The sequence below is a fragment of the Paramisgurnus dabryanus genome, chromosome 3, assembly GCF_030506205.2.
Source record: "Paramisgurnus dabryanus chromosome 3, PD_genome_1.1, whole genome shotgun sequence".
Lineage (NCBI taxonomy): Eukaryota > Metazoa > Chordata > Actinopteri > Cypriniformes > Cobitidae > Paramisgurnus > Paramisgurnus dabryanus.
The window spans coordinates 16,697,609-16,769,697 of record NC_133339.1 but is presented as its reverse complement, the minus strand read 5'-3'; the positions used below and the strand labels follow the sequence as shown (position 1 = coordinate 16,769,697).

The 72,089-nt window shown below is 40.1% G+C and overlaps 3 protein-coding genes, 2 long non-coding RNA genes and 1 pseudogene across 8 annotated transcripts in view; 3 read left to right on the top strand and 3 right to left on the bottom strand.

Annotated features, from left to right (window-relative positions):
* Positions 1 to 1,928: 1,928 nt before the first annotated feature.
* LOC135768438 (uncharacterized) lies at positions 1,929 to 6,398 on the bottom strand. Its single transcript, XM_065277662.1, has 4 exons — positions 4,064 to 6,398; positions 3,353 to 3,496; positions 2,962 to 3,211; positions 1,929 to 2,850 (listed from the first exon to the last, which is right to left on the bottom strand). The coding sequence occupies exons 1-4, from the start codon at positions 4,613 to 4,615 to the stop codon at positions 2,189 to 2,191; spliced, it is 1,608 nt and encodes a 535-aa protein (XP_065133734.1). The 5' UTR covers positions 4,616 to 6,398; the 3' UTR covers positions 1,929 to 2,188.
* A 2,268-nt stretch (positions 6,399 to 8,666) lies between these two features.
* Positions 8,667 to 8,783, bottom strand: LOC135769221 (5S ribosomal RNA; annotated as a pseudogene).
* A 16,634-nt stretch (positions 8,784 to 25,417) lies between these two features.
* On the top strand, positions 25,418 to 28,738 carry LOC135769104 (uncharacterized). Of its 3 annotated transcripts, none has more exons than XR_010542370.2 (5): positions 25,418 to 25,690; positions 27,092 to 27,115; positions 27,207 to 27,633; positions 28,370 to 28,528; positions 28,642 to 28,738. It is a non-coding gene; the product is annotated as an uncharacterized lncRNA (long non-coding RNA). The 3 variants fall into 3 exon arrangements; XR_010542369.2 differs by having other exon boundaries at positions 25,418 to 26,579; XR_010542368.2 differs by having other exon boundaries at positions 25,418 to 27,115.
* Positions 28,739 to 37,552: 8,814 nt separating this feature from the next.
* LOC135785554 (uncharacterized) lies at positions 37,553 to 39,516 on the top strand. The gene is made up of 3 exons (XR_012336438.1): positions 37,553 to 38,599; positions 38,692 to 38,749; positions 38,956 to 39,516. It is a non-coding gene; the product is annotated as an uncharacterized lncRNA (long non-coding RNA).
* Positions 39,517 to 66,869: 27,353 nt separating this feature from the next.
* Positions 66,870 to 71,405, top strand: LOC135769101 (GTPase IMAP family member 7-like). Of its 2 annotated transcripts, none has more exons than XM_065278461.2 (2): positions 66,870 to 66,979; positions 70,295 to 71,405. In XM_065278461.2, exons 1-2 carry the CDS (start codon positions 66,949 to 66,951, stop codon positions 71,242 to 71,244), a joined length of 981 nt encoding a protein of 326 aa, XP_065134533.1. In that variant the 5' UTR covers positions 66,870 to 66,948; the 3' UTR covers positions 71,245 to 71,405. The 2 variants fall into 2 exon arrangements, with proteins under 2 accessions (XP_065134533.1, XP_065134534.1); XM_065278462.2 differs by having other exon boundaries at positions 66,916 to 66,979; positions 70,343 to 71,405.
* A 144-nt stretch (positions 71,406 to 71,549) lies between these two features.
* kdelr3 (KDEL endoplasmic reticulum protein retention receptor 3) overlaps positions 71,550 to 72,089 on the bottom strand; it is a 3,648-nt gene continuing 3,108 nt past the window's right edge. Inside the window, exon 5 of the mRNA XM_065278463.2 lies at positions 71,550 to 72,089. This exon is cut by the window's right edge and continues 110 nt beyond it. The gene's annotated coding sequence lies outside the window, so the exon portion shown is untranslated.

Sequence of the window (72,089 nt, the reverse complement as noted above, 5' to 3'; positions counted from 1 at the left end):
GATATTACTGTTAAATAGTGGGAGATGGTTAACCCACAAATGACATTCTGTTATCATTTACTCAACCTCATATTGTGTCTAACCTTCATGATTTCTTTCTGAGTAAAACACACACAAAAAAATTGAGAAAAAAATTGTTGTTTTTCCCTGACTAGCAAAAAATACAATGGAGTGGGGACCAGACACTGTGGTTATCAACACTCTTTAAAATAACTTGTGTATCACACAATAAAGAAACTCATAAATGTTTGGATGGTCTGTTCTATTATGTAAACTATGACTGAATTACATGTTTTAAGTTAACTATCCCTTTAAGACAGTATTTTAGATTTAAATTCAACCATAACTGTGACAGTAGTGCTGTTAACTGTATGTCTGTCTGTAATTTATTGTAGCTTTGTTTACAGTGCAGTACAGTAAGGCATAGGCACCTATCACGTGGGCGCTCGAGACACGAGATATTCTCAATTTATAAAACTTTATTTGATGTGGTTTGTATATGACGTTTTATTTTATTGACAATTATCAAGAGCGCGTTATTTCAGAACGCACTTAATCCGCTTCACTCGGATGTCAGGTGGATTCCCTTCACTGAGAGTGAACTTTCCGTTTTTATTTGACTAAAACTGGATGATCTGCCCCATGGTAAAATCATTGTACTTTTTCGTAAGCGCTCAATTATAAATGATGCTCATTTACAAATCAGAAGTAATGTTAGCGCATCTTGCGGTCAAGTGCACGTTATGAAATGGAGCCCGCGCGACCGTCGACTATATAGGATTAAGCTAATGCATTATTTGCACATCCACCCTGACCAGTTTACCTTAGCGGGTCAGACGTCTTGACTCTCCGTTGAAAAAGATGGTCAGAAACTGCGGGTGGAGGAAGGAGATCACGCTGGATTTTGTGATTCCATCGATAGCAGACTCTTGTTACTGATTGGCCATACGACTTGTCAATCATCCCCACTTTCTATGTGGGGGATGAGCCCAGTGCTATGATTGGACATATTTTTCTTTTTTCTGTTGCTTCTTTTGAGTACTTCACGCGGCAAAGGGCGTCATCAGGTTTTTGCGTAGTTTAGAGTGACAAATCGTACCACCATACTTGAAGGTCAAAATGAGTACCTGCTACGCAAAATACGTACAGGTTGGCAGGTCTGCTTTGCCCATTGATGGTTCAGTTATGGAATTTAAACCAAAATTGAAGAATCTGGGCGTATTTTCGATTCTAGTTTAACATTTGAACCTCATATTAAAAACAATGTTAGAACATCCTTCTTTCATCTTAGAAATATTGCGAGATTACGTCCGATGCTGTCTTTCCCTGTTGCTGAGAGGTTGATAAACACTTTTGTGTTTACCAGGATTGATTATTGTAATGCCTTGCTGGCAGGGGTATCTAAAGCTACTTTAAACAGATTGCAGGTAGTGCAAAATTCAGCTGCTAGAATCCTTACTAGAACTAGCATGAGTGACCATATTACCCCGGTTCTGGAGTCTTTACATTGGCTCCCTGTTGGTTTTAGAGTTGATTTTAAAATTTTGATGCTTACTTACAAGGCTTTGCATGGATTGGCACCTTAATATTTGAGCTTTTAATTCCATATATTCCATCACGTGACCTTCGCTCTTCTGAAACTGGCCTTTTAACTGTTCCTTTAACTGGTTTAAGATCAATGGGCGACAGGGCTATTTCTTCATTGGCTCCAAAACTATGGAACTACTTACCTATTGAGATAAGGCAAGCTAATATTCTTAGCATATTTAAATCTTGCCTTAAAACTCATTTATTTAGGTTAGCTTTTAAATGAACATTTCTATTTTATTCCTTTATTTATGGTTTTATTTGTTGTTGCATTGTTTTATATATATGTGTATTATTTGTATATTGTTGTTCAGGGTACCCCCAGGATCCTCCAAATGAAATTCAAGGCTTTTTAAGACCTTTTTAATACCATTTCAAATGAAATTCAATGCCAACTCCGTTCCCATTCTGACAGAAGTATGAGCGAAAATGTCAAATCTGTATTCATTTTGAACGCTAGAAAATAATTATGTACAAGTGGGCTGAATTAAATAAAACATTTTATTTAAATTATCTGTTATATTTAATACATACGCAACAGCGTAACACATTTGATTTGTAATAAACAAAAATAAACAAATAGATTTTAACTTATTAAACACTACAGCCTTCGCAGCTCTGCTGCCTTGTTTGCAATTTTTTCGCTCAGGCTCTCAAGTTGTGTCAACTTCTGCTTGTGGCTTCTTCTCAACGCATTTGACTTGGCAATTAGCTCTGCCATTTTGCTGCCTTGTTTGCCCTCAGCCTCTTCTGCCATCTTGTCTGCATCACTCCTCAGATGCTCCGCAACTTCCTGGATGGTCTGTCTTGTCTTTTTAAGCTGCTCCAATTCCTGTTCAATCACCATTCTTCTTTGACTATGTGCTTGAGATTCTTTTTTCTTTCGTTCACTTTCAAGATGCATCCTGTACCTCACCCTTGCTGATGTGACTGAAGATAGGAGCTCTGGTGTAAGGGGCACCTTGGTAACACCCCCATGCATGGACACGTAATCGCACACAACTCTTTGTGCAATGACAGTGTCCTCTTGGATATTACAAGTTTCTACTTGTTTATTGATAGAGAAGCCCCTCTCCACCGTAGCCTGCCCATGGGAGAGGAGCAGAAGGTTTTTGATGAAAGCCCAGAGTTGTGGGTAGGGCTGACTTATATATGAATGGAGAAACACATCCAGCCTCTTCTCGAGGGGCTTGAAAGACAAGAAATTTTCATTCCTCACCTCCAGAGCCAACAATTGTGAAAATTGCTGAATGATCAGATCACCTAAAGAATTAGTGAAAGAAAAAACACTCACATATATATATAATACAATCAAACGTACATGTGTTTCTTTTGTAAATTGTATGCCTATTGTCAGGACTTCATATTATGTACCTGTAGCAACTCCATCTAACTGCTTGTCCTGAAGAAACCTTTTGACTAGACACTTCATCTGGCCCTGACACAATTCTGGATCTGAATACATCACGGTTGGGTTAAGACAAGTCATTTGTCTTACAGTTGGGAATTTCAAAGGGCTCTTCTCTTGAATCTTCTTCACAATTTTGGACAGACCCTCCATGCATTCCTTTCTGAACTGGAGGACAGAAAGCTCCTCTGTGGATCTACTCTGCTGCTTACGTTCCTAAGGATGAATGGGGACTAAATTAAATAAATAGCTTCCTCTCCCTCCTCTTTCCTTCTAGCTAATCCAGTGAGGGGCTGAGTAGACCAGACAACAGGGACACCAGGAACAGCCTGGTCACACATTATGTATCCTAAATACCTTTATTGCAGCCTCAGCTCCAATGCCAATATCAACAGCCCTTAGATGAACCCTGGACTGCAAGTCACTAACATCAAGCCGGACCAAATGCTGAGGTGTGGCATCATTGAGAAGTTCTTGTTTAATGAATCGCCTCAGCAAACTCTATGAAAAGACAAAGATATACATATTTGAGAATACAAAATATTTTATAATACAAAATAAGCCCTCTAATTTTATAATGTTTCCTTTCTTAAGTATTAATAAAGGAGCATTTCACCCGTAGAAACATTAATCATTATTGAAAGTGTGTCATATTTGTAGTCAAAATGTAACATACATTTAGAATTTGGTGCCTATTTGACAGAGAAAAGGGGTGTTTGAACTCTCACGCCCTTGACAAAGATATTGCACTTCCTTCTTTCAATGATGCAAAATGATGATTTTTACATCATTGAAAGAAGGAAGTGCAACACTGAAATCTGTATTTCTCCTGTCTCAGCGGCAACTGAGGAAATGTTGCATGACCATTCAAAAACATGACTGGAGTTCTAACTATACAAAGCTTAATGCAAATGGGTGAAGTGTCCCTTTAAATGACCCTGATTTCTCTGACTATTCAAAATATTTGCATTTTCAATTAATTCAGTCTTAGCTGTAGTCTTAGCATAACTGTGAACGAGAGGAGATTTTAAAATCACTATGACAATAAAATGAGAAGATTCACCACACCTTCAGCAGTTCAGCCAAGTCATTACCAATGAAAGGCAGCACAGGCTCATCAGTCTGGTATCTGGTGAGGAAAGGTGTTACACTTCGACACACTGCCATGAAAAAGTGAAGCTTTGCCAGAATGAGAGGGTCTTTGGTTGCCGCCTCAATGGTATCATAGGAGGATGTCCCAGGGTTGGGAAGCTTTTTGTTGCTGACAGCCTCAACATACTTCATCATGTCTGGCCAGATGACAAGGGCCCTCTCCACCACAGGGAGATTCTCGACCCAGCGATGACCACAAAAAGGCAAAGCAAAAATTTTGGACTTTGTGAGATTACAGAAATCCTCCCTTCTTGCTGGTACATTGTGGAAAATTGTATGCAGAGCTCTTAGGAACTTCTCCATATGCCAGTCGGTGAATCCACATTTGACAGCATTATGGAGAGTATGCAGGCCACAACTCCCCACCACTGCCAGCTGAGCACCCCCAAAATGCTCTGCATGCTCCTGCTGCAGCATCTCAAAAAAACGCCAATTAACATTGGGTCCATCCATAGACACAGAGACCATCTTCCTCAAGTCAAGGTCACATACACACTCCTAAAAGACAAAAAGCAAATTTTAAACAAACACATATTATATAGCCTACATAATAGACCAACTCTGGTTACAACATGTGACATGTTAACAAAGTAATTTGTTCTAGGGGGTACTGGGGCATTATCCCCCATGAGACAATTGTTATGATTTAAACGTAAATTAAGCATTCTGGTGCATAAAAGCGGTATTACAACTTCCCGTAAAAACTTGTCAGGAAAGCGTCTTTATTAGTTAAATATTAACTCGTTATTGAAGAGATAACATGCCAATGGCGGTGAAAGTGTTAAACAATGTCTGTCACAAATAACTACAATTTATTTTGAAGCAATATTCTCATCAGCTTTTACATACTTAAATCTGCTTAATTGTGATTTTTACATCAGGTCGTTATTTACATGTATAAAGAAAATTTTTAAACATTTTATGTTTAAACAAATAATATAAAAAAACAATATTAAAACCAACAGGTGGCGACAAGTGACCTTCTAATAAATGAATCATTGAGTCATTCGTTAAAATTCGTTCAAAATGCTGAATCATTCAAAAACAAAACACAGAACTTAAGAAATTGCTTTTCTTTCATCGGTGAAATAAACCGATATTGTGTCTAAATTGTAAGTGACTACATATTAACTATAGGCTACTTGTTTATTAAACTATACATTCAATGTAACATTTGCAATTATGATATTATAGAACATATCATATATTATTTAAACAAATAAATAAATAAAAAAACAACATTTTTAAAATTCAGAATAAAAACTTACTTTGAAATGTTTGAGCAGGTCCACCGCCGTTGCATGACCCATAAACTGCGAGCCGAAGTACCGTGACTGTACGTGGTCGTCCACCCAGTAACGAATATGAAGGTCCAACTGCTTACTTTTAGTTATCTTATTGAGACTCTCGTCAAACATGACCACAAACCCGCTGGTCATATTGACCTGGTCAGTCAGTTCTTTAGTTATAAAGGGAGCCAACCCGAATTTAGTAATATATGCAGTTTTGTTGCTTCCACACGAAAATGTAGCGGCAACCTCGGAGTCAGGAAACATGGTTTTAAACATCTCTGCAATGTTCTCATTCGATGTATAAGAGTGGTGCTCAGAGATTGTTTTAAGGACCCACATCACCTCTGCCCGCAGTGTGGGTGTCGAGCCACAGTAAGATACGATGTTCCTTGGCTGTGGTGGCAATGCTTCTAATGTAGAAACATTTTCATTATTGATAACCACAGTTGTTTCAGTAACCGAAGAAGAGGTTTGCGGGGCACAGAACTGCACAATTGGTGCCTGGCGCTGGCGAGCAGTACTACACGCGGTGTGTTTGGCACCCTTCATATGGGAGTCTAGGGCCGTAACACCCATCTTGCCAGCTTAAAAGATTTCCGGCACCAACAGCAATATGCTTCGCGGTCATTTCCTGGCACAGGCTTGACCCAAACGTAATCCGGATTCCTTGGCCACAGCGGATTAAACCGACACTTTCCCATTTTAGCAGCAAACTAGGCTAGCTACAATCTTGTTCTTTACCTCGCTAGTCTAGTAACCATAGTAACGGCTGTCGGCTGCGCACTTTCGCGCTTTCTGCTATGACGTGGAGCGCGAGGTCCACTTTACGCTGCATACATTTTTTATTAGACTACATTAGTAACAGTTAATTTTATAACAGTATGAACTTAATATTAATAAAGGCAAAAAATATAAGACCATTTTAATAAAATCCAAGACTTTGTATACCAAATTCAAGGCTTTTAAGGCCTTAATTTGAGATTTTCAAATTTAAGACTTTTTCAATGCTTTTAAGACCCCGCGGGTACCCTGGTTGTTGTTCAGCGCTTTGAGATTTACATTTAAAGGTGCTATAGAAAATAAAGGTTTTTATTATTATTATTACCCGTTCAATGTAAGTAAAGAGAAGAAATTCTAAGCTTACAAAGAAAAGCCAGATCATTGGCAGAGGTCATTTGACAACAATGAGGACATATTTATGAATAAAGACATTGATTTTGATTAATAAAACACATTAAATCGTACTTACTTAAGCCCAACTGTTTGTTTTTGTGTACTATTGACAACTGTCCCTGCATCCAAAACCGTATACTGTGAAGTACCTACTCATCAATCTATAATATTCAGTGTTTTCCACACATTGACTTTACTTGTGAGGGCCGCCCAGGTATATTAATAAGCGCCCAAGTATATCTGGCATCAAATTTAGTCTTTTTTTGTTCTTCCGTGATTATGATACTCTTTAATAATTACATTTTGCATGCGAGCAATTCGTGTCTCTACCGATGAGTTTGGTTTGCGTTCGCGTGCTCTCCGTGTCACACCCAATTCATTGAGAAACAAAGCAAGCTCTGTGTTACATTGTATCCTTCCATGTTTCTGAACTTGAGCCAAGTTTTACCATTAGAGGTCTTCACTGAGGACGCGTATGGTTACGGGTTTATATTTTAAATGGTCAGTCGGGTCCGGGTCGGTCCTAATTTAATTCGGGTCCCAAGTCTGATTAATATTGTGTGTAAAACCCGAGTCGATCAGAGAACGGCCGTAAGCACTACCGCGCTAAAGCTCGTGTGCAGTTTTAACGTTTCTTTCCCCCATTTTTATAATATTATTATTGATAAACCACATCTTTTCTAAAATCTAAAAAGTTTGCACAGAGATGGTAGCAAAAAAGCAATGCTTATGTCAAGACCATTGCACTAAACGAGCAAAGCTCAAGCTGACTCAAGATATAAAAAACACAAAGCTGTAATGTAATTTGAAAGCCAATGTTGACTTTAGTGCAAGAGAGAGAGCGAGTGAGTGAGTGAGAGAGAGCATCGCGACGGTTCGCTTTCAAGTATGTTGTTTAATATGTTTCTCTGCAGTTTATATGAATGAACACGAGGATTAATGAACTGGACGAGACAGAGTGAGGGAACAACGCGTATTCACTATCATACACAATAAGCATAAATATGTTGTTTAATGTTTCTCTGAAGTTTCAAATGAAAACGAGGAGTTACAAGATAGAGAGTGAGAGACTGACAGAAACGTGAATGTGAATCACAATTAGGGATGTTCACATTGACCGTTTAACCGTTTACCGAAGGTAAGAATTTATGACCGATTAACATGATCAGTTAAAATAAAAAAATATTTGTTAATACATGGTGCGTGTCGCCATGAGCCGACAGACATTTCGCCACTTTTCTATCTTTAATTTGTGAATGTCCTGTAAATGACACAAATGATTGCTGCCCTGACAGTCTGATAAAGTAATCATTTGTATGAGAAATCATTTGTTTGCGTGTTTGGAGACCTCATGAATTACAAACACAATCATCTGTATTTGTGTGTCTTACCGAGACAGTTGATGGTAAGTGCAGTTGTTTGTGTATCTGATAGAGTGTGTAGCTAACACACACATTTTGGTCGAGTACTCGAATGTGGCATCGATGATCGATCACGAAAACGATGATCATGTGGGTATATTTATTTATTATTGTGGATATGGCGCATTTGGATGTCTGGTTAGTGTTACAAGCGCATGTGGTAGTAAAGACTGGGTCTGGTGATGCGTGTTTGAAGTATAATTAATTAGTTACATTTATATAGCGCTTTTCCAGTGCTCAAAGCGCTTTACATATGAATGGGGGAATCTCCTCAACCACCACCAATGTGCAGCATCCACCTGGATGATGCGACGGCAGCCATATTGCGCCAGAACGCCCACCACACACCAGCTTATTAGTGGAGAGGAGACCGAGTGATATAGCCAATTAGTATGAGGGATGATTAGTAGGCCAATGGGCAAGTTTGGCCAGGATGCCGGGGCACACCCCTACTCTTTTTCGAAGGACATCCTGGGATTTTTAATGACCACAGAGAGTCAGGACCTCGGTTTAACGTCTCATCCGAAAGACGGTGCTTTTTTTGACAGTATAGTGTCCCCGTCACTATACTGGGGCATTAGGACCCACACAGACCACAGGGTGAGCACCCCCTGCTGGTCTCACTAACACCACTACCAGCAGCAACCTGGTTTTCCCAGGTGGTCTCCCATCCAAGTACTAACCAGGCTCAGCCCTGCTTAGCTTCAGTGGGCAAGCTGTCTTGGGCTACAGGGTAATATGGCTGCTGGCCATATGTATGACATATATGACATCAATAACATTACCATGCGTGATTAAAAATTAAACAGATAATTCCGCGCGATCGTGCCGCAGCAACCCGCCGATCTGTGCAATGCGCGGCAGCCCACGAAGCCGGCCACAACTCACATCACTGTGGCACTATGGTTTAAAAGGATGCCGTGATTTTCGGAAATACAGTCAGTCAGGTGCAAAATGTACAGCGCCGTCAAAAGTTCAATGGGTTATCATCTCATATTTAAACATCAAATGTCAAGAGGTACCAGATAGCCATACGAGCATTTACATTACATCTTGACTGAGGTAAGAGGACGACACGACACAGCTAAACACTAAAATGATAGCAAAACACTTAAAGCTGCTTAATGTTATTAAAGTTATGATTTGACTGGACATATTTAAAAGTGCACTGTTTATGATGCACATCCACAAAGGGAGTAAAACTTTCTTTCTTTTTTTAGATAACTTAGTTGAAAACTTAGTTGAAGTCTTTTTTATGCAGATAGATGCACGTTGTACATTTATGTTGTATAAAGGCTTAATATTATGCAGTGTGTGTCATATAGAAAGCGCTTCGGTTTGTGTTTATTAACCCTTTAGTTTCACTTCATCACGCAGCTTTTCCTGTTAGAAGTTTCTGTTAAAAACATTTAATTCATTAAAAATCTAGTATGTGTTCATTGTTCTGTCATAGTTTCTTCAAAATTAAGTTTTATTTGAGTGTTTTTAATAAAACTATTTTCCTTTTGACCATGACGTGTATGCCCCTCCCCTTTGATTGCCCCGCCCCCAGTTAATCGAGTACTCATTCTTCAGACCTATGGATTAATCTAAATGAAAAAAAGACATATATGCACATCCCTAGTTAAAGCATATTAAAAACACCACGAAGACATATAAGTAATAATAAAAACTTGATTTCCACCACAGGGGGACTTTAAGAACCTGTTTACACGTACATGGTTATTATGGTTATAGACATTTCCCTACATTTGCGCCCTTTGTTTACACGCAAACGGAGAATTCACCTCTGAAACAGATTTATTCTAAAAACTCTGGCCAAAGTGGATATTTTGAAAACCTTTGTTTGCACGCTTGCATGTAAACTGAGACAAACAGATGTTTAGGCAGCCAACGTCACAGTATGCGCCAGAGCTCGCACCTACGTCAAAAGTGTGACCTATCTTTACATGTGACTGCTACTCTGAACGCTTCCATGATCACATTTATGTTCGCGCAAACTCATTTTGTGTGTTTGCAAATACAACTGCTCCATTATGTCAAGGAGCAGAGACGAATGAGTGCTCAGAGGTCAGCAATTTTACACTTGTTCAATTTCACGCAGTGCTACAAGAACTTAATTCTAATTTCGAATCGCTCTCACAGTACTTTGATATCATCAAAAACACCTATTGCAGCAACTTCTCCATCCAACACGAAGAACCAGTTCGCATCACCACCAGTGATTGACCTACAGGTTTGGCATGCTCTTGATGGCATATATACACGGGTACATGAATAAATGAACACTTTTCTGAAAACTGAAATGTGTGCACAATGTTATTTTTGAAACCGGAGAAATTGAAATATCCGTTTATGAAAATAGTGTAAACGTGGCCTAAATGAAAATATCTTAATCACATCTGTGTCGTACTGCTCAATACCACAAACTAATATACTGAATTGCCTATCAGCATGTGTAAAGAATCACATTAACACTTACACAGAAAGTCCCTCATGAATTTTAAAACAGAAATGTTATTACTTAATTAAAGGGATACTCCACTTTTTTTCAAAAATATGCACATTTTCCAGCTCCCCTAGAGTTAAAAATTTGATTTTTACCATTTTGTAATCCATTCAGCTGATCTCCGACATTACGCCCGAAAAAAATCCCCAGCTATTGAAAGTTACCAAGGGCACTTGGTGTGTGTGTGTGTGTGTGTGTGTTTTATGTGTGTTTTGTAGGGGTGGCACGGTTCACAAAACCCTCGGTTCGGTTCGCATCACGGTTTTATGGCCACGGTTCTCGGTTCAGTACGGTTCTTGTTGTTATTTTTTTCTTTTCATTTTTAACACTCCAGAAATGTATTCTTATTAATGTATTAATTATCCATAATTTAGGATACATCATTAAAAAAGTTATATCATGTAATCATGCACAAACTGAATTTGACTTTAAGCACATTATTGGGACCATCCCTGAGGAAAGCCAGGTGAGATTTTGATACAGCAAGAGCAGTGTTTCCCATACATAGGCTCTACTTGGGCGGTGCGCCCAGGTAAATTGCGACCCGCCCAGGTAAAAAAAATCACTTTACGAATTTCCGTATTTTCTGAACTCGACTGGATGACCCGTGTTTTGGAGAGAGAGAGAGAGAGAGAGAGAGAGAGAGAGAGAGAGAGAGAGAGAGAGAGAGAGAGAGAGAGAGAGCGCTCGCGCGCGCGAGAGAGAGAGAGAGTGGTGGGGGTCGGGTGACCGTGAAGATGATGCACGCGTCATAAACTCATCATCCAGCGCGGCAATTTGGATCAACTGCAGCAGCACATACGGAGCAGCCAGGGAACACACTGCGACCAAAGTGGTCGCATATGCTTATGTGCATATGTGTTTATAGCATCTAAGTTGGCTTCATTTTGCGTGCAAGCACGTTGTGTCTCCGTTCACGTGCTCTCTGTTTCTCAATGAATTGGGCGCGACGCGAAGCAACCTCAGTGTCACATTGTATCCTTTCATGTTTCTGAACTTGAGCAGAGTTTTACCAGGACGCGGGACCCGTACGGTTCCGGGTTTATATTTTAAATGGTCAGATGGGTCCGGGTCGGTCCTAGTTCATTACTTCGGGTCCCAAGTCTGATTAATATTGTGTGTAAAAACCCGAGTCGATCGGAGAACGGCCGTGAGCGCTACCGCGCTAAAGCTCGAGTGCTGTTTTAGCGTGCCTCCAGTTTCTATGGCGATAGCAACTGGCTCTTGTTACGACCACGTGCCGCTTCATTTTCTTTATCCCATTTTTTTATAATATTACTATTAATAGACAATATCTTTACTAAAATCTAAACAGTTTGCACAGAGATTGTAGCAAAAAGCAGTGCTAATACGGAATGAGCAAAGCTCTAGCTGACTCAGGATATAAAAAACGCAAAGCTGTAATGTAAAGTCTGTCATCGGGACAGCAAGTAAACTTTTAAATCTGAAATAATTAGTGGATTAAGCTTTTTTTAATCGGCAAAAGAGAAATAGAAAGCAGAAGCAGTAAAAGTGCATCTTATAGAAGTTATTAACATTATAACATCAGTCACATTTATAATCTAAAGACCTGCACTGTCTATATAGGCTATAGTATACATAGTATTGTATATAATTGAGTTTGATAAAAGAGGTCATCAAATTGCTTCATATATCAGTGCAAAAACAGTAAGTGTTTTCGTGGTGCTTTGACAAACAGTGTCAGCTTTGTTTATGGCAAAAAAAAGTTTGGGTGGTTAGATTAATGAACTATAATGTGAAATTAATATTAATGTTTTATAAATCAAAGTTTTGTGTTGTGTCACACATTATTAGTTCTTTGTTACATGTATAGTAGACCATTTTTTGTCGGTGGATAATAATGATTGCCCTTTTCACCAGCTACCACCACAAGTAAATTTCAGATCTGTGGGAAACACTGAAGAGGGAAGACATAGACGATTTCAACATGCTTTTCATTTATTTGGCAATAAAGAGAATGTGTATTGCCATCTAAATGATTTTATCAAAATGCCAACTTCAGTGTAGCTCTTAGATTTATCACTGAGAGGCTGCTTAAATACTGCAGAGAGAATATGTAAACGAGAAAGAAACATAACGTTTACACCTGTAATATTTAATCCGTCTCTTTTGTCCACTTTTTACTACTTCTGTCCTGATTACTTTGAGGGGCAATTTATGAAATAAGATGGCGCAACTTTCACACGCTAGCAAAATGAAACTACGCGGAAATCAGCCGCTTTCGTTTTATCAATGAAAGGCTAAAAATAGCGCTTTATCAAAATGCCAACTTCAGTGTAGCTCTTAGATTTATCACTGAGAGGCTGCTTAAATACTGCAGAGAGAATATGTGAACGAGAGAGAAACATAACGTTTACACCTGTAATATTTAATCCGTCTCTTTTGTCCACTTTTTACTACTTCTGTCCTGATTACTTTGAGGGGCAATTTATGAAATAAGATCGCGCAACTTTCACACGCTAGCAAAATGAAACTACGCGGAAATCAGCCGCTTTCGTTTTATCAATGAAAGGCTAAAAATAGCGCTTTATCAAAATGCCAACTTCAGTGTAGCTCTTAGATTTATCATTGAGAGGCTGCTTAAATACTGCAGAGAGAATATGTGAACGAGAGAGAAACATAACGTTTACACCTGTAATATTTAATCCGTCTCTTTTGTCCACTTTTTACTTCTTCTGTCCTGATTACTTTGAGGGGCAATTTATGAAATAAGATCGCGCAACTTTCACACGCTAGCAAAATGAAACTACGCTAGCAAAATGAAACTACACTTTCACACGCGTGTGAAACTACACTTTCACACGCTAGCAAAATGAAACTACGCGGAAATCAGCCGCTTTCGTTTTATCAATGAAAGGCTAAAAATAGCACTGTTCGTGTGTTCGCAGAAAAGACGTGAAACAGTGTACCTCAGATTAGATAAATGGTCGGAGAGAAGGCGGTCTCCTGTGGCTGTTCGAACACATTCAACCCATAGACTGCAGTTCTATCTATTGTTTTATTTCCACTGTCATCATACGACGCTGGCGCATCCTCCAACTCTGGGCAGACTTCCTTTTCTCTCTCACTTGTCATTTCTACAGGTAACATAACCTGCAGTACTTACACTCCACACCAGTCACCTCTTCTTTCGCGCGAAAGGGAAACACGCTATCTGACGTCACATACAGGGCATGAGGTTACATTGCGCATGCCATGAACCGTTGAACCGTGCGACGCACATGCGCTCCGAACCGAGACAAGCGAACCGAACGGTTCGGATTTTTTTCATGAACCGTGCCACCCCTAGTGTTTTGTGTGTGTTTTATGTGTGTATATCTCACGCATTAGTGTGCAGGTGAAGTTTCCCTTACAAAAATTAACCATGGTTTTACCACCAGGCATGAAAACGGGTCAGGGGTAATAAAGGTGAGAAGGGTGCTCGAGGGGCGACATGGCCTCTGATGGGGCCGCGAGGTGGGAGGACTCCCCCGGAATAAATATAACGGCCTCATTAGGGGACATGCTGTAACTTATCTTGTTTATTCTTCAGGCATGTGATTGGCCAAGGACAAAAAAGGAAGGAAGAAACCCAACATCCCAGCAGAAAAAAAATGCACATCATAACATAAGCAAAAAATAGATTATGACCATAATTTCAATTATTTAATTCTGACGGATAATTTAGATTGTAAATTTCAAATGTAAACATTTGACTAGTAACAGAAACCATGTTTAATTAAATGGGTTGATAAATGTGGAAAGCTGTGACAAGTAGCATTCCCATACTATTTTAAATCTGCAATAATTTTATTTTGCCATAATCTGACCAATCGCAAGGCCATACAATTTTAAGTTGGCCTTGGAATAGGGTGGGCCTGAAGGCCTACATGTAATTTAAAATTACTTAATTTTACAAATATGAGTTGAATAATTTTCAGATCAGCAAAAAAGTGATGTGGTAAATAGAGTTGTTCCGATTCCGATACCAGTATCGGAAATACGGCCGATACCACAAAAAATTCTCCCATCGGAATCTGCGAGTACTTGACCCCATGTACCAATCCGATACCATTTTCTTAATAAACGTAGTTATGCCCGTTATAGCTAACACTAAAGCTAACGCTGCAAAGCGAAACTCATTTCTTCTTCGCTGCTCTTAATGCGAACACCAGGAAGTTACCACATGCGTGACGCAACCATTGTTTACTTAGAGCGGCGAAGGAATGAAAGCATGCAGCCGTATGTCCGCTGATTGTTAGTATTTCAGACTAATAAAACATCGATATGTCTCAACGGAATCCGCGCCCGCAGATTTCCGCGGAGAACTCTGCGGATTTAATGCCTGTGATTGACAAGCACACATACCCCGCGCTTGAGCGTGTTTGTGACCGACCGTCATTGACAACAAGTACACATACATAGCCCCGCGCGTTTATGAGCAGCATTGATAAGTACATAAACCCTGCGTGTGCTGTTTGTTGTGATTGTTTTTAATGACAAGAGCATGAACCGTTTGATATATGAGATGAAATAAAACTTACCACTGAGTTTTACCGCTGATCTTACTTGTCTCTGTCGTCTATGTGACGCGACAGTCAGCACATCATCATTTCAAATCAGTTTACAAGACGAATGCTCTTGTTATGTTTAATATAAAGTTTACATTGCGTTGTAAAAACTATGAAATTATCTTCAAACGTGCTTAATTCATAATGAGAACGTATTAACACAACCTTTTTATTCTGCTATAATATATATTAACAATAATATATGTCATTTTAGGCTACAAACTATAATTCTATCTTGACATGCACATTATCTGGTTCATGTTGGTCCAGTTTAATTCAGAGGACTCATTGGTTTGGTGTATTCATTTTAATTGTAAGCCTTTAAAAAGTAATTATTTTAGATGAAATGTTGTAATATTTAATAGCTTAAATTCTTTAATTTAAAACCATCCCGCAGAACTATGCAGATTTTTTCCAATTATTTCTAAAACTAAAACAGCCTTTCAGTTTACAGTGTTTGATTTGTGGCTGATTTTCTCATAGGAAAAATACATATTACTGTCAAATGTCTTTCAGATAATAAAAATACTGTGGTTCACTGTAAGATTTGTTAATGTTTTATACAGGAATAAGTCTGAAGCACACCATAAAACAGTTATATCCATTCATACAGGGCTAGTAGTATGTACAGCTGTATATTATACAGATACACACACAGGTATCGGATCGGTACTCGGTATCGCCCGATACCGTGAGCCCCGGTATCGGAATCGGTATCGGGAAGAGAAAAATGGTATCGGAACATCTCTAGTGGTAAAATAAAATAAGTATAAATCAAGAAATTACAAGCATATAAAATAGAAAAGAACCAAGTTACAAATAAAGTAAGATCTAACAGTATTCATTAGGTAGAGAAACAGTATCAAATTTATATAACACTGTTTTTATTCTATTATAAATTAAATAAAATTGATCTTTTTAAAGCTATAAAGGTGATTTTCCTTTTGTCTTCTGTAGTTTGATTAACATAGTGACACAAACATAAGCATTTCTTATAACATCTCACTCTTCTCCCCTTCCTCCGCCCACATTTTTGCTAACAGGCACAGCGTCGCAACTGACACCTCACAAATCAATTTGAGCGTAGCTGACTTGGGGGTTCCCCTGATTGGCCTAATAGCATGAATGCACAAACCATGTCTTCAGGACTAAACGTGATAAATCAAACGTTTATTACATGCGCTTACCGTTTCCCTTCATTCATCGCAGCCTTGTCCTGCGTCGGTGTGCGCAGGTGAACATCATACGCGTGATGACCTTGCACCTTAAATTACCCTACATTTATGGTCATACAGATAAAAGTAAAACAACATTCGAAACTGTTAATGTTGTATTTTTATTTTTGTAAACTTACAATAAGGAGAAAACCTTGTGCTTATAGAGGGTTTTCACCGACGTCACGTTCTGGGCGGTAACCCGGATGCGCGGCCTTTGTGGAGGCACTCGGTGTAAAGAACTGAACGGAGTACAATGGAATATTATGCGCTTTGGATACTTTAAGTGAATGTAGACATGTCTAAACAACAGAAAACGCATCCAAGATGCAAAGGCATATAGGGAAGGACTTGGACCACAAGAAAAGGCACGATATTTCGAGAAATTACAATTTATAGGCGGTGCAGATCCCTACGAGCTCCCTCTTCTAGGATCCGTGACGACCCGGCGATTCTTCCTTCAGTTGCGTATCCCGATATAAGTTAGTGAACTATCTAGTTTTCATGCAGAGCCCATATGTCAGCTTTATTTATATATCAAATTTAAAATAGCCAGTGTCCTACCAAAGTGCTTTACTGTAAAATAAGCACAGTAAAAAATAAAAGCAATAATTGTTTTTACCATTTACTATAAACATATTATTATCATTACAATAGAAAATTTGTTACGAGCAATTAAGCACACTGGCATTAAGGCATTGCAATTTGCAGCGCAAATTTTATTTGTGTTTAAGTATTTTGTGCATACACTAAAGTACATATTAAATACTCTTTAAATAAAGCACAACAAGTAGAAGCATAATTGTTTTATACTTTATGTACTTCAATCATATTTCTAATACAATACAGTGTTTCCCATATATTCATTTATCTGTGGCGGGCCGCCACAGAATCAACACTGGCCGCCACAAATAGATTTTTCATGATTCCCATTAACATTTTAATTTTACTATTTAGAACTGCTTAATTAATAGCAGCGAGAGCTTAGCGCGCCTCCATCCTCCCTCTCTCGTTGTGTGCAGCGCCTCAACAGCACGCGCCTCCGGCCCCCTCCCCTCTCTTTGCTACGTGCCTGCGCCTCTCTCACATAACAGTGAAAAGTATTTAACTCCGTGTTCCTCCGTGTACTTTCTCTTTTTCGCGTAAACGTCAACAGTCACGGATGTTACTGACAGAGAAGACGGCTGATCAAGTTCATCATGAGAGTAACTTAAAAGGTTAGCAGTAGTGTTTCCCACACATACCCGTTCTGATGTGAGACTGTGTCAGAGCTCTCTCCCTAGGGGCCAGTCACACCAATAGCGTTTATGGCAGTTGCAGGCGCCTTTTTTGAATGATATTCTATGGGCAGGGCGCGTTTGCGCGCTGTTTATGCGCGCCGAGCGCCTTGCGGTTTTTTGCCGCCTGCCGCGGACGCGTTTTTGAAGGAGCGCTGAGAGCGGAGAAGCGCCCGACGTCATTCGTGTCTTTCCATTGTCCAATCGAATGAGGGGAGAGGCGGGCCTTACGTTGTGGCGAGGGAAGTTTACAGTTGCTTTGAAGAACCGGACTCCACTCGCTCACTCTCTCCTGCGTGTTTGTGCACCCCTCATCCTCAAACAAGGTCAGAGCAAGCGTCCTCTTTTTAAAGTTTCTGCTGATATGACAGTTAACAGCAAAAGAGCGCTCACGCTTCAATATTTGATTGACAAGACAGCTGACTCGGTGGTTGCTTAGCAATATGAAAAGCCGCGTCGCACTGCTCTTTTTTTAAAAAAGGCAGTGCGTCGCGCCTTGCGTTTGCAAGCGTTTAAAGCGCTTTTGGTGTGACTGAAGCCCTACCCATGATGCGGCATGCCCATGCACGTGTTCTGTAGTAACAGCAACCGTGTATTCTCTCATATTTCTGAATTTGCAACAAATTGTTTGCGCTATACGCGATATACAATAAAACTACCACTCGTATTTCAAATAAAAAAGAGCTCATAACACAACAACACTGATGAGAAGAGCAACATCAGTACAGCCTCAATGTAAACGTATGATGATTTTTTCAGACAATGTCGCGTTTTTAGCAGCAGTTAAAGAAAGAGCTGATTGGATTAAACAAAGAGTTACTGAGTCGTGGGTCGTTACTGGGTCCTGTTTAGTCACTATTTTATAGACAACAGAACAGAAACGATTTAAAATTAGCATTCAGTTGTGTTAAAATGCAATATAATGGGACGGATCAAAGAGTAAAACACGACGCAATGACGTCACATATATGCTAATCAGCGTGTGACGTCATCGCCGCCACAGTATCTCAAAATCCTGTGGGAAACACTGCAATACTACTCTTTTTCCTGAGCTTTACCAACCACAAGCGCCGCTCCTCTGATAATTTCTTGCATTCCTTTCCCTGGTTTTTAATAACTTTTAGAAGTCGATAATAATCCAAATGTTTTTCTCAATATGTACTGTTGGTACCATCTCAAACACGGCAATAATTAACTATTTTCCTTGACGACGTTCGGCATATACATCAGTGTCTGCTCTGTTGTAATGCGGAGTGCCTCCAATATGGCGTCTTCCGCTCTGATGACGCGCCGTGAAAACCCTCTATTTAAAATCATTAAAAACATATGACGTGCTTTCTGCTGCTTTGGTTTTACAGCGCGTCACTAGGGCTGGGCAAAAAAAATCGATTTTCCGATTAATCGTTTTTTAAAACGTGGTCTAATAAAAAACGATTCTCAAAGAGCAGAATCGATTTTTTTCTTTCATATTTATTTCCACAAACATTGAACGTAAGATTAACTTTAATCTAATTACTAATCTTCTCCAACGTTAGTGTTGTGGCTTTTAATTTTTTTATTAATTACCCACTTGTAAACTGCTGTTCACTGTTCTTTTTTATTAATATAGTATTTGTATTAAATCTATATTCATTGAGTTGAATCGAGAATCGAGTATAAAAACCTACCCGAGAACCATAATAGAAAATTAAATCGAGAATCGGAATCGAATCGATATCTTGTGAATCGAAATCGAATCGATCTGGAACATCTGAATCGATACCCAGCCCTACGCGTCACAAAAAAGAACAGAAACTCAAATGCTTTTTTATTCGTTTTGTCAATTTGATAATTATTTAAGTGTAACATATTTCGTGTAGGCTTATTTATTTTATTATTATTTCCCAAAACAGAGAGCATATCATCATCTGTTGATTTAAATCTATTTGGGCATGAAACTAAACCCATGGGGGAAATTATGATATTTTAGGCTATTTATTTATAAATGAGTGAACAACGCAAATCCAGAAAAAAATGTATCTATTTTTAAAGACAGCCAGTCTGGCAGGACTCTTTATTTTGCGAGACGCCGCCGTGGGTTTTGTCTAGAAGGGATACAGCAAATGCCGAAAAGTTTAGGATTAGATTTGGAGGTAGGATTATTAGGATGTAAACAGCGGCTCTGGCTAAATGAGATACAAATACATCCTACAATCGGGTGAAATTTTGTGTTTAGAGTTGGGTTTGGGTGAAGGATTATGATAAAACAGTAGTCATACGGCAAGATTTTGTTTGCTGTATCCCATCTACCCACAACCGCAGGCGTGGCGGGCCGCCACGGTAGAATGTATATAGCGGAAACGCTGGAAGGCGGTGATGACTTGACGAAAGGTTAGCATTAGTGTTTCCCACAAACACACCTGTTCTCTCCCTCTCTATAATACGGTATGCCTGTGCACATGTTTTGTAGTAACTTTGTGTAACAGTTACTGTGTATTCTCTCATATTTCTGAAATTGCACCCAATTGTCTGCGCTATACGCGACAATAAAACTCGCATTTAAATAAAAAAGGGCTCATAACAGGACACTGATGAGAAGAGCAACAGCAGTAAGACTTCAATGTAAATGTATGGTCATTTATAGACCAGCTGTAAAACTACACGTACATTTCGTAATTTCCTGTTATTTTGCGGGTTTTTTCAAATATAAAAGCACTTAAGCATTTACTTGCATTCTAGGCGAAAAAACAAGTCAGTGGCAATTCAGTTCCTGAATACGACGACACAAACTTTAAAAAGTCAAATTCACTTCTCAGAGGCACAGAACTGTTCCTGAAACTGACATTCTCCCCAAACTGAAATTAAACACAGTGTTTCGAGTTTTTCTCGTCTGTGTCATGTTGATATCAAGAAGCAACGTGCACTTGACGACGAGAGAGGTGACCTGCTGCGCAATCGAGTAGTGCTGCTGCGAATAGTCGACGTAATCGACGATGAAAATTTGTCGACGGCAATTTTTTTAGTCGAGGAGTCGCATATTTATTTTTTTCCGTCTCAAACGGCCCACTGTAATTCTGTCTCATGTCTCAAATGGCTCAATGTAATTCACCTCCACACCAGTCTGTGCGCTGTGCGCGCCCTGCTGGTTAATCTGCTACGCTATCATCTTTCTTCCCTCTCCCCCTGCCTTCACTGCTTTAATTTTGAAAAATTGGCGGTGGCAGGTGAGTCTATGGAATTATGAGTCGGAAAGCTTCCGAAGTATGAAAGTATTTTAAGCCAAGTTGTGATAAAAGAGTGGTCTGTTACACCGGGCCAAACGTCGCTGGCTTATCACGGGAGCACAACGACAATGCACGAGCATCTCAAACGAAAACACTCGGGAGTTATTGACGATACACCCACAGAGAATAGGACAACGTAAGTAACTGTTATATGATTATTAATGAAACGGCGAGCTAGTCAGTACTGTTTTATTAACTCTTTTGAGAAGTACAATGACTCTGTCTTTGGATGTTAAAGGCTATCAGTGTTTGCTCGTGATTCCGCCACGGAATCAACACTGGACGCAACAAATAGATTTTTCATGATTCCCATTTACATTTTTATTTTACTATTTTAAACGGCTCAATTCATTGTTGCGAGTGTTCAGCGCGTCTCTCGCTCTCTCTCTCTCTCTCTCTCTCTATCACTCATGTTGCTTGCAGCGCCTCGACCGCGCGCGCCTCTCTCTTACGTGACAGTGAAAAGGTGGCAGTGTTTTTAATGTACTTTCTTTTTTGCGTAAACGTCAACATTCACAGATGTCTCTGACAAAAAAGATTAGCAGTAGTGTGAGTCTGTGTGCGAGCTTTCGCCCTCCCTATGATGCTGTATGCCGTGTTCTGTAGTCTATGTAACAACAACAGTGTATTCTCTTATATTTCTGAATTTGCACCGAATTGTCTGCGCTATATCACTCGCATTTAAAATCAAGAAATGGCTCAAAACACAACAACAATTATGAGAAGAGCAACAGCAGTAAAGCTACAATGTAAATGTATGGTGATTTTTGCATATCTAAATCAGGATTTTAGCAGCAGTTAAAGGAACAGCTGGTTGGATAAAAAACGAGGTGATGGGTCATGTTTAGTCACTATTTTATAGGCTACAACAGAACAGATAATATGTAAAATAGCATTCAGTTGTGTTAAAATGCAATATAATATCAAAGAGTAGAAGTGAAACATTTCATATTTCTGTTAAGCATCTACTTTGCACTGGAAGTTTTTATTATTATTTATATTGTTTACATTGTAATTTTTTATTTGGTAACATTTAAGTTATTCATATTGTTTATGACACCGGTGGGTTCAAAATAAAATGGACACAATGAAATAACAAACACTTGAGTTTTTTTTAATTAGTCGTTTAGAATAGTCGACTATTCGAAAAATTAGTCGAAAGATTAGTCGTTAGAAAATTAGTCGTTAGTGGCAGCACTTCAATCGAGTAACCCCTCTCTACTTCTTAATGTTTTACTGAGATTTCTAATCCCATCTGAATTGACTTTCAATATTACAGACGTCCTGTGGTAAAATTACATTACGCCATCTACAACCGTAAAACTAATCCCTTTCGAATAGAGCTATAGTCTGCTCATTTTATGTCTGACAACAGAACTGATAATATGTAAATAATAGCAATCAGTTGTGTTAAAATGCAATATAACGTGACAGATCAAAGAGTAGAAGTGAAACATATTTCAGGAGCCAACACTCAATCAAACGCAAACACGTGATGACGTCACATATATGCTAATTAGCGTGTGACGTCATTACCACCACAAGTCTCTCAAAATCCTGTGGGAAACACACAATACAAGTTTAGGAGGAGGTTAAGAAAAGATTTACCTACTGTTATAAAATAATGTAAAAAAAGTATGTTATTTAGTGGAGAACTTTGCAGTAGTATTTTATTTATTATTCTTTTTATTTTATATATATATATATATGTTATTTATTATGTTTTATTAAAAAGTGTTTAAAAAAAGTGTAAAAAAATTGTTAAAAAAGTTTATAGTAATAAACAACCTGCAGTTTAATGTTTGCATTTCATTCACCAACGGTAGGGGTGGGCAATATATCTCGATTTTCAGACTATATCGATATATTTTTTAAACTCGAAATGGATTTTGGCATATCGTATATATCGATATAATGTTTATATTAAATTCTGATTTCGCCACTTTGCCTCCTCTGTGTGCTGTGCTCGCCCCCGCCTCCTTGCTTTTGTTCCCCCTCCCCTCGCGTGTTGTCTCATTTAACATGGCGGCGCCCGTCGCGGAATCACCACGAATAGATCTTCCATGATTCCCGTTTACATGTATATTTTACTGTTTAAAACGGCTTAAATTCATTGTTGCGAGTGCTTAACGCGCCCCTCTCTCTCTCTCTCCGCGTTGTGTGAAGCGCTTCGACAGCGTGCGTCTCTCTCTCGTGACAGTGCTTTAATGTCCGTTTCTCCGTAAACTTTCTTTTTCGCATAAATGTCGTCAGTCACGGATGTTACTGACAGAGAAGACGACTTATTTTGTTTATCACGACTAAACTAAGGTTAGCAGTAGTGCTTCACACACACACAGACACACACACGTTTTCTTGATGTGAGAGCTTTCTCTCTCCCTATGATGCGGTGTGCAAGCGCACGTGTTCTGTAGTTTTCTGTGTAACAACAACAGTGTTTTCTCTCATATTTAACCCATTTACTCCTAAAACCTATGTTATTCCAGGATAAATACCCTTATCTCCTGAGGGTTTTCAGAAAAAACTTAATATCTTAAGGTTTTTTTTTTTTATTTAACAGAATTAAGACAAAAATGAACAGATAACATGGGGTAGACGGACATCACAATTTACAAAACATACAATACAATCAAATATACTTAATAACAGAATTAAGTATATTAAAAGTTTTTTGAGCTTTTGAATTTAAGGCTTTGTCATATTATCAAAAGTTTTGTATAGGGACTTAATGTCTGTAGCAAACATCCTAAAATTAGGTTTAGAATGAATGGATCTGGCTTTATGAATATGAAAATTTCCAAGAAGAGAATTCAGAAAAATAGTGTTATCAAGATTAATGTCCTTAGAATAAAAGTCTGAAAGAAAGATAATAGTCTCTGAAAATTCAACAATTTTTTTACAGCATAGAAAAACCAAAAAAGTAACATCTGACCAAAAGGATTTTGAGAATGGGCAATGAAAAAACAAGTGTAAAATAGATTCATCCTCTATATTACAAAATGAACATAAAGAAGATACATTGTTAAAAAATTTGCTTAAGAGTAAATTGCAAGGGTAATATCGGTGTACAATCTTGAACTGGAGTTCCTTAATTTTGTTTGGTATAACAAGCTTGTATGAAAAATTCCATAAGTTTTTGACATCAGAATTTGGATAACAGAAACTCCATTTAGATTGAGCTTTGCACCCGCTACTTGAAGATGAAGAAAGAACATTTCTAATAAAGAAATTATTGCATTTTTTATCTAAAATATTAACACCATTTATTGCAAGGGTGGGAATATAATTATTTAAAACACCATAACTTAAATGTGCTTTCAACAAAGTTTTTAAACCAACAGGGATACTTTTAATTACTTTGTTAAAATCTTTTTGGGAAATTGTTGCACCTTTCAAAGTCACAAAGTCAGGAAAAGAAAAAAGGTTCCCTTGAGCATTAAATAAATCAGAAACAAAAAGAATATTTTGATTTACCCATTCTTTGAAGAAGAGAGATTTGTTACCAGACAGTATATTTACATTATTCCAAATAATACAAGTGTGTGGGGAGAAATTATGTTTAAAGGCCATTTTCCAGGATTCTAGAGCCTGTTTATGGAAATTTGAGAGTTTGATAGGCAATTTATTACATTTGAAATTACATGACAATAAAAATTTAAGACCACCACAATGCTTAAAGATTAGATTGGGTATCCAAAACCAGGGCAAATCCGTGCTGGATAAACACTTTTTAATCCAATTAATTTTGAATGTTTGGTTAATGTTCTGAAAATCTAAAGCATTAAGACCACCCTCCTTGTAGCTAATTACCAGAGATTTCCTCGGAACTCTTTCTGTTTTATTTTTCCAAATGAAGCGGAAAAGCAGAGAGTCAATAGATTTAATAGTTTTTTGATCAATATATAAGGAGAGAGCAGGATAAACTATGCGTGAATTACCTTCAGCCTTAGTCAGCAGAACCCTCCCATAGATTGTTAAGTCTCTCTGCAGCCAGCAACATAGAACATTTTTAATGTTATCTAACCTTGGTTGAAAGTTGTAATGAAGACGGTCTAAATTTGATCTGCAAATGTTAACTCCTAAATATTTGACACACTTTTTAACATCAATACCATTAACAGAAATTCTATCTGAATCGTGTATATACAAGATTTCACTTTTCTTTGGATTTACTACCAAACCTGAAGCTGTAGAGAAAGTGTTCAATTCATTTAAGGCAAAGGAAACTTGTGACTCATTTTTAAGAAAAAGACATATATCGTCAGCTAATTGACTAATTAGTAAAGAGTTCTCCCCAATATTTATGCCTTCAATACCTGAGTGCTTTATATGCAGACTAAGTAACTCAGCAGCCAGTATAAAAAGAAAAGGAGAAATGGGACAACCCTGACGAATGCCCCAGCTCATCTGAAACCTGGGAGAAGTGCCGTAAGCTAAGGAGACACAACTGTTGATTCCATTATAAAGAGTACGAATGGCACTGATAAAAAAACTACCAAAACCAAAATGAGTGAGGGCTTCAAAAATAAAAGAATGCTCCACTGTACACTGTAAAAAATAAAATGACCATTTGTTCAGAAAACAGTTTTTTTTTAGTTACAGATAATTGGAATTGTGAATATTGTGAGTCTATGTAAAAATCCATGTTAGTCCAACAATATGTAGCAAAATGTTGTAGCAACGTCCTTAACCAAGTTATATGAACATACATTTTATAATTGAGTTGCGCGCGCATGCATCTACGGGGTTTCCTTTCTCGCCATCAGCCTCGCCACGTTTTCTGGCTGCCATTTTGGACTTGGAGCAGGGAGAAACAGTTTCAGGTGAGTAATTAACGTTAATTAATTTTAAGCACTTGAAATGAAAAGCTTTTTCTTTTTACAAACAATGTATTTCATTAGTGATGCAAATATGTTTGCGCAGTGGAAGCATAGTTTTCATAAAGACTTATTGTGGCAGGTAATTATCATTTTCACTTTAAAGTTGTAATGTTGACATATACTTATATTTATCTTTGAAATTTAAAATTAGATGTAAGGTTAAATATTGAAATTGAATATGAACTAGTGATTCGGAATCAATAACGCAATCCAATCAGGACCTCGAAGCAAATTATATATTAACTTTACGCGGTTATATTAGCGTACTTAATTAAAATATGGTTTCAGCAAAAAATGTCCAGAGTTAATATTGATGGCTTTTTGTTAGGCTATTGATAATGTGGTGTTATTGTAATGTTTAAGAGGAAGTGGTTGTACTCCGTATTAACGAATTTAAAATATTTTTCATAGTGTTAAACCGGATTTTTGATGTGTTTGACTTTTACTACGCTGTACGGCAATACTGATTCTAGAACAGTCTGCTGTGTATGCTCTCGCTGTACTTTGACGTCATACGCCGTTCAGTCTGCGCAGCGCTCTATGCATATTATGTATTTTCAATCTATCCGTCGTACCTGTGCCTTGTCGACATCACACGAAACCCACGTCGTAATCAACCTCTTTCCAAAGTCTGGAAAAAGCAGTTTACATTAACAACTTAGAGATAAATGCGACTATCGGACTATCACGTGGGTTTGTTGTGTGTGTGACCGAAGCGCCATTTGGAAGGCATCGTAAATTCACTGACTACGCAATAAATAAGACTACTCGCGAAAAGAAGTCGGATTTGTTCCTTCAGCTTCGTACTTAAACTTGTAAGCTCTTGTTTATGGTATGTACATGAACAATTACCAAAACTATAAATCTGCTGAATTCTGTAAACATTTCACCAATGACTGGGTAAAGGATTTATTTACATTTTCACCAAACGGTAATTTTCTGTACATGTTTTTCTCTGAAGCATGCTGTGTTCCACGGTGAACACACTACAGTGCTATTTGCTATACTTGCTTAATTATCAGTATATAAAATTACTGACAATATATTTTGTCTCTGTGTATCAATGCACACTATAGTTAGCACTTTTGTAATTGTCACCAAATGACTACTTTGCCTTAAGCAGTAAACCTTAACCCATTTGGTTTCCGTGGTGAATGTAAGACAATAAAGTATAAATAAATTGGAACTAGATTATTATCATGTGAACATGATTTTAAACAGTTTGAAATTAGTTAAAAATGCTGAAGAATATTACCATATTGAGTGCAATATATTGTCAAATTAGTTTTTTTTCATGTGTTTTCAAATACGTTTGTAACTCATGCATTTTTTTCTATTTTCCAGGATTATGAAAATACTTGCCTGATGGTATGTGTAAAGGTGTTTTTTTTTAAATTGGGGAAAAAATCATTGTAATTTTTAGTTAAAGAACTTTCTCTGTCTACCTCTCGCTTTACAGGCTTTACTACTGTGAGTTGTCATTTCTTTAACTGATGCCCGACTTCAGCTTTTTGAAGTGCCACAGTCTGTCGAGTCCCTTATTAGTATTCTGAAGGAGAAACTGCAATTACAAGGACAGTTCATCTTGCAATTTCAGGACCCTGATTTTGGGAATGCCCTTTGCAGCCTGACTGACATCTCGGAACTGCCCAATGAAAAAGCAGTCTTGCATATTCCCGGAACATCCATGCAACCACACAGATGCTTCACTTGAAGAACAAAAACTTTTATTGATTGATGAAACAAAAAAGGCAAGAAGCAACATGGTGGTCATACGTGAAAAAATGGAATTAACTTTTTCCCTGAGGAGAAAAGAAGTGGTAGAAGATCAACCAATGGTTGTAGACTTGCAGCAGAGGTGGCCTGCACTTTTTCTCCAGGAACAGGTAATATGTCAGGTTTTTCTTTGTTAAAATAATTTGAATGATTTTGTTTTATTATCCTAAATTTGTTAGAAACGTATAAAATGTTTTTATTACTTAAAGTGTTAGTTCACCCCAAAATGATAATTTTATCAAAACTCACTTACACTTCTGATTGTCTCCAGATCACATTTTTAGATATTTTTAATTAACACTGTGAGGCTTCTGTCTGTCCGATTGACTTCAAATTGTTGAATAAAACTGCTCATTTTGTTTTTTGTGCACACAAGTGTTGTCGTTGCTTCATAATATTATTATTGAACTACTGATGGCACATGGACCTTTTTTGGCGATGCCTTTTCTTTTTTTGTGGGGTGGTAGGGAAATTGTGAAACAAACTGAAGTCAATCGGACAGACCAAAGCCTCCTGGTTATCATCAGAACACATTTTTTAGATATTTTTGAAGACAATCGGATCACTTGGTGTTTTAGAACGACAAGTGATTTAGTGATTTATTAAAAAAATAGCATTTTGGAGTGAACTAACCCTTTAAGGCACCACATGTAATACACATTTTAACTATCTGTAAATGCCATTTCTGGTGTATTAAAGGACATTGACATTAGATTCACGCTGATTTTGCTACAAGAAGTAGTGTTTCTGCATGAATAGTATTTCAAGTTAAGACGCATGTTTTTTTATCCGGTTTATGCTTTAAGTTTTGTTACCGTTACTACAATATGTATTTGTTATAAACAGATTGCTGAGGAATTCTTCAGAATCCCGGATAAAGACCTTCTTGATGTCTTCAGGGCAGCAATGGACCGATTTACACCAAAGCTCTTGAAAGTATACAGAGCTCGAAAAGCTGCATTTGGAGAGGATATGGAACAGCTCCTAGAAAGACTTGATGAAAGGGCAAGTTTAGTTTCATAACTTAACTGTTGTGAAGGTTTATTCACATTAGGTTGTCTGATATGAACCGTTTTCTTACTTTGGCTAATTGTTTGTTACCTTTGTATGTTTTTAAGATGACCGATATTGTTAATCACAGAAGGACTACTGCTTTGAAAGGCCTGCCTTTGTTTCTTTGAGTGGACCCAAACAAGCTGTTCAAGACATGCAAAGTAAGTAGTAAAGGCTTAAAGTTTTGAGATTTGATTATTTTTGTTCATTAGGTTTGTTTTTAAAAAAAAAGTGAATATTTACTTGTTCTAGTCTTATATTTGTGAGTCTGCAAATGTTGACTGTTTAATGACTATTAGGTCTGTGACAGTGGCAGTTTTTTTACCACTGCGGTGGTAATGCACAAATTCACCAAGGTGGTTAGGTTAGGTTAAAGGGTAAACTTTATTTTTCCCCGAAGGGAAATTTGTCTTGGGCAAAGGTGCTACAGTGTTGTTCTGAACAGACAATAAAAAAACCCAAACATTAATAATAATAATAAACAAAAATACATCCATTAATAAATCTAAAATGTTAAGTGTGTATACACGATGTTCTAATATGTTGTGTAGACATTATTTTTTGGTAGAGTTCAGCATTTTTATCGAAGCAGGAACAAATGAAAGCTTCAATCTGTTAGTTTTGCATATTGGCATTCTTGGTGCGGTGGTTATAGATTGTGTTTGTGAAATTCTTTCTCTGCTGGTGGGTGCTCGTCACAGGGTCAGGCAATGCTTAGGTTACTTAGCAACGAAAGGTGTTTTGAAGAGGGGGAAAGCGGCGCGATTATGTTTTCCATGTGGTTTTAGACGCGACGTGAAGTAAATGTTAAGCAACTGTGCGTATGTACTTGGCCATTTCGTCGGCTGCTCGAGCCGAGCCCCAGAGGACCCAGGGGATCGCCGCATATCTGCGTGTTTATTGTAGCACTTACACTCATGAAACAACAAGTGAGAAACCTTTTTTGGGTTATAATGTTTCCGGAGGCGCTGAAAACGCGTTCTGATGGTATACTGGTAGCGCAGATTGATACTTTTTCGCAACTTTAAGTGACCAAGCCAGAACAGCCGTTTCTCAATCCAAAGGCTGCAGCCTTTGGTGGTCGCATATGCAGGCTGCATGTCATCAAGCCTGGTTTATTATTTTCAGACATTTGCAAGTCATAAGCATATTAGAACATTTGCAAGTCATAAGCATATTACAACAATGTATGATTATCAAAGAATAATAGTCAACTTTATAATTGTTAATGTTATGAAATAAGACATCTTGATGACGCATGCAGCTTGCAAATGCGACCTCCGGAGGCTACAGTCTTCGAATTGAGAAACGGACAATATCTTGCCTCATTGTTCTTCTCCCAAGCCAGCGGGTCATCACTGATATCAGTTGTCTTTCCTTGCAAATAGAGCATTAACTCTGGGTCTGCGGGCTGTTTGCGTTAACACTAACCTTAAGACATCTCACTGGGCAAGATTATACTTTTATATTTTTTATAATTTGTGACATGCACACTTCCCGACCGTGGGTTGCACTCCACCACCGCGGTGGTTCTGTGGTAATTACAACCATCCCAGCCCTAATGACTATTGACTTTTATAGTCTATTATGGATAGAATGCAACTACAAAATATCTGTTCTAATAGATTATTGTTTGTGTAACAGGACAACGAAGATGGGGCAAAAGGAGTGTCTATTGCCATTTTGTGTGTTTTGGAAGATAAGACCCAGGGACCATCACCAGAGGTTGTAAACATTGCTGTTGTGTTGGAGCAGGTCGTCGTTTTGAAAGATCTCCCAGATATTTCTACTGCTCTTGCATACCTTTTTGGCCTTCTGTATGCATTAAACATGTCCTATCCTCAAGCTCTTAAGTACACTTTTGACACCATTCAGAATGTTTTCATGGAGCTGGGATCTGGATGCACCAAACGTGTACTTTCTCTGAAGAACAAACTGTTGTAAAGAAAATCAGAACCGTGTTTTTGGATTCTTTTTGATGTTCATTTGTTTTAAGACCTAAAGTTTGCTTGGATACAAGGTCTGGGGATTCTTAGTTGGCATCTCTATTTCTTGTTACAGATGTCAAACTGTTCCAAATGCACCAAATGTGTGCTTTCTCTGAAGAACAAACTGTTGTAAAGAAAATCAGAACAGTGTTTTGGGATCCTTTTTGGGATTCATTTGTTACACAGCAAATTATTGAGTGATAAAAACTTAGTGTTGGGCAGCCAGTGTTAAAATCTGGTGTTTAGTTACAAATATTTCATGCTTTAACACTTGTTTAGTGTTAATACACAGTGTTCTTTGTGGGTGTTAACATGGGTCAATCCCTGCCCTGTATCTCAAACAGTTCCATAGCCCCCTAGGTCGTGATTCAGTAAATCATATAGCTTTAGATGCTATTTACACTTTATTATAATTAAATTGTGCAAAAGTACCAATTCTTTGCAATACGTGTAAATGGTAATGGATGCTATAAACACATTTCCCTTTCAGTCGGTCACTACGACGTCACGTCGTGACCGACGAATTGGGAACTCGCTTAGAGAGACCAATCTGCTTCGAATACTACTAAAACGCCAATGAACTTGGCATTGAGATATTTGCATAATGCTGGCGCCGCCCCGCCAGGTGCGTATATAAGCAGCAGGTGCAAATGAGGAAATTAGCTTTTTATCGCTTCGAAAGCCGGCAGTATCTGCTACTGAGAAGCTACTCTACTCTGGTGGGATTCGATTGCTGAAGTTGGTTGGACTAGCAGTACCACAGCGGACGCTTCGCTTAATTCCACGACTCTACATCTTTATTTTGTTTTGAGTTTTGTGTGTGCGTTGCCTTCCTGTGCGCTCATCAACTAAGCATCTGAGTGAATTTCCCTAAAAGAGTGATACGAGAGAGCTTTGTGCCTTGTTAAAGGCAGCCACTCTCTCGTATATCCGGACATCAGCGTCCTTTTCAGGATGGCTTTTCGTCTGTGCGATCTTGGGTGCGGCAAGTACATGGGTCCGAAGGACGGTCACGAGCGTTGTCTTTCGTGTTTGGGTATCGAGCACGCAGAGGCAGCGTTCGCTGGGGGTAAGTGTTCTCACTGCGAGAACATGTCCCTTGTGGATTTGCGCAGACGGTTGTCTTTCCTCCGGGAAAAACGCAACCCTCGTCATGCGGGTGCTGAACGCCGCCACGGTGCGGCTGTGAAGCTCTCAAAAGACGACCTGCGCATCACTGTGCTGAGCCGAGCGGGGGATTCGTCCTCAGGCTCTCAGCCTCCTCATCCACAGCCGGTTGATGTGCCGATGGAGACTTCAGCATCGTGTTCTACGATGTCTCTAGAATCCATCGTGCCGCCCTCCGGGTCCACCGACGCCGCAGCATCCGAGGGTGGGCCTCCTCCCCCTGACGTGGACCCCGACGCCCTTCCTCCCTCTGGTCGGGTTGGGACGCCGGAGTTCGATCCAGAGATGGTGGCCGTGCTCGCTCGAGCGGCGGAGACCGTAGGGTTAGAGTGGGTTCCCCCCCCTCAGCCCGAACCGTCCCGCCTGGATGATTGGTTCTTTGGAGCTGCCCGGGTTTCACAACCCTCTCCACCGGTGCCTTTCTTCCCCGAGGTGCACGAGGAGCTGACTAGAACCTGGAAGTCGCCGTTTTCCACGAGATTACGGCCGTTTCAGCCCTCCCCCCTCACCTCCCTCACCAGCGGAGCCGCTAAGGGTTATACGGGGATCCCTCCCGTGGAGCGTGCTGTCGCGATGCAGCTGTGTCCGGCACACGCTCCCTCTTGGAAGGACCGCCCAACCCTCCCCTCTCGTGCCTGCAGACAGTCCTCCGGTTTAACGGGCGCTGCCCACCAGGCATGTGGAGAGGCGGCCTCAGCCCTGCACGCAATGGCGTTGCTGCAGGTTCACCAAGCCAAAGCCTTGAGGGATCTGCACGAGGGAGGACACGACTCGCCTGTCCTTTCGGAGCTCCGGGCTGCCACTGACCTGGCTCTTCGCGCTACGAAGGTGACAGCGCAGGCGATTGGTCGTGCCATGTCCACGATGGTGGTCCAGGAACGCCACTTATGGCTATGTCTGGCTGACATGTCGGAAGCGGACAAGAACAAGTTCTTGGACGCTCCAGTGTCACAGGCTGGCCTCTTCGGTGAGTCGGTGGAGTCTTTTGCCCAGCAGTTCTCCGCCGCCCAGAAGCAGACAGAGGCGATCGCACAGATCATGCCCCGGCGCAAGCGACCTGCATCTCGCCCTCCAGCGCCGGCGGGCCCGTCTGCTCCTCGCCGAGGGCGCCCTGCGGCGGCTGCCTCCGCCCCCCCACTAGAACATCTTCCAGGCCACGGAGGGGGAACAGCCGTCGACAGCCCGCCCCGCCCGCCCCACCCGCTTCCCGTGGTAAACGGAAGACGAAGCGGCCCTGAGACGGGCGACCTGGATTGGGATGGGATCACTCTACGGGAGACGGTGATGGCATCGCTCCCTCCACCGGTAGAGGGCCGGGTGGAGAATCTTTGGTTTCCTTTTGTTTCTGTTCCGCCGGCTTTTCAGCCGGCACCCACAAAACCACAAAAAGAGTGCATTCCTATTCCTTCTCCAGGTCTTCAGAGGATCGAGAGAGATGTGAGCGGGCATTCACATGCTCTTCCTCCCTCTCCTCTATCGCCAGCGGGTGTTCTGAGGAGTTCCAGCTCTCCGCTGAGGAGACGGGACCACCAGCACCCTCTTCGGAGTCTGTGCTCTCCGCTGAGGAGACCAGACGACCGTCACCCTCAGCGGGCTCAGGTCAGTGTCACACACACACATACTGTAGATACTTATGCTGTCTCAGCAGACGTACCGGCAGTACCACCTGTCCCGCTCAGCCGCCCCACCGCGGGTACCCCGACAGTGCCGTTAATTCCCCTCGTACGGTCCCTGGGGGCGTGGCTTTAGCTTCCCAGCCCGTCTCGTTGGGTTTTACGCACTGTTCGCCTCGGTTACGAAATTCAATTCATCCGGCACACACCCAAATTCTCGGGCATTCGTTTCACCACGGTGAAAGCGTCCGATGCACACGTACTGCGTGCAGAGGTCGAAGTCCTGTTGGCGAAGGACGCGATCGAGCCGGTCCCTCCAACCGAGATGAGATCGGGCTTCTACAGCCCGTATTTTATAGTACCCAAAAAAGGCGGTGGGTTGCGACCGATCTTGGATTTGCGCGTTCTGAACAAATCTCTGCAGAAGAGGTCCTTCAGGATGATAACACCGAAGCAAATATTCAATTCAATTCGCCCCCAAGATTGGTTTGCGGCAATAGACCTGAAAGACGCGTACTTTCATGTGTCCATAATCCCTCGTCACAGACCGTTTCTCCGGTTTGCGTTCGAGGGACGGGCATACCAGTACAAAGTTTTACCGTTCGGGCTATCCCTCTCTCCCCGTGTGTTCACGAAAGTAGTGGAGGCGGCGTTAAAACCCCTCAGAGAGAGCGGCGTTCGCATATTGGCTTACCTCGACGATTGGCTTATAATAGCGCATTCTCGACGGACGCTGTGCGAGCACAGAGATTTAACGCTTCGGCATCTCGCCCGTTTGGGTCTTCGGGTCAACTGGGAAAAGAGCAAACTCTGCCCCACGCAGAGGATCTCTTTTCTCGGGATGGAACTGGACTCGATCGATTTATCGGCGCGTTTGACAGAAGAGCGCGTCCAGTCAATTCTGACTTGCCTCGGTTCATTCCGAGGGAAGAATGCGGTCCCGCTGAAACAATTTCAGAAGCTCCTGGGGCATATGGCTGCAGCAGCGGCCGTGACACCGCTCGGACTGCTCCATATGAGACCGCTTCAGCGTTGGCTTCACGATCGAGTCCCGAGGAGAGCGTGGCGCGCCGGCATCCATCGTGTAACCATTACACCTGCGTGTCGCCTAACATTCCCCCCGTGGTCGGACCCCGCGTTTCTCAGGTCCGGTGTGTCCATGAGACAGATCGCTCAGCATGCTGTTGTACACACAGATGCGTCCGACACGGGCTGGGGTGCCACGTACGACGAGCTTACAGCTTCAGGGGTGTGGACAGCACCCCAGTTGCACTGGCATATCAATTGCCGAGAGTTGTGGGCAGTATATCTGGGACTCGTACGCTTCGCTACGGAGCTGCGAGGGAAGGATGTACTAGTACGCACCGACAACACTGCGACCGTTGCGTATATCAACCGTCAAGGCGGTTTGCGCTCCCGTCACCTGTCGCATCTCGCTCGTCATCTCCTCCTTTGGAGTCAGAAGCATCTGAGGTCCCTTCGTGCCATTCACATTCCGGGCTCGCTCAATACAGCGGCGGACGCGCTTTCTCGAGCGGCGCGCCCCGGCGAATGGCGACTCCACCCCCAGACGGTCCAGCTAATTTGGAAGAAGTTCGGTCGTGCGCAGATAGATCTGTTTGCGTCGCCGGACGATACCCACTGTCGCCTATTTTATTCACTAACCGAGGGCAGCCTCGGCGTGGACGCATTGGCACACAGCTGGCCTCGGGGGATGCGCAAATACGCATTCCCCCCAGTGAGCTTAATCGCACAGACACTGTGCAAGGTCAGGCAGGACGAGGAGAACCTTTTACTGATCGCCCCATATTGGACGAGCAAGAATTGGTTTCCAGAGTTAATGCTCCTCGCGACAGCCCCTCCCTGGCGGATTCCCCTGAGGAAGGACCTTCTTTCTCAAGGAGGGGGCACATTATGGCACCCGCGCCCCGACCTGTGGGATCTCCATGTGTGGTCGTTGAGCGCGCGCAAGGTTTAAGTGATTTACCGCAAGCGGTATCTAACACAATCAACGCGGCACGAGCTCCGTCTACGAGACGGGCTTACGCGTTTAAATGGAACCTTTTCGTCACCTGGTGCTCTTCGCAACGCGAAGACCCCAGAGAATGCCCTATTAACACCGTGCTTTTATATCTTCAACATAGGTTAGACGGTAGGCTGTCACCCTCCACCATTAAAGTTGATATCGCTGCTATTTCTGCTCATCACTCACTTATTAACGGCAGAACAGTTGGCCAGCATGATTTGGTTGTTAGATTTCTAAGAGGCGCTCGTAGGCTAAACCCCTCGCGCCCTCCTTCTATTCCTCCCTGGGACCTGTCCATGGTGCTGAAAGCCCTGCAGGCCCCCCCGTTCGAGCCTTTGCAGTCTGTGAGTCTGAAGCTTTTATCAATGAAAGCTCTGACCCTGCTAGCATTGGCCTCAGTGAAGAGAGTAGGGGATTTACATGCATTCTCTGTTGACGACTCGTGCCTTCAGTTTGGTCCTGCTGCCTCAAGCGTAACGTTGAGGCCCAGACCAGGCTACGTGCCCAAAGTTCCCACTACTCCTTTCAGAGATCAAGTGGTGAGCTTGCAAGCGCTGCCTCCGGAGGACGCAGACCCAACCATGGCTTTGTTGTGCCCCGTACGCGCACTGCGACTCTACGTGGATCGCACGCAAAGCCTCCGGACCTCAGACCAGCTCTTTGTTTGTTATGGTGGCCAGCAGAAAGGGAAAGCTGTCACTAAGCAGAGGATGTCTCATTGGATAGTTGATACTATCGCCCTGGCTTATAATCTTCAGGGTATTCCTTGCCCCTTTAATTTGAGAGCGCACTCCACACGGAGCGTTGCCTCATCTTGGGCTCTAGCTCGTGGTTCCTCGCTAACAGACATCTGTAGAGCTGCTGGTTGGGCGACACCTAATACGTTCATTAGATTTTACAGTGTTCGTATTGAGCCTGTATCCTCTCGTGTTCTTTCCTCACCAGGGGGAGCACGGAGAACAGTCTCACAGGTCGGCTTGCAGCCTCCATCTGATGCTTCATAACTGTATCAGTATGGAAGGCCTTCAGAACAAAAATGCGTAATGGTTTGAATTGTTCTTCCTCCGCTGCCTTGGCAGCCTTTGTTGCGGAGCATTGGCTGTCAGCCTTCACTAGCTGCATCCTCGCGAACCTACGTGTTGGCTCGGGCTCCACATTGTGTCCCACCGGGTTCCTTTGTGAGTATTTTCCGTGGGGTTAATCCTACTAGCCCACGTTTCCCTTAGCAGAGCACTGCTTTGCTTACACAGCCACGGCTGTCATTTTTACCTCAACTACGGTTGACTTTCGCCCACCATTAACCCTTAAGACGGGTGGTGGCTTCCGCAGCGTTCCTATCCCGCTCAGGTAGGGCGCTTCCCAGTCGCTGGCACTTCTGTGGGGTTAAAGGAACATCTAGTGCCCGGCCTTCTGCCTTAAAACCTAATTCTCCTTATCCTTAAGTGGAACCGGAGGGCTTTACGCAGACACTGGAAGAGGTCAGCCCCTAGTGGCGTTTTGATAGGGATTCCCAATTCGTCGGTCACGACGTGACGTCGTAGTGACCGACTGAAAGGGAACGTCTCGGTTACGGATGTAACCCTCGTTCCCTGAAGGAGGGAACGGAGACGTCACGTCCCGTCGCCACAGGTGCTGCCACCTGCTGTTACGGCCGGTCACACTTTCCGGCTTTCTCAGCGAAAAAGAAGCTAATTTCCTCATTTGCACCTGCTGCTTATATACGCACCTGGCGGGGCGGCGCCAGCATTATGCAAATATCTCAATGCCAAGTTCATTGGCGTTTTAGTAGTATTCGAAGCAGATTGGTCTCTCTAAGCGAGTTCCCAATTCGTCGGTCACGACGTGACGTCTCCGTTCCCTCCTTCAGGGAACGAGGGTTACATCCGTAACCGAGACGATTGGCTGATACTGTTTGCACCTCAGTATTTTCCTTTACATTAACAGGATGCAAAAATAAAATAAAATAAAATAAAATGTGTAAATTATCATATTTATGATTAAACACGCTTTGGAAAACACTTGAATTTTTCTCTTTTATGTACTAAAGACAAGACACAGTGCTAGAACAGCATTAGGATTAAACAAAAGTATATATTAAGTATATTCAGCATTAAGATTAAATAAAGGAACTTAATATGAATAAACGAAACAAATAATGAATTCATGAGACCCTAGACTGCTGGTTAGATGAACCAAAAGCGAATTATATCTCATTTTTGACACTCAAACACACCAGAGCCAGCGGAAATATCAGAGGAGTGGCCGAGAAATGGGCGCCCTCCGTGGGATACAGGAGCACTGTCCCCTGCTGGTCGAACTTGGAACTCACATCGACATCGTCTGAGCAGACTTCTAAATAAGCGCTATCTTTACTAACTGACCTGAGATATGAAGTTAACACAACCATATTCTCGACTAAACTAGACTTAAAACTAAATTTAGTTTTACAGAAACTAATATTGAGAAGCAGTTATTAGGCTATACGTCTATTGAATCGGCTTGTAAGCTCGCGCGAGCGTAGGGTCACGTGATTTTCCGTGATGGAACAGTACAAAGACCGTTTCTCAATGCAGCCTCTGGAGGTCGCATATGCAGGCTGCATACGTCATCAAGCCTGGTTTGTTTAAGTTAACTGAGCATTACATTCGTAAGTCATAAGCATATTACAACAATTTACGATTAACTTAAAATAATAGTCATCTTTAGAATTGTTAATATTCTGAATTAAGTCTTTATGACGTATGCATCCTACAAATGCGACCTCCGTACAAGAGCTGACTGACACGCATCCATATCTACGCATGTGCAATGCTTTTCGACTTTCCTGCCCATATAGTCATCTTTATGGATTTGTCTGCACACAACGGAATATGTTCCAAGGTAAAGTATTACTTTATCAACTTGTGATTTACTTGTTAACTTGTATATTATCATAAACAACTTATATTTACTTTAAATTAAACCGTTTGTGTGAACATTAATTTGCTGGAGCATTTGCACTGCACATTTCACTATTAAAGAGAAGTATGAATATTTCTTATTTAACAAAAAATATCAACGTTAAGTAAATATATTTTAACATAAAAACACGAAGTATAGATAAATTGTAGCATACGTGTAAGTTGATATTAAGTTAACTGTCTGTGTTTTTACCTCAGGTAAACTCAGCAAGCTTTCAAAGTTACTTCAGATGCTGGCGATAAGTCTTGAGGTCTGAACAATTTTACAGGTAAAACTGAGTTACATTTTAAAATATGCTTTAACTTTTAGTGAATTACAAGACTGCCATGGTAATGTTTATTTTGACCCTCAAATTCATAGGACACCACCATCGCTAAAAGCAAAGCGGCTCAATTCTTTAATGGAGAACAGCAGAGATGTAAGTTAACGTGTTCGTTTTCATTGTGCTAAATGTAATAATTTGGTAAAACAATGAGCAAGTTTTATCTTTTGTCAAGTTTAAAAGTGCAAGACAGACATTAGGGAGTGGGTCGGCCTGATTTGAATCTTTATACTCTGATGTATTTGTGTTTTTATGTGTCATTTTTATTTCTGGTAAAAGCAAAGTTTGTTTACCTTTCACAGGTTGCACAGTAAGGGCAAGAACGCAGTACAAAGACACAAGAAAGTATGTAAAACTAAAAAAAAAACATTTATTTTTAAAACCGAGCTGACTTAAACCACTATAATTTATGACACTTGCATTACATGTGAACAGCCCCTACGCTAATAGGATTCTGTTTCTCTCTCCCTGTCTCGTCCTCGACCCGAGGACAATGAGACAAACAGAGACACCAGTTCCTGCTGCTGTGAAGGTCATCACACCACTGATCTACTGACCGTCCTTCTACGAGATGCCCACCCAATGCCTGACCAGCAACCACCGGCGGAACCAGTTTAATTCGCTTACCCGTTCACATACCCCGATAGTATTTATATATATAAATATATATGTATCTCTCTCAAGGGTTTTTCCTTGGACTAGCCAGGAGGGTTTTCTCCTAGGGGTTTTTTTTTTCATCCCCTGGAGAGTCCACCACCTTTGGCTTAACCTACTACTTTACTGTATATGTTACATTATTACTATGCTCGCTTTTCTATGCTTTTTTTACATTTATTAATGTAAAGCTGCTTTGAAACAATTGGCAATTGTCAAAAGCGCTATATAAATAAAATTGAATTGAATATTTAATGTTATATTTAATTAGACTGAGTGTATATTTACAAACCATAGTGACATTGAGATGATTTCATGGATTACATGTTGAATTGTTGTATTATTTATGTAAAATTTTATTCCAGTGGATACTGAATATTAAAAAATATTTTATTAAATTGTATGTTGATTTTATGTATTTTTCGAGTAAAGTGTATTATTGAAGTGTAAACTGAAGATTTAGAAAGGAAAAATTTTATTGAATTGTATGTTTCCCACATGTTTATTGCTGAAATGTTGCAGAATTGTTGCAGATTTAATAAATTCAATTTGATGTTTGTAGTCACTGTTTATTTTTTTGTATTTATTTTGAAAAATATATAGTATAAAACTTTTAGTTTTTATCTGCATTGGGATTTTAACATGAAAATGATTTACACCATAGAGTGTTGAACGTTTACACTACTGAGTGTTTGTTAATCAACACAGAGAGTGTTAAAAATTGACACTTTAACAGTGTTTGTTTAAGCAACACTTTGGTAAGTGTTGACTGAACACTATCAAAGATGGACCTGTGTGTTCACCCGGGCAGTGTTAATTTTAACACCCATGGTGTTAAATCTTCCATCATATTTTTGCTGTGTAATAGACCTAAAGTGCAGCTTGGATACAACGTGATTCTTTTAGGTGACATCTATTTTGCTTGTCATAAGATGCATAAGACTGTTCTTAAAGAGTAACTAAACCCTAAACCAACTTTTTTTAGTTAATGATCTGTAAGAATGATGCTTTATTAGTGCTGCTCATTGATTTTAGTAAGTTTTTTGACATTTGGATATAAAGTGTTTCAATACTGCAATATATAGTGTAAAAACGTCTGAGTGCTGCCCTCTTCAGGTTGAATGGTGGCTACTGCAGTTGAATTTTCCTATTGGATGTTGGGTTCAAAAAATTACTCGTGACGTAAACAGATTCAAGCTCACCACGCCCTTGTTACGATCTCAACACACACTTGGTACGAGCTTTAGTTCGTCATCTCTATCTCCGTTGGGATCTGCCCACTTTTCTTGCATTTTTCAAATATTGCCAGTGGGTGGAGTCAGGTTCTGACCAGGGGTTTAGTTACACTTTAAAGTGTATATAATTGTAATTTTGTATTACATCATACCATACCAGGTTAGTGGTTTCAGTAAGCATGTCTGCTCTTATAACTGGTTGTTTAAAATTGAAATTGTTAAAGGGATAGTTTATCCAAAAATGAAAATTGTCACATTTTGTCACTCTTATTTTTTTACAAATGTCTTCATTTTGAGGAACAGGAAGAAAGATGCTTTGAGGAATGTTTGTAACCAAACCGTTCATGAGCCTCATTCATTTTCATAGTAGGAAAAAATAATACTTTAGAAATGAATGGGGCTCATGATCTGTTTTTAGGGCTCATGATCCGTTTGGTTACAAACATTCCTCAAAATATCTCAAATCAAATCAAATAGATTTATACAGGTTTGTAACAACATGGGAGTAAGAAAATGACACAATTTTCATTTTTGGGTGAACTATCCTTTTAAATAAAACTGTACAAGTGTTTTAAATGTTGGTTTAAATGGGGTAATTGGAAAAGGTTTAGATTACAGAACATGTCAAGGCATTAAAAACACTATTGTTGGATAAAAACAAAAATCCTAAATTGATACAAGTTTTATGCTGTTACAGTTAAGTGATTGTCTGTATGCTTCGTGTATGCAAAATTTAAGTTCCTACTGAAGATGGAATCTAGACTTTTTAAAGTGCAGCTGCTGTGTCACAACTTTAAAAAAAAGTTAAATGTTGTGAAGAGTTTGGGGTTGTGTAGCATCTTATTTCTAATTGAAATAAATTATGCTAAAAAGAATTGTTTTTGACCTGTCTTTATTTTGCCAATTGAACATTTCTCATCCACAAAACATAAAAAAGCTAATTAACTGAACAACAGCAATTGCGGTGACATAAATATCATTATTAGGAAAATTTAAAAATCAAAATTGCATAAACAAGCAAGTGTTAGTTGGCTAACATGCATAATAATTTTGCTAATTGAAAATTCTTCATCCACAGAACATAAAAAAGCTAATTAACTGAACAACAGTAATTGGTGTAAAACAAAAATCTTAATTAGGAAAATAAGAAAATCAGAATTGCAAAAACAAGCAAGTGTTAGTTGGCTGAACATCTTATTATTACTATGTGTAATTATTTAAAATACATTGAGACAACGCAAAAGTCTTAATGCATCAGGTTGACTCACTTTTTTACGTTTTCGCAGCAAATTTTTTTTTACAGTGTATCGAAAGCTTTGTAAAAGTCGATGAACAAAATTAAAGCCTCTTTATTTATGAATTCAGAATAATCTAACATATCTATAATTAACCTAATGTTATTAGATATGTGTCTACCTTTTATAAAACCAGATTGAGAGTTTGAAATTATGTCTGCTAAACAGGGTTTGAGTTTGTCTGCGTAAACAGACGCTAATAATTTATAATCAGAATTTAAAAGGCTAATTGGGCGCCAATTATCCAAAAGTTTCGAGTCTTTATTAGGCTTAGGTATGAGACAAATAAGACCCTGTTTCATTGATTCAGCCAATTCACCATTGTTTACACACTCAATAAGGGCTTCATAAAGGAGATGCTTAATGGAGTCCCAAAAGACTTTAAAAAATTCAAAGGGTAAGCCATCCGGCCCTGGTGATTTATTACATGGCATTCTTTTTAGTACATTATAAAGATCATCTATACTAAAATGTTCCTCACAAAGTTCCCTGTTGTGGTCATCAATTTTAGGTATAACTGACTGAATATTGTGAAAAAATAAGGATGAGGCATTAAAATCAAAAGAAGAAGTGTATAAATTTTGATAAAATTTAAAAACATAAGCAGAGATTGAAGACGGGTCATTAGATACATTTTTGTTAATATATAGGGAGGAAATTTTTTTATCACCACTACGTTTTTTCTCTAGGTTGAAAAAATAAGCAGAATTTTTTTCCCCAAATTCAAGCCATTTTACTCTCGATCTGATAAACGCCCCCCTTGCTTTCTCTAGAAACATATCATCCAGATTACTTTGTAAGGTATATAGTGTTTCTATATCATCCTCTTTAGGGTTAGGATTCTGTAAAATTGTATTAATCTTTTTAATTAAATCTGCAATTTCCTTTTTTTTTAAAAGACATTCTATTTCGTCCAAATTTAACAGAACATTCATATTTAAATAGTTCCCATTTAGAAATGGCTGAGCTATTAGTCTGAGAACTCACATTCTCTGCGATTTTTCTAATTTCCTGACAATATGAGTCACAAAGTAGGAAGGAGCAATTTAATTTCCAATAACCAGGGTTTACTTTTCTTTGCTTCGCCTTAGCATCAGATAAAATAATATCAATTACTGAATGATCTGTTAAAGGTGAGGGAGAAATTTTTGCTGATGTCAAATAAGAGATTAAGGAGTCTGAAATTAGCCACAGGTCTATTCTTGACTTATGAGAAAAATCTGATTTAAACCAAGTGAACATGTTGCTATCGGGGTTTAAATATCTATATGCATCAATCAGGTTCAGTTGATGACAAAGCTTTCCTATTAGAGGGTTAATGCTATTAGATACATTTCTGGGTGGAAACCTATCAACAATAAAATCTGGGGCCTCATTAAAATCACCACCAAATAAAACAAAAGCAGAGGGATATTTAAGTTTAAAATTTCTTATATTAGAGATTATATCATCAAATAGAATTGCATTTTTTGAAGAATTGTTAAATCCGTATATGTTAACCATTATAAAGAAATTACTATCCAAATGAACAACTGAGATAATCCATCTTCCTATCCCTGAAACAAGCGTATCTACAGTTTTTCCCTGAAAGCCACTATTTAGTAGGATAGCGACCCCACCTGACGAATTAGAATTATGACAGAAAAAAATAGAACTTCCCCATTGGTTGCGCCAGAATTTTTCATCGTTTCTACAAGAATGTGTCTCCTGCAAAAAATAGACGTCCCTTTTCATTGATTTACAAAACAAAAAAACTGCTTTTCGTTTGCTTAAGTCACGCAGCCCCCGAACATTCAAAGAAAAACAAGAAAATTGTGAACTGAACATAGAATTAGAACTCACTGGTAAATGCAACTAGAAAAATAAAACAGATGTAATAAATGAAAGGCTTCTTAGAAGATATGCGGAGCATAAAGCTCAAACCTCTCAAATAAATTTAGGAAGGTCAGCACATGTTGTCATGGACCCAGAAAGGAACGGAAAAAGGAATGATGATGAGAGACATATTAAATGTCATAAATGGAGATTTTCTTCCCGTTAATGAAGGCAGTTGGCCCATTAAACCCAGCTTTTTTCCCTTCCCTTCTAGCTTTTTCAACGAGTGGCCAGAGTTTGTTTCTCGCCTCCTTGTCTTCCTGCGTCAGATCTTCCAGAATCCGAATCTTTTTCTGTTTTAAAAGTTCAGATCTCTTGGCTGCTGCCCATATTGCATCACGACATGTACGGGATAAGAATTGGACGATGATCCGTCGCGGGTTTGAGGAGGATCCTGACTTAGGACCAAGCCGATGCGCGATGTCGACCATGTCCTGAAGTTTCTCTGGAGAAAGTGGAGAAAGGCTTCTAAATATATCAATGACAACCATTTTGACGTTTTCCCCTTCGTGTTCAGGTATCCCGGCCACACGGAGGTTCCATCTGCGCTTGTAGCTATCCAAACCACTGCATTTCTCCTTGAGGGTTATGTTTTCCTTTTCCAACGATTCAACTTTTGATTGTAGGGAAAGTACCTTCACAGTCACGTCTTCCACCTGTCTGTTCATGACTTCAAGTCAGAGATGGGGACTCGAGTTTGAGACACAGTGACTTCAGACTCGACCCTCAAAGACTTCAGACTCGACTCGGACTCGAGCCGCGCGACTCGTGAACAATGTTTATTTTTAGGAAACATCTGATGAGCTCGCTGTCATGGCTCCCTCCGTTACCTACAACCTGCCCACGACGTAACACGTGACGTATTTGCTCCGCGCGTGCGGCCGCGAACATACATGTCGACTGTACCTGCAGGCAGCTGCTGCTGTGGCATTCATCTGAAGCTATGGGTAGTGCTGTGACGGATCCGCGGTTCAGCTCGCATGCGATTTGCGGATTAATATGCAATTTAAATAGGGTAAGATTATCATTAACGTGTTTCTAAGGCTTGCAATTGTTTAAATGGTTAAACAATTTAACCGCAAAAAGGGGCTCAAGTGAGCAGATTTCTGTACGCACATGCGGTTCAGTGTATCCGGTCCGGCTCCAGTCAGGTCCAGAGTTGCGCTACTTTGTGTCATACTGTACCTGCCGAACTGCGCGATCCGATCGGCGTATGAAATCAAATTAATACTATAGCGGATCTAGAGTGACTGGGGAGCAGACTGCTGTGGCGCCACAAGAACCCACAGGCGAGTGACAACAAAGTACCGCGAGAGCGATTTCAGTTATCACATGGAGAAATCTGCTTTGAATCGCTCTCGCGGTACTTTGACATCACCAAGAGGTCTGCTTAGCGCCAAATGAACTCGAACCTGCAGTGTAGCTGCTCACGCGACACTGTAAACAAACAGGAATTGTCCATATGGAGAAGTGAACGAGTGGAGCAGTGCTTCAACATGAAATCCGAGAGTTAACAACGCACATGTGAGTAAACAACATTTAAATCATCAGTCCAGTTTAATAGATAAGGTTTCAAGTGCAATAAAATAAGCCCGTGATTATATCCTGATGGTTTTTAGCTGCCTTCAGCATGTTTGCTTGTGCTTCACAGTGTTAAACTTCCCTTCTCTGTGTTCATTTATATATCTACGTTCAAGATGTATATGATCTTAAACTTCTGTGAGGAAATTCATGTCTGCGTTGATGTTCAGTTCAGACTTGCAAATTAAAGATAATTTTCTTCACTTTGGTTTTGGTGTCTAATATTAGGCTACATGATGGTCTTGTAATAATAAAAGTAAAAGCCTATTTTCATTTTTAGACAATGCTTGTATTATATGCAAAAAATAAGCTTTTTATATCAATGACTATGCAAATTAGAGTTAATTCATGGTCATCTTAAATGTGTATTAATTAAAAACATTTACACCATTAAATTACACATGGTAATGTTATCAATAGTTGTCAGATAATAGCTATTGAAAGAGTGGATATTTTTCTTCTTCAATGCGTGTGTTAGCCACGGATTGAAGATTGTAAACAGTTAATTTAATTTTAATTAACAGTTGAGTAAGTTTTGGCCCCAAGTTAGATGTTAATTAACACTAAACCAGTCTAAAAATCAGTCCAGTTTCCCCAGCTGTAAACCCATTGGCTGTTAAACTCTTTTTTTTTTCTTATAATAAATTGACATGTTGATAACACATTCAGTTTATGTGTTTATGAGTACACTTTCAGAATGCTCTGTTACATTAAGATCCATACTGTATGCATCTGTGAGTGTGAGTGTTGCGTTGCGCTGGGACGAGTGTCATAAGGGTGAGAGGGAAAAATCACAGTATACTCACTACAAAAATCTAGACTACACCACTGACCTTACTTAATGTGCAACTTTGTTTTTTTTATAAATGTTTATAATTTCTTTTTGTTATTAGAGTTTTATTTGTTACAACGAGACTTGAGACTTGACTTGGACTCGAGCCCAGAGACTTCAGACTTGACTTGGACTCGAGGTCAAAGACTTCAGACTTGACTCGGACTCGAGCTCAGAGACTTGTGAACATCTCTGCTTCAAGTGAGCAGGTAAGCTTGCAGATTGAAGATGTGTTTTCTTTTACCGATGCTTCAACAGACTGCAATTTCAGCAATGACTCTTCTTGTAATTTCCCAACTTTTTCGATAGCCGACAGTAGCACGGAATTAGAAACCGAGTCGGGGTTGTTAGATTTAGCTTTCTTCTGCGCGGGGGCCTTACAAGGAGAGTCCGGAGACCCCGCAAATGCATTTTCCAGACGTCTTGCATAATTATGCCCCTTTAGATTTTCGTTGATTGCAGAAGCCTCAGCAAACGCAGCATCCTTATCAACTTCCATGTTTGTAGCAGCCTAGCTTTACAGGGCTTAAAAAAAAAAAAAAAAAAAAAAAAAAACTTAAAGAAGGCTAGAAAACGGGTCCCAAACTTGTTAAAATCAATCTTAAAGAATATGCTGAACTTCCATAAATACTTATATAAAACAAATGAACATAGAAGTTTAAAGCTTTCAGCGCCGCACATTAAATGATTAAGAGCGCGATTAGATTGTTGTTAACGCAGCGCCATCTTGGCCGGAAGTCTTAATATCTTAAGTTGAGTTGTTTTATTTTTGAATAAAAAGAAGACAATATGTATTTTTTTTATTTTATAGTTAAAGTGTAACTAAACCCCTGGTCAGAGCCTGACTCCACCCACTGCAATATTTGAAAAATGCAAGAAAAGTGGGCAGATCCCAACGGAGATAGAGGGGACGAACTAAGTGTGTGGTGAGATCGTAACAAGGGCGTGGTGAGCTTGAACCTGCTTACGTCACGAGTCATTTCTTGGACCCAACATCCAATAGGAAAATTCAACTGCAGTAGCCACTGTTCAACCTGAAGAGGGCAGCACTCAGACGTTTTTACACCATATATTGTAGTATTGAAACACTTTATATCCAAATGTCAAAAAACGTACTAAAATCAATGAAAAGCACTAATAAAGCATCATTCTTACAAATCATTAACTAAAAAAAGTTGGTTTAGGGTTTAGTTACTCTTTAAAGTATAATTTTTGTATATATTTTTTTAAAGGGGTAGTTCACCCAAAAATGAAAATTCTGTCATTATTTACTCACCCTTATGTTGTTAAAAACCCGCTTACATTTCTTTGTTCTGATGAACACAGAGGAAGATATTTTGAAGAATGTTTGTAACCAAACCGTTAGTGGACCCCATTCACTTCCATAGTAGAAAAACGAATGCTATAGAAGTTAATGGGGTACACGAATGGTTTGGTTACAAAATATCTTCCTTTGTGTTCATAAGAACAAAGAAATTTATACAGGTTTGTAACAACATGAGGGTGAGTTTTCATTTTGGGGTAAACTATCCATTTAAATTAGGGGTGGCACGGTTCACAAAACCCTCGGTTCGGTTCGTATCACGGTTCTCGGTTCAGTACAGTTCTTGTTGTTATTTTTTTTAACACTCCAGAAATTTATTATCTTATTAATGTATTAATTATCCATAATTTAGGATACAGTATTAAAAAAGTTATATCATGTAATCATGCACAAACTGAATTTGACTTTAAGCACATTATTGGGAACATCTCTGAGGAAAGCCAGGCGAGATTTTGACACAGCGAGAGGGAAGACATTGATGATTTCAACATGCTTTTCATTTATTTGGCAAAAAAGAGAATGTGTATTGCCATCTACATGAACTTTGTGTGCATTTTTAGCACACAAAGATAACTTGCATTTATTAAAATGCCAACTTCAGTGTAGGTCTTAGATTTATCACTGAGAGGCTGCTTAAATACTGCAGAGAGAATATGTGAACGAGAGAGAAACATAACGTTTACACCTGTAATATTTAAATCCGTCTCTTTTGTCCACTTTTGACCATTTCTGTCCTGATTACTTTAAGGGGCAGTAAGTATGAAATAAGATTGCGCAACTTTCACACGCTAGCAAAATGAAACTACGCGGAAATCAGCCGCTTTCATTTTATCAACGAAAGGCTAAAAATAGCGCTGAATACGAAAAGACGTAAAACAGTGTTCATTACCTCAGATTAGATAAATGGTCGGAGAGAAGGCTGTCGCGCGTGGCTGTATCTATTGTTTTATTTCCGCTGTCATCATAGGTAACATGAAATAAAAAATGTTTCTACACACCAAACTTATCCGACGCTGGCGCATCCTCCAACTGCGGGCAGACTTCTTTTTCTCTCCCTCTTGCCATTTCTACACGTAACATGACCGGCAGCACTCACTCACTCTCCACACCAGTCACCTCTTCTTTCGCGCTATTCGCGAAAGGGGAACACGCTATCTGAGGTCACATACAGGGCACGAGGCTACATAAATTGCGCATGCCACGAACCGTTGAACCGTACGACACACACGCGCTCCGAACCGAGACAAGCGAACCGAACGGTTCGGATTTTTTTCATGAACCGTGCCACCCCTAATTTAAATGTTGCAGAAGCACTTTGTTCCTATGTGAACTACCTCTTTGCACTTAAAAAAATGAAAGACCTTGTGGATTTTGACATTTGTTTTGCAGTAGTTTTTTGGGGCAGGGTATTTTTCACGCAAAGCCTATCGAGATATATATTGTCTACCGAGATATAGCAAAATATATCGAGATATAATTATCACCCCATATCGCCCAGCCCCAACAAACGGTACAGAAAATGAACCGAACCGTGGCTTTAAAACAGAGGTACGTACCGAACCATCATTTTTGCGTACCGTTACACCCCTAGTTACTACACTTTTACCACAAAAAAACATGGTTACTTTTCGGGAGGGTTTACTCTCAGGTGTGTGTGTGTACCTCTCACGCAATAGTGAGCAGGTGAAGTTTACTCTCAGGTGTGTTTTATGTGTGTATATTTATTTATTTATTTGGGTCCCCATTAGCTTCCACAATGTGGTTGCTAGTCTTCCTGGGGCCCACAAAGTGCTAAAACATATATACAATTAAGACACACCAAGTAAAGCATACATAGGTTTAACATACATATAACATAACCACATGTATACTTTTATCCACATATACACATCACACATACAGCATTTAAAAATCTCATTACCTATAACAGTCACAAATTAACTGGTATAAGACTATTAATTGTCCTCTGTTTTAAAGTCTTCTTAAAATAACATATGTTGGATACTATGCCTTATTCTTAAGTCCAATTTATTCCAAGCAGATGCCGATCTAACTAATACTGTTCTTAACATACAATTGGACCTTGCAGATGGAACCACTAACACACCTGAGCTCACCTGACGCATTACATGTCCGTGAAAATTAGGGCTATGTATCACCAACAATTTCCCGACACGATACGTATCCAGATACAAGGGCCCCGATACGATGCGCATCACGATACAAGACTATTTTGAATTACATTTTTTTTAGTAACATTATTATTATTATTAATCTCTGTTTATTGTACATTGAATAAGCAGTGTTGTAACAGTTGTGTTTTTCCCATTCATTTATTAGCTTTTGGGGTAACTCATAGAAATACTTAAAATCTCAGAGTTAGTACTTAACTTATGTTTTTTTAAAAGCAGTTTTACAAAGATAGTGCCTTAGGCATTATATTTAGGGGTGTCCATGGTTAACCGATTAACCGTTTAAAATTGTTTAACCGAGTGAAACATTTTGCTCGGTTAAGTGGCATCAATGGCGTGCATTGAATTTAGTTGTAATACATTTTTGCACCACCGGAGACCGCCAAAGCGCTCCCAGACATTTGTAATGTCCACAAGAAGTAGTCATGACCAGTTTTCTAATATGAAGCGGGCAAAGAAAAGCACAGCGTGGGAGCACTTTAAAATCGAGAATGACAGGGCAAAATGCAAGTATTGCAATCCAGTGCTTATATACTTCATGTACAACCTAGGGTTGCTGCGGTGACAGAATTTTCCCACTGGTTAATGCATGCAGACGTGCGCATTTTACTTTCACTTTTGAATTATGTAATTGTTTAAATGCAGCGCTTGCGTAAGCTGCATTAAATCGCGTATGAATTTGCGTGCAATGTGAGTGCAACAGCTGGTTTAATTAAGTGCTTGAGTCAATGTGCGCAGGTAATTCTCGCAGAACTCGTCCAAGCAGTGCAACCGGCTCCTCCTCCATAAAGCGCTGCTTGAATTAAGGGTTTATTATTTTTCTTGATAAAAAATACAACAAAACTATCTCGCTTATATTAAACATCATATATGTGCATTATAACAAAAACGAGTAAGCACGCGGCTTCTGTCATCATCTGGTCAGTCAGCTCGCCTCGCAAACTCTGACAGAAATAAATTAAATCTGACACCTGCTGCTCTGTGACGTGACTCGGGTTCAGCTCCGCTGTGAATTCAGACAGCAGACACATTCAGTTGTAAGTGTTTGCTCTCTCTAACGAAGCTAAATGATTTAATTACAAGAAAATATCAAAACGACGATGAAAGACGGTGTCGGGGTGGGCAAGTGATCTAACCGGTGAGAGGCTGAAGCACCGGTAATCCCTGTTTCACCGACTATCGCGACAAACCCAGCCAACACCCGGGCATCATAGAGAGGCGGCCGCGGAGCCTGCAAGTACCTTCGCCCAGCCTACCATCCCCGCAAACGCAAAGTCAGTGACATACTTAAGCTGCTCTGTCCTTACCACTGCATTTTATTTCTATAAATTAATTTCGTTTTAAATGCAGACCTGCAAACTCCTCAGAGTAAAAAAGGTGACAGTGTCGCACGCACGGGTCGGGGGTTAGGGTTACCCCAGCTCTATATTTTTGTGATTTTAATATGATTCTGAGCGTGACTTAACAAAATCAGCATACTTTAATCAAAAAACAATGCTAAAACATCCTTGAAGCTTAAAGAGAATGACACATTTAATATTTTACAAATGTTTTTATTTACAACTCACGGAAACGCCTGGAGGTGTTGTGAAGCATGACACTGAAATAAAAAACAACAAGAGACAGACAGAAATGAAAAAAATATATTTTGCTGATGTTCGTGAAAGCTTCGTGCGACAGAGCCACTTTGTCCTCAGCCGGCGTCTGTGCAAGGTTGACGATGACGGGCCATTGTGAATGGCAGTGAGTGCTCCACCAAAGTGCCCAGAACCATTGCCTGAAAGTAAATTAAAATCATTAAAATATAACCTTGCAAACTATCATACATAGGACTAATATGATAAAACAACGTGTCTCCATACTGTATGGCTGATATGCAGTGAATATCAAAATACATTTCTGTTCAATAATTAATTATAATAATAATGCATTTTATATGTAGGGCTCCTTACATTGAATAAACAATCTCAAAGTGCAAGTGTTCATAATGTAAATTCAACTGACAATACAATGTAAAGATTTCATTGACAGACTTTGATGCAAAATGTAGCCATTTATTATACAGAAATTGGCTGTTGGTGTATTATCCTAGGACAACACGCTCGCCAGATTGTTTTATCTAAACAGCCCTATGTTGTTAAAAATTACTGTTTACCAGGTATACAGCCACCAGGAATGAATGGGGCTGGGCTAAATCCTAAAACATTCGCAACAACGCGATGTAGAAAGATTAAGTGCATGCATTGAAAAAAGATAGGCATGTATTAATTAGTCTAAGTTGAGGTAAGAACATAGTAAAATATTGAAAAAGGGTGGGTTTTCCTTTAACATTACTCTCGCATCAGCTGTTGTGTAAACAGTCACATTTACCCACACCACGAACGACTGCCTGAGCAAGTGTAACGGGTATAGAAAGTATTATGTTCATTTTATAGGTAGAATTACACAAAAATATTACATGTTTTAAGTATACCTGATTTGGATCTCTTTATGTGTGCATACCCCTTTAATTCTCTGACTGCAGCATCAAACGTAATCTCCTGTTTTAGCACCTCCTCTTCCCTTTTCGCGTTATGTCCGCATGGAAGAGGTGGGTTTCTGCTGAGCTCTGTTTAATTTACTTTCATCTTTAGTTAAAAATCAATTTTATACTCATGTTTTTGGTTTAAACATTATTTAGCACTTTATTTTTCATGTGTGTACCATTATTTTCACGTTGTCATTTTAAATGAGAACTTGTTAAACTTGAGACGTGCTGATTACATTGCACATTACATTTGTGTTGCAGAACTGAAGGGGCAAGTGTGACATACTGTTAAAAGACTGTGTTATCTTTTGTCAGGTATGCTGTTATGTTGTTTTAATTATTTGTAATTCTTGAATGACTCCTCCTCTTCCCTTTTCGCGTTATGTCCGCATGGAAGAGAACTGAAGGGGCAAGTGTGACATACTGTTAAAAGACTGTGTTATCTTTTGTCAGATTAAAAATCAATGAGGAGACAACCCGTCAGCTGATGTTCGTCTTTATTTCACGGAAAGTAAACACAACGCAGACAAGACCAGTTACACTTGGTGCCGTGATCTTTTCGGGTCATCTGATCAGCGCTTCGCCGATCGCCGTGGTTGTGTGCCGGCTCGTCTAACTTGCCGATCTCCTCTCCTGGTCTTCTTCATTACAACTGGATTTGTATTGGCTGTGACGACTCCGTGCTCGCGCATACGGGAGCGCGCGTGTGTGCGCGACAACGGCGTTTGTGTGTGCGTGACTATCGGCGCGTGTGTGTACGTGCGGGAATCAGTGCGTGTGTGTGCGTGCGGGAATCGGCGCGTGACATCACTGAGCAAACTGTTGCATCTTACAACAATGGTAAAGTGTTTCAGTGACTTTTTGATCGATCCTTATTTTTCTGGAGAACAGCTCTGTTCATTTTCAATGCATAATAATCCAGAGAGACTGTAACAAGGACTGCAAATTGATTCAGTGATCTTTGAGCATCGTATCCTTTATCTTGGCAGTATATTATGAATGGCTGTTGATGAATTTTAAAGGGACACTGCTTCATTTGTAAAAAAAAAAATATATTTTGTCTTTGTCTAGGAAATTCCTTATTACTTTAAACGTTCTTCATTCTGCATCCTATTTTTGAACTGAGTTGATTTTATTTCAGATTTCTCAGGTTTTCCAAAAGAAATATATTTAAAACAATTGTGAGTTGTTTAGGGTTTTGCTGTTTAAAACATACTATTTTATGGTAATTTTTCCCTTATTTTTTTTCTGTCTTTTCGTTTAACATTTGAGACATGTTTGGGGATCATAGCAAAGACAATTTCAGTTCTGTGGAACATTTTAATGTCACTTTCCCATTGGGTAGGGGTGGTGGACCTGACATTAATCAAAATGCAAGGGTATCAGATGCCACCCCTCGTTGTTATGGAAGAGGGAGGGCTTTAGCTAATGTGGGTCTAGATAATATGCACACAGTTGATTCAGCAATTGGTGCTTCAGTAGGTCCAACAGCTAGCTCCACACCAATAACACGCCCAGATACTGAACGCGTCATTACGCCTGAGGCATTAGGTAGCATCATTTCAGACCTGGCCCAGAAAATAGGGGAAAGTATTTCAGCCAGCTTAAACCTTGCACACCAGCCCAGCCCAATACAGTCCAACCCACCTTACCATTCTCAGTCTTCCAGTGAACGTATGGATGCTTCTAGCCTGAAAGTCATAGTTCAACAAGATTCAGCACCTCCACCATTCTTCAGGGGCGATAAGAGTGATTCATTCACTGTCCATGAATGGGAGGATATGATGTACAGCTATTTAAACAGAATAAAATGCAAATCACAAACTGATGTTTCAGATCTTATCCTGAGCAGGCTGGCTGGGAAAGCAAGAGATGTGGTTAAAGTGTCCCTGCGCAGCCGCCCTGAACTAAGTGCCAGTGATCTTCCAAGCGCAGTGTTTGACATACTGAAACACAACTTCAGTGAGTTAGCTTATTCCAACATGCCTATGGCTGATTTCTATAATACTGTCCCAAAGGCTAATGAAACTCCAATGGATTACTGGATAAGGCTTAACAAAGCCATTGATGTTGCTGACGAGTGTCTGCGCAGACGCAACAAGAGTGTCGAGGATCCCGCAGCTGAGGCTGTCATGATGTTTATTTCACATTGCCCAGACCCCAGTCTTGCTATATCTTTTCAGTTTAAACCTGCTGAGAAGTGGAGTGCTGCAGAGGTCCAGGAGCGGTTGGACAGTTATCAGAGGGATTTCAAAAGAGTCTCTTCGAGAACGCCACTTGCAACGTCTTTGCCAGCCTGTAACCAGTGCAGTGTTATGACGTGCCCCAATTCAGTGTCCGCTTCTCCTCAGCAGCCTACTTCCACACCTGCTCAGTCGCTGCCTCCTGTGAATAGCCTTGATCCTAATGCTGTTCCATTCTCTCCAGACACCAGTTTTCATCATATGGTTGGCATGATGGATAGAGTCTTGTCCTTGTGTACTGCTTCATTATCCACGCCCAATCAGGTCCAGGTGGGCAAAACTTCAGACTTCAGAGTTAACTCAAGCCCAGCATGTAGGGTCTGTGGATCCAATCAACACACTACGTACATGCATTGTAGACGTCAAAGACTGTGTCGTCACTGTCTCAGCCCAGGCCACTTTAAGAGTGACTGTCCTAAAGCAGCATGCCCTACTCCTTCCTCAGATACTGCTCAGTTAAACTAAATGGCCCGTGTGATGAGAGGGGTAGCATGGGCAATTTTACAACCCCCCTCACAGAGACAGATGTGCAAAATGTATTTGTGAACAGTTGCAAGTTATTGCCAGAAGACAAAACTGTTTTATATGTGGGGTCTCAGAGAGTTGATGGAGCAAGTGAGTTGTTTTATGCTCCTGTGTCAGTTTGTGGCCATTACACATTAAAGGGTCTATTGGATTCTGGTAGTATGTCCTGCACACTTAGCGAAGAGGGTGAGTCCAAGCTGCGAGCTAATGGTCTTCTTCCGCATCCTCAAGCAATTCCAAGCAATGTGGTCCTAGTTGGCTGTGGTGGCCTTACAATACAGCCGAAGTGTATTTATGACATGGAAATTGAGGTCTATGGATTTAAGTTTGTCGTTCCAACTCTTGTGGTGACTGGACAAAGAGACGAGTTCATAATTGGAAGCAATGTAATCAAATGCATTCTGCAGAAGATGAAATCTCATGACAAGTACTGGGAGCTTGTCTCTTGTAATAATGGTAATCCTGAGTGTGAGCAATTCCTTGAGCTTCTGAGTTGTATCTCCCGGTGGTCTAGTCCTCAGCAGCCCGATAAGCTTGGTACTGTAAAACTCTGTCAAGCGATCACTCTACTTCCCAGAAGTGAGTATCTTGTTTGGGGCAAATTACCAGCTAATGTCCCTATTTCCCCAGGAAGTACTATTATTGTTGAGCCAACCACAGCACGTTCAGCACCCAGAAACATTCTTGTCGGACGAGTAGTAACACCAATGTGGGGTGATCGATGGGTGCCAATGAAGGTCCTTAACCCTAATTTAACACCAGTTACACTTCGTCGTAACTCCAAACTGGCTGACGTTTCCTCTTGTCTAGCTGTCGAAGACCTCAATGTTGCACAGAGTTTGAGTAGAACCTACAGTGACGTTCCTGATTCGAATGCCCATGACACGGCCTCGTCCTCTGGTCCTGAACAGTTGTTGAAAGACTGTGGTCTAATGGACGTTGACATTGAAGGATGTGAAGTTTCTGAAGTGTGGAAGAGAAAACTAGCAGACCTCATTGCATCTTACCATGACGTTTTCTCCAAGGATAAGTTGGATTGTGGAGAGGCAAAGGATTTCGTGCATAGGATCCATCTTTTTGATGAGCGCCCATTCCGTCTGCCCTATCGCCGTATCCCTCCTGCCCACTACCACAAATTGAGAGAAGTATTGTCAGAGATGGAGGAGAAAGGAATAATCAGCAAGTCCATCAGTGAGTATGCATCACCCTTAGTGATGGTCTGGAAAAAGGACGGTAATCTGAGGGTCTGCACTGATTTCCGCTGGCTCAATGCTAAAACCATCAAAGACGCCCACCCTCTGCCACATCAGGCTGACTGTCTTGCAGCTTTGGGAGGTAATGCCTTTTTCAGTACCATGGACTTGACTTCGGGATTTTACAACATTCCACTCCATGCGTCTGACAGGCGATACACTGCCTTCACAACACCGATGGGCTTATACGAGTATAACCGCCTCCCTCAGGGCCTTTGCAACAGTCCCGGGTCTTTCATGCGCATGATGCTCAGCATTTTCGGTGACCTTAACTTTTCCAGTCTTCTCTGCTACCTTGATGACTTGCTGGTCTTTGCCCCATCTGAGCAGGAAGCATTAAGGCGCTTGGAGATTGTCTTCTCTCGATTGAGATCCAGCAACCTGAAGCTGGCTCCTAAAAAGTGTCACTTTTTAAAAAAATCTGTTAAGTTCCTAGGCCATGTGATAGATGGTGCTGGTGTTTCAGTTGATGAGGAGAAAGTAAAAGTCATCTCTGCTTTCCAAAAGGCTGATTTAATGAAGGACGACGGAATCACGCCTTCCCCAAAGAAACTCAGATCGTTTCTTGGTATGGTTCTGTACTACCAGACATTTATCCCAAAGTGTTCTAGTATTGCTAGACCTTTATTCAACTTAACGGCTGGCCAAAAACGTTTGGTGAAGGGTGTTTCTGGTCATAAGAGAGCGGGCACTTTTCGAGAGCTGAAGCCTCAGGACTGGAGCCCAGACTGTGATGTGGCTTTTGAAGAATTGAAAAGGGCCCTTGTGGATAGTGTAGTGCTGGCTCATCCAGATTTTGAACGTCCTTTCCTGCTGTGTACGGATGCTTCATTAGATGGTTTAGGTGCCGTACTCTCACAGATCCCCGCTGGTGAAGACCAGGCGAGACCGATAGCGTTTGCTAGCAAGGCATTGAGTCGCAGCCAATCTAAATATCCGGCACACAGATTAGAGTTCTTGGCTCTTAAGTGGGCAGTGTGTGACAAGTTCAGCCACTGGCTTAAGGGCCATGAATTTACTGTGTGGACGGATAATAATCCGCTTACGTACATTATGACCAAGCCGAAATTGGATGCTTGCGAGCAGCGCTGGGTCTCAAAACTCGCTCCATATTCTTTCGAGATCAAATATGTTCCTGGAAAACTTAACGTTGTAGCAGACGCACTCAGTAGGGATCCATTTGTCAGGCCAGTGAGTCAGCGACTTTTGTCTGAGCCCTATTCTGAATTGCTAAGACAAGTGCACAGTGTTGAGGATGGAAATGTGCAAGAGGTGTTCAGACTTACCTGCCAACCGCAGTCCTTGAGGTCAGATGCATATGACGTTGGTCTAGATGTTTCAATGTCTACCACTGATGTGTCTTCCATTCTGTCCTCGTGTGATGAATGGGAAACAGGAACTGAATGTAGAGCTACTTCATTCGCTGAACATTTGGACTCTTTAATCATTGGTGATGAAGACGTGTTTCATTCCCTTTCACAGACTGACTTGCGAGAACATCAGCATAAAGACCCTGTAATTGGCAGAGTGTTGTATTATGTTGATAGAAAACGCAGACCATCAAGACGGGAGCGGGCCAACGAAAATCTGTGTGTTTTGCAGATTCTGAAACAATGGGACAAACTTTCAGCGCTTCATGGAATCTTGTATAGAGCTGTTAAAGACCCCCTTACGAAGCACAAGAGATTTCAGTTCATTCTGCCTGAATCCTTGAAACATCAAGCACTTACTGGTGTCCATGACCTGGCTGGCCATCAGGGGCAGCCGCGCACTTTGTCTTTGGCCCGTCAGAGGTTTTTCTGGCCCAATATGGAACGTGATGTGCGAGATTATGTAAAGAGATGCCCCAGGTGTGTCCTCAGCAAAACTCCGGAGCCAGCAGCGAGAGCCACTTTGGAGAGCATTAAGACCACAACCCCATTGGAGCTCGTCTGCATTGACTTCTGGTCTGCTGAGGATAGAAACAACAAATCTGTGGATGTTTTAGTGATAACAGATCACTTTACTAAGCTAGCACATGCATTCCCATGTCAAGACCAGACGGCAAAAAGAGTGGCCAAGAAACTGTGGGACAACTTTTTCTGTGTCTATGGGTTCCCCCAACGCATCCATTCTGACCAAGGGGCTACATTCGAAAGTGAGCTGTTTGCAGAGCTGCTTGAACTGGCTGGGATTGACAAGTCTAGGACCACGCCCTACCACCCGATGGGGAATGGTGGTACTGAGCGGTTCAATAGGACATTGGGCAGTATGCTGAGGTCCCTTCCATCTACGTCTAAGCTGAGATGGCCACAGCTGGTACAGACCATGACTTTTGTGTATAACTGTACAGCACACGAAACAACAGGGTTTGCCCCTTTTTACCTGATGTTTGGTAGGGTCCCAAGGCTGCCAGTTGACCTCATGTTTCATAGCGTTCTGCGGGACAAGTCGGTTTGTGACTATGACCAATATGTCAAATCACTCATTGATGATCTTCAAACTGCAATGACATTAGCACAGCAGCATTCTATTCTGGAACAAAAACATCAGTCCAACCAATACAACAAAAGAGTTAAGGGCCTACCTCTTGCTATTGGTGATCGGGTGCTTGTGGCTAACAAGGGATGTAGAGGAAAACGGAAGCTTGCTGACAGATGGAATCCAGTTGTGTACACTGTTGTTGCTTCAAAGCCTTCCATACATGTATATAAGATCCGTGACAGGGCTGGTAATGAACGAACAGTACACCGGAATTTACTTTTGCAAGTTAACTTCCTCCCTTTGCCTGAAACGGACAGGATAAGTTCCGGTCATGAGACCAATGACACACATACCTGCTGCGTTCCCTCGCAGATGTCTGATGCAACGCACTCTGTTGGTCTAATTGGGCAGACTTGCACTAGTGAGATTGAGTCTACAGTACATGTAGATGATGAACAGTATGAAGCAAGGGATCTCTCACAGTCTGAATGCCTGTCCAATATCTCCAATGTTGCTACTTGTGAGGACGACTGCACCGCTTCATGGGTGCATTCTCAGATGCAAGATGAACAAGAACCAAATGCACAAGTTCCTGTGCTAGTGACTGATGATGGCACTGTGGCTGGTGCTAACCAATCCTCCCAAACTCATGTTTCTTCAAGTGCACCCCATAGGCAGGTACCTGTAGCAGGTTTAGATACTGGTGATCATTATACCACCAGGTTTGGGAGAGTCATTAAACCAGTATGTAGACTTATTGAATCTATGGTCCAGCTTGAAAGCTTGTTAGGTTTGGATTCTGGGTCTCCAGTTATTCATGTTTGAAATACAGATGGTTACCGTTTGGATCCATGTTTTTGTTATTTGCTTGTTCATTTGTGTTTCTTTACTGTAACTTCTGTACTTGGTCTAAGGGTTTGTGGTGTAATGGGCACCATGATATTGTCTATAAAATGTGCTGGAATTTGGCCAATTTCAAAACATTTTTGTCCTTTACTTGGGTAGCTTTTGATGCTGAATGTCTTCACTGATTATTGTGTGTGGACCATGTAAGTCTTATGACCTGTGTACAAATTTTTACTGTTTTCTTAGAATTTTGTGTAATTCTAGGGGGGTGAGTGTAACGGGTATAGAAAGTATTATGTTCATTTTATAGGTAGAATTACACAAAAATATTACATGTTTTAAGTATACCTGATTTGGATCTCTTTATGTGTGCATACCCCTTTAATTCTCTGACTGCAGCATCAAACGTAATCTCCTGTTTTAGCACCTCCTCTTCCCTTTTCGCGTTATGTCCGCATGGAAGAGGTGGGTTTCTGCTGAGCTCTGTTTAATTTACTTTCATCTTTAGTTAAAAATCAATTTTATACTCATGTTTTTGGTTTAAACATTATTTAGCACTTTATTTTTCATGTGTGTACCATTATTTTCACGTTGTCATTTTAAATGAGAACTTGTTAAACTTGAGACGTGCTGATTACATTGCACATTACATTTGTGTTGCAGAACTGAAGGGGCAAGTGTGACATACTGTTAAAAGACTGTGTTATCTTTTGTCAGGTATGCTGTTATGTTGTTTTAATTATTTGTAATTCTTGAATGACTCCTCCTCTTCCCTTTTCGCGTTATGTCCGCATGGAAGAGAACTGAAGGGGCAAGTGTGACATACTGTTAAAAGACTGTGTTATCTTTTGTCAGATTAAAAATCAATGAGGAGACAACCCGTCAGCTGATGTTCGTCTTTATTTCACGGAAAGTAAACACAACGCAGACAAGACCAGTTACACAAGCGCGCAGCACAGCCACCATAATGAATAAGTTACTCAGGGTAACGTTAGCTCAGAATTCGATTAGTAGCCGTAGATCTCGGAACTCCGAGCAGAACACCCGGGTAACGATAAGCCTAGCTAACAATCGTCCTGCTAAGTTAGCTAACATTAGTCATTTTGCTCGAAGCATAGGCAAACTTTATGCAAGGTCTACGTTTGTGCATTACTCGGCGATGACTCGTTTCTAAAAATACAATATAAGCGGTAGCTAACGCTAATTAAATCAAGCAAACAAATAGTTGTCGTTTTTGTTCCAAAAAAGTTGACTTACCTCAAATAAGATGGTTCCTTCACGTTAAAAGTGTCCATCCGACTCGCGCGGTAGCGAGGTGTGTCTCATCCAAAGGACCGCGCTGTCTTCAAGATTCTGAAGGAAGTGCTTAGATTCCGATTGGCCCAGAGGAAAGCATGCTAAGATTCCGATTGGCCCAGAGAAATGTCAAGTATAAGAATTATCCAATAATGTTTGGCAATTCTAGCCCGCATGGCATTCAGATAAAGGGCAGCCTTCCTTTTTCACATGCAAATCTTTGTCGTGTTTCTTCTCAAATGCGTTAGTACTGTTTTATAAGAGCGTGGCTAATAAAGCCCTTTGCAGTTGTATAGGCTAAGATATCTGCGCTTTCATACTGAACCCATTGATTTTAAATACGCACGCACGCGAGAGAGAGAGCGCGAGTACACGGCTCACTATGCAGACACATGCGCCATCGAGACAGACACGCAAAGTGAAAGTATACCCCGCTACCTTTAACTCTATGTACTCCGCGGGACACATGCGTCCTTTCCATATGGATCACGGATCAACAGCGATTCGTTACGTTACTTTCAAAAGTGCATCAGAATCGATACGGAAGGTGCTGTATCGATGCGCGCATCGTCCGGCGTTCATGGCGATGTATCGTCGTATCGATATTTTGAACACAGCACTAGTGACAATACCCACTAAAAACCAATTTGTCTACAAAAGATTTTGGATTATTTTTAAATAGAGCATTATGCATATAACATAGAAGACTTATATTAAGTTTGTCCTTCACCTTTAGCCAGCCCAAACAGGTATGCATTTTATCCACACTAGTGCGAAAAGAGCAACCAAGGGCTACCCTTGCAGCTCTGTTCTGAACGATTTGTAATTTTTTCAGCTGTTCCTGACCAAATTACTGGGCAGTGCTCCAGATGTGACAGAAATAAAGCCTGGACAACCGTTTTCATAACTAATGGTGGACAATATACTGAACATCTCCGGGAAACAGCAATGCCTTTGGCCATTTTAGACACAATATGGTCAATCTGATTAACCCAAGAGAGCTGACTATCGAGCTTCACACCCAAGAGTTTAGTCTGACTCACTTGCTCTACCACAGATGTATCAATAAATAAATTAAAATTACAAGGCATGCCAAGCATATGTTTAGTACCAAAGACTATACATTTAGTTTTAGATATATTGAGAGCTAATTTATTAAGTTTCACCCAATTTGTAATGGCATTAAGTTCACTCTGCAAGGTGCAATTTATGTCCGTTATTGTGGGCGATGCATAAAACATTGTAGCATCATCTGCATAGAGTACAACATCTGCTCTTGACACAGCATGTGACAGATCATTAACAAACACAGAAAACAACAATGGACCCAAACAGCTGCCCCGAGGCATTACCCTGAGGTATATCTCACGCATTAGTGTGCAGGTGCAGTTTCTTTCAGGTGTGTGTGTGTGTGTGTGTGTACCTGGTAATTATCACATTGTGGGGACCAATTGTCAATCAAACAGAATGATGTTTCTTGAAAATGTGTATTAGTATTAGAAAGTTTTCTGTGATGGTTGGGGTTAGGGAATGGGGTAGGTAAGGGGAATAGAATATACAGTTTGTACTAGGGATGCTCCGATCGATCGTCCCCCGATCGGAAATCGGCCGATAATGGCATTAAATGACTCGATCGGTGCTCGCTAAATCTGCCGATCTCATAAACCGATCTTTCTGTTTACTTTTGTCATCAAAAGGATCCTGAATGCGGCTGCAATTAAAGACATTTTTTACGTAGCGCGAGCATTTTTACAACCTGTTGCTCATGTGCGGCGTGCAGATTTTTATGTCTCTCTTTGCCTTTACAGAGATATGCGTATTTTCTATGCGGACGCGCTCCGGTCAACAGCGTGAGGCGTCTTCACATCCCCATCAAACAGCGTATACAACACATATCTATCACGGACAATTGCATCCTCATGCCAAAAGTTTATTATTTGCATGCGTTTTAAAGTTTTGAGCGTTTAAACTTTTATTTTCCTCACAGCTGCTTGTCTGCGTTCAGCCGCCGCCCACACACACAGCAGCCTGTCATCAGTGCACGTGAACAGAGCGATCTCTCTCTCATGTCTTAAAGCTGCAGTAACCTAATTCATCTCTCAATAAAATCACTCTCTGCTGTTGACTAAAGAACTTTTATACTTCATACGAATGCATGTATATTTAATTAATACAGTAAAGACTGTGAAGTGTTTTATTTTCAGAAATTTTAGGAGACATAAGCCTTTTAAAAGCCATATTAAATTTCTCTTTGCAGAATAAATATTTGTTGTGCTTATTTATTTGAGTCTCTATTAAAACAATAATATACCTAATTACTGCAAGTAATATAACAAAGGCAACATCCGTGGTATTATTTTATTTAGAAAGATTGTAACAGTTACAGTCATCAAAGAGCTTGGATATCAGCTTTTAAAAAATCGGTATCGGCCGATCACGAAGATTACAAATCGTGATCGGTATCGGCTGCAAAAATCTTGATCGGAGCATCCCTAGTTTGTACAGTATAAAATGCATTACGTCTATGGAATGTCCCCACAAAACAAGGAAACCAGAATGAGTGTGCACAAAAGGCCGTCAAGTGCATGTCTAAGAATAGCGCATACGCGCATCACACCCCGAGCGGGGACACGCGCCACACAGCCGAAATGAGAAAGACGTGGTCCGGACCGTCACTGTCTGGAGGATAACTAGCCAGATGATAAACATCTGGGAGAATAGGGCAGATGCCCTTCACAAACTTTCTATGGCTTTACATCGCGAGCGTGCACGCACACCACACGGCCGAAATGAGATAAGACGTGGTCCGTCATGTCTGGAGGATAGCAAGTTGATAAAACGCGTGTCCGTGAGAACTGTAAGTGGACTTATGTTATGGGGTTATTTTTATTTATAAGCCTGTTATTGTATTAGTCTATAGTTCTTGCAATTTTAAAGTAAGTAAGCTGGTGATTTTGTTGTTTGAGCAACCTGCTAGGGTTTCACGTGACCGTTGATTTGATATAATTGTTGAGCGCTTTTGCTCACTTTATTTATGTGCATTATTAACATGTTACAGTAGTTACACTCCTTTAAGATAATGTAATTAATAGTGGGAAATAATCAGTTTTTAAAATTTTTGCGCTATCTATCATCGTTCACCAGACGTTCTACAACATCTGCTTTAGTTTGTGTTTATTAACCCTTTAGTTTCACTTCACCACGCAGCTATTCCGTTTGAGATAAAACATTTAATTCATTAATAATCTAGTATGTGTTAATTTTGTCATAGTTTCTTCAAAATGAAGTTTTATTTGAGTGTTTTAAAAAAAACATATTTTATTTATTTATTTTATTAAAATATTTTAATTTTCATCATGATGCATAGGTCAACGCATGATGCATTTTCGTAAGGGTTTACTGGCAGGTGTGTGTGTTTTATGTGTGTATTTGTGTGTTTTATGTGTGTATCTCTCACGCATTAGTGAGCAGGTGAAGTTTACTCTCAGGTGTGTTTGTTTTATGTGTGTATTTGTGTGTGTATCTCTCACGCATTAGTGAGCAGGTGAAGTTTACTCTCAGGTGTGTGTGTGTGTTTTATGTGTGTATTTGTGTGTTTTATGTGTGTACCTCTCACGCATTAGTGAGCAGCTGAAGTTTACTCTCAGGTGTGTGTGTTTTATATGTGTATTTGTGTGTTTTATGTGTGTATACAGTATCTCACGCATTAGTGAGCAGGTGAAGTTTACTCTCAGGTGTGTTTGTTTTATGTGTGTATTTGTGTGTTTTATGTGTGTATCTCTCACGCAGTAGTGAGCAGGTGGAGTTAACGCTCAGGTGTGTTTGTTTTATGTGTGTATTTGTGTGTTTTATGTGTGTATCTCTCACGCAGTAGTGATCAGGTGAAGTTTACTCTCAGGTGTGTTTGTTTTATGTGTGTATTTGTGTGTTTTATGTGTGTATCTCTTACGCAGTAGTGATCAGGTGAAGTTTACTTTGAGTTTTACATCACAGTACAGCAGCTCGCTTATCTCCTCAGCAAGAATCACGCACACCAGCGCAAAGCCTGTAGAAACATTAGAGCTCGGTATAAAAACAATGTTTCGTTTTTATTTATTTTACAATTATTTATCGCAATTTTCTGGTTCTTACCGAAACGTCCGGCCTTTCTATCATCTCCACGACGCATGCGACACACACTGCTCCGTGCTCCCACTTTGCAAACCACCGCGGCGCGTGGTCGGCGTGAATGTTTTCACAGATAATGTCTAAACTCGACTTGTTCACTGTTACTCGACTGTAAATCACTAAAGATGATGATTATATCACTTTTATTTTACACTTTTCTCCTAGTGCGATGAAAACCGCTTCACAACAGTGAAGAATTTACCTCAGTTCTGGGCTGCGTTCAGCCCCGACAAAACGTTGCACAACGTTTATTAAATTGAAACGGTGATGCATTGAACACCCTGTTGTGATGACGCAAGAGTTGCAACTACGGTAGCTGAGAGGCCATGCTTTGTGTTCTTTTTTAAATGTTTCTGAAGCCTGATGAAATCGTTATAAATGTGTGTTTATTACTGTAAAATACCCTCAATGTTTCAGTCACTGACCTTGCTGTCCAGAATGAAAGACAACATTCCAACTTGAACCCATTGAGCGAGCTGTCTCTTTACTATCGCGTGGTTTTATACATCTTGCCGCTGATTGGACCGACATTTCTGACACACCCACCAAACAAGAGAAAACGCTTCTAAAACCTGTTGCATTCCGTTGCACACCGTTCCAGGAAACATGTCGTTCAACCCGGAAATCGTAGCAAAACGTTGCGCACCGGTGTGAGATTGAACGTGCCCCAGGTAAATCAGACACGGCGATCTGACCAATCACAGTTGATGCTCGGGACAAATATCCAATCAAATTAAAGGATAACAACCGTTTCATAGACTTCAACGTGATCGACTTCACACGGCGCTGCGCAGATGGATCGTCTTCTGACATGAAACCCGTTCAGCATTTGTCATTGAGGTACCGCGAGAGCAGACTTCTTCCTATGCTTTTGAATCAATCTCGCGGTACCTCAATGACAAATGCTGAACGGGTTTGTGCAGCAGCGCAAGAAATGAGCATGCCTATCATGTTAATTTTGGTGTTAGAAAGAAATATTATTTTTTAAGCATTAATATTTATCTTTCTGAGTAGCGAATGAAGCTTTCATGAGAGCCTCAGAAGAGATCAGATTGTGTGTTTGTGCTGATATCAGACTGTATTGTAATGTAATGTAATATGTTTAGCAGCAGGTGTCGTGATCAGATAATTTGTATGTGGAGATTACATGATTTTCATACAGGACAAATCCTTGTTTTACTCTGCACAACAGTTATTATAGAATAGAAAAAGATATAGATAAAATAACTGCAGATAACGCTAAAAGACTTTAGCATGAAATCCTCGTCTGTAGATTGTGTTTCACACAGATAACACGGAAAAAACAGACACAAAACCATGCGTTTGCGCAGTTCTCGGTGTTATTGTGAAAAAAATATTTTTAAATATATTTCAAAATATAAAAAAAATGGCCAAAAAAATATACTTGCTGAAATTATATGAAATATTTTGGAATATGTTTACAACAATATATTTTTCACCGATATATTTTTTTGGCCTTTTTTGTATATTTTGAAACATATTTAGAAGTAAATGCATTTTAAACCATTAAAAATATTTAGCCCTCCATATATTTTAATCCAAGAAAATATATTCACGTCGCATTGTAAGGAAAACTTTATGTTACGAACATGTAACAGGTTTAAAAAAAAGGTTAAAATTAAATATATTTTTAACTTAAAAAAATACTTTATAAAATTAACTTGTATTTAGCATATATTTAAAATAAAATATAATATAATAAAATTTATTTAGGCAAAAAGAATTGCCATATGGAATATGAAATTAGAAATGTATTTGTTTGCCTTTGAAATACATTTAAAAATATATTTTAATACATGAAGGTTAAAACTATATTCCCAAATAAAAAAAAATATTCAATTGAGCATTACTTTCTACAAAATGTATTTAGCATATATTTGAAATATATTTTTTGCCACATGGGTATTGTGGTGTATTTTCTCTTGTATTTTAGGGTTTGTCTCTTTAAGTCTCAGTATGTAAGAATATGGCGGAGACAGAGGAGCCTGCAGCTGCCGGTGAGTGAAATCAAACTATAATAACACAATAAATTATTAACATACACAACAGCTGTAAATACTCCTGTATGAATGTCAGCAAGATGTTATTTAATTCTGTTAGATATGTGTTAGAATAAGTCTTTTAATGGTCCAATGGTTTGAGACACCTAAATATGCTAAATATACATCGTGTATATATTTTGTGTTATTGTTGAAAAATGTTTCATGTACATTTTAACTTGATGGTTTTTTATATGTTTAGAATCCCTGTGATAATTGGCTAAATGTCCTTCAGACTATTTTAATATGGTATCTCTAATTTAACATGTATATATGAAGTAGAACAGTTTGATTGTCCATTTTGTACTTGTATTCAGTTATAACACCATATATAGATTTCATTCGCCTAATTTTTACATTTGTCTGTGCTTTGTGTTTATGGTAAAGCTGCTTTGCTACAATGTAAAACTATGATAAGCACTAGAAATACATTTTGAATTGAAAAACTGCATTAAATATAGCGTAGAGATAATAAAGTCATATAAAAATTAAAAACTGTAATTTATTTTAGAATATTGTGGTATTTATTTTACAAATTACCTGTCATTATATATTTTTTATAAATCCTCATAACAGTCCTCATATTTAATTAAAAACGTAAATTCTCTCCACAAAACGATCTCTTTCGGTCATGTGGTATGACAGGTGGGCGGGGTCCGGGAAAAGATCGCAGTGAAGATATGTCATAGAGATATATATATAAAAAACCGCTATGTACACTAGATGTCGCCTTGACTATGGCAGTTCATTGGAACGAATGCGTCAAATAGAGCCGCCATCTTGAAACAGGAGCCCTGCATCAGCGTCATTGTAGGCAAAGGTGTAAAGGAATTAAAATCACCATAAATTGTCATGAATGCGATTTTCTAGGGTTTTCTAGGTTTGTTGTTGTTCGTTCCAACGGTCAGACATGTATTTAGCATTGACTCCAGAAAAAAATAAAAGTTTTGATATTAAGAAAATCTACTTTTTTCTAAATATAACTCATAGTGGGCCTAACGTCCATACACAGCACAAAAGTTTTGCATCGTACATAAAGTACAGGCAGAAATAGCAGCGTTACCTAGCTACTTCCTATTTCAAGACCCCTGTTCCAAGATGGCAGCGGTTTTGACGCATGCTTAGAACCCTAAGGCGACATCTTGTGTATATTTCTATGGCAGTGAACAACATGACCAAACTTACAATGATTCAATCAATTATCGATAGACAAATTTAAGTCCAGCTCTACACTTTTTTTATTTTATTTTTAGAAGCCTTTTCAATTGAATACGTCAAAACACTACTTTTGTTTCATGGCAACATTAAAAGTGCCGTTTTTCCTGATCCCATTTTTAAAACTTTAGTTAGTGTGTAATTTTGCTGTTAAAGCATAAACAATACCTTCAAAATTGCCCACAGGAATATGCCAAAAAAGGGGCGAGACCTTGTTGCGCTAGTAGAGTTTCACCATGTAATTGAGATGCTGAAGAAGGGACTTCATAGAACTAGGAAGACATTGGCAGGACAGTGAAAACGCCAATGGCGAGAATCAGCAGTGTGTCAAGCTACCCGAGCGAATTAAGCAACACAGACAGAGAAAGTAATTATGTCCTCGCTCCAATAAACACATTTAATCGCCTGCAGCTGGTTCTTCTAAAACGGCCATGATCCTGTGCAGTGCCGCTGCTAGCCATTTTGGTGCCCTAAGCATAATTCCTTTTTAATGCCCCCCACCCCGACCCTGAGTTTGTTTTTGCCAGTTTAATTTTTTTATTACCAAACATATAACATAATAGCAGAAAGTAAAATCTTTACAGCTTTAGCCAACACACATTACACATTTGAAAGTGCAAACTTTTATAGAATAGCAAAATAGAAATAATTACCAAACTTAAATTATCAAAATAATCCAGACATGTTTTTCCCATTTACAATGTCACTTTAAATAAATTACATTAAATAAACATCATTAATAATAAACAATAATACTTAATATTCTTAAATAAAACGATTCAGAGAACTAATGTTTGCTTCATATCATATATAATGACGTTTTATTTATATATATTTAACAGTCAGGAATTGTTTAGCCTATGTGCACTGACTGCTAACGTAAACTTTTACTGAGAAAGTATTAACCACCATCACGTCAAAATAAACCAATAAACTACTGCTCAATATCTAAAGAAACGTAGTAAAGAAAGTAACAGCTGCGTCAGTTATTTGTAAAATGCATATGCATAGGTAATGTTTTACAGTAAAATCTCAATTTAGCTTGCACTGAGATTATAAATTATAACAACATAGTTTGTCATCACAGAGGCGCATTACGATTAGCAGCAGCTGCAGCCCATGCGCATTTCCCTTATTTAAACATGATGGACTTCCTACCTGCAAGTGATGCACGGGCATCATCCCGCAGTTTCTTATTTTTTTATTTTTTCCGATCCTGACTCCTGCTGTCTTTTCGGGGCCATTTCCAAAAGTTGCCTACTGACTGTCCGTTTCTCAATCCTGCGCGAGGTCGCATATGCAGGCTGCATACGTCATCAAGCCTGGTTTATTTCAGGTAACTGAACATTACATTAGCAAGCATATTACATCATAAGCATATTACAACAATTTACGATTAACTAAGAATAATAGTCAACTTTATAATCGTTAATATTACCAAATAAGAAAGTTTTGATGACGTATGCGCTTAGATATGCGACCTCTGGAGGCTGCAGCCTTCGGATTGAGCAACGGCCTCTGTCAAACTTAGTCAGGCGCCCGCGCGATCAACCGGCACGGACCATCAAAGGCTGGGGGGCATACTTTCTAGACTAGATCAATTAAATTATCTCGTTCCCCCTTTTTTTGTAACATATACATGGATAAAACGTGCCTAATAATATTTCTATAGGGTAATGAAATAATTTCAGCATTATAATTTTTTTTCATTAGGATATTATTTTTGGTGCCCTCTCAGCACGTGGTGCCCCACGCACAGCGCGTGATGCGCGTTATGGGAGCGGCGGGGCTGATCCTGTGGAATATTGATTATTGCAACTGTAAACGAAACAACCAGACATTTTGATGCTTGGAAACCATTTTGATAAACTTTCTGAGTTGCTAACACGTTAGAACCACTGGAGAACAACACCACTTCTGTTGGCAAAATGCGCACACAACTATTTGATCAAGTGGGCTGTAAAAGGGTCTATAGAGAAAAGTGAATTGCGTGAAAAATTCTGTGTTTTAATATTACAAAAATATTCATTCGACATGTTAATGTGGTTCTGATCACAGGTGGTTGTGCTGAAGTGAGGACGGTCCTGTTGGGTCAGACAGGTTCAGGCAGGAGTTCTGTTGGAAACACTATTCTGGGTCGAGAAGCCTTCTGGACGGACGTCTCGCCCGTCTCCGTCACCGCTCGGTGCCAGAGGGCGGGAGGCGTGGTGGAGGGGCGGAGACTGGAAGTGATCGACACTCCTGGGTTCTTCCACACCTGTCTGAGCCCTGATGAGGTCCGTACAGAGCTGGGCAGGTGTGTGAACTTGGCAGAACCCGGTCCACACGTGTTCCTGTTGGTGTTGAGACCCTGCAGACAAACCCACGAGCAGAGATCCGGTCTGGACTGGTTCAGCACTGTGTTTGGACCACAGTTTCTCAGATACACCATCATCATCATCACTTGGGGTGACACACTGAGAGCAAAACCTGCAGAAGACTTCCTGAAGGAGAGCGAGGAACTTTGGGAGTTTGTGTGCGGGTGTACTGGAGGCTATCATGTGTTTGATAATACTAGAGGTCATGAGGAGAGGTCACAGGTCACCGAGCTGATGAAGAGGATAGATGTACTTATACAGCATAACGAAGGAACGTATTACACCAGTGACATGCTCCTGCGGGCCGAGACAGCCATACGCCACATACAGAGAAGGATTCTGGGAGAGGAAGAAGAAGATGAGCTTCAGAAGACAGAGGAGCGAGCTGGACAGGATGAAGAGGAGGCAAGGAAGAGGGCGGAGCGTCTGTTTTGGAACGAGCTGGTCACGGCCATGGGTCACGGGGCGATAGAAGCGTCCGGAGTGCTGGAGAAAGGGAAGGGCAAAGGGAAGAAAGTGAAAGCCGTACAGAGGGCGGTGGCCATCGCATCTACACCCCTGTCACTCACAACCGCTGCTAAAGTGATGGGAGGAGCCATAAGAGAGGGCACGAAAATACTGTACAAACACAAGAAAACACTACTGCACTGAGAAGAAAAGAAAGAGTTCAGGAAAAAATGTCAACTAAACAAACTCAATGCAGAAGTCGTTGTCGTGGCGGTTTCTATTGATGGTGCTCGGCTGCTGCCAAAAATGATGAAAATTACCCACAAAGCATCATTAAAGTATACACAACTCATGAATTATAGTCCAAGCCATGTGAACGTTTGTGTGAAGAACAGAGCGATCGCTCACATCACTGATTATATCACATTAATGTTACATTCTGCATCACATCAACCGAAAATAAAGACATGTGCATGACTGATGTATGATGAACAAGATATTCTCGGAGCAGAAATCAATCTCTCTTTATTCACATGTTGTATAAAACATGCTTTATCAAAATTAGATTCATTAAAAAAATGATTAAGTACAATATTGCCAAATCTCTGTTGAGTCGTACACACTCCTTAACAAAATACAAGCAAAACACATCATGAGAAAATCACAACATGAGCTACTGAAAAAAAACACATAAGAGAAAGTTAAGAAAAAAATTTAACACACAATTTGGAGTGTTTTAGACCCACAAATCACATAGACACACACGCAGACAGACACACACATCACATAGACACACAGACAGACACACGCATCACACATGCACACACAGACAAATTAATCCCAAAAAACAAATATGTAGACAGGATGACCCCCACACACAGACATACACACAAACTCACTCACACATGCACGCACAGTCTTTATAGGACAGATGTCTGTTTATAAAGATTAAGGCATTGAACATGAGGCGAGTGTCCAGCTGTTATCTGGTCACTTAAGGCACGATTGACACTACAGCTGGGATGTGTAGTTAAAACAGAACAACAACA

Bases quoted from the DNA above. Each gene is read 5' to 3' on its own strand.
- LOC135768438 (XM_065277662.1), bottom strand. From the start codon at position 4,615: ATGGTCTCTGTGTCTATGGATGGACCCAATGTTAATTGGCGTTTTTTT. The intron at 3,497-4,063 runs GTGTGGTGAATC...GTCTTTTCATAG, and splicing joins ACTTGGCTGAACTGCTGAAG to AGTTTGCTGAGGCGATTCAT. The intron at 2,851-2,961 runs GTACATAATATG...CTAATTCTTTAG, and splicing joins GTTAGATGGAGTTGCTACAG to GTGATCTGATCATTCAGCAA.
- LOC135769101 (XM_065278461.2), top strand. From the start codon at position 66,949: ATGGCGGAGACAGAGGAGCCTGCAGCTGCCG. The intron at 66,980-70,294 runs GTGAGTGAAATC...TTCTGATCACAG, and splicing joins AGAGGAGCCTGCAGCTGCCG to GTGGTTGTGCTGAAGTGAGG.